The sequence below is a fragment of the Lactuca serriola genome, chromosome 5 (assembly GCF_051521515.1).
Source record: "Lactuca serriola cultivar US96UC23 chromosome 5, Lser_US96UC23_V15, whole genome shotgun sequence".
In the NCBI taxonomy this organism is placed as follows: domain Eukaryota; kingdom Viridiplantae; phylum Streptophyta; class Magnoliopsida; order Asterales; family Asteraceae; genus Lactuca; species Lactuca serriola.
In genome coordinates, this window is record NC_136412.1 from 267,572,646 (window position 1) to 267,634,120 (window position 61,475).

Here is a 61,475-nt window from a genome sequence, read left to right on the forward strand (position 1 = left end):
ACTCGGGTTCCTCCCTACTCTTGATCGTGTCCAAGGTGACATTTGATGGCACCAACTACAATGACTGGATGCGTAATATCAGACGGCTCTTCGATTCGATGGAAAAGAGTATGTACTTGAAGAAAAACTTGTTGAAATCGATGAAGCCACTGCTACTCCAGGACAACTAGCCTCCTACAAGAAACACTACGACAATGCAACAAAAGTTGATTGCATCATGGTCGCTAATATGGCCCTGAATCACAGAGGTTCTATAAGGAATATTGGTCATATGAGATGAACAATGATCTTGTGGAAAAGTACCATAATAGAGCTCGTTAAGAGAAATATGAAGTGGTAAAATCTCTCATGGCTTGCAAGATGAAAGAGGGAGAGTCTGTGTGCAACCACATGTAAAGAATGCAAAGATATATGGAATGCCTTGTTAGGATCAATTTGCATTTCGATGAAGAGTTGGTCATTGGTATGGTCTTGAATTCCTTGACAAGTTGTTATGATCAGTTCATTTTGGATTATCATTTTAACAACAAATAAACCACATTGGCCCAACTTTATAACTTGCTACAGATTGTTGGTTCGGGAATGAAAGGAAACAATCTAGCCCCTTCCACTAATGCTCTCATTCTCACCATTCGTCAAAAAAAGGGAAGAAAAGGAAGGTTAGTCCTAAATCTAACCACAAGGGCAAGGCCCATGTTGGCTCATCTAGAAATGGCCCAAAAGCCAAGCCTAGTTCAGACATCCGAACTGTTATCGATCCCAAAGAGGCCACTTGCTACTATTGCAATAAAAAGGGCCATTGGAAGCAGAGTTGCCCCAAGTACTTGCAAGACATCAAAGATATCAAGGTGAAGCCATCATCAGCATGAATATACATTATTCTAACTAATATCTCACAATCTAGTTGTTCTTGGGTCCTTGATACATGATGTGGTTTTCACATTTGTTCTGATTTGCAGTAACTAAAAGAAAGTGAAGAGGTGGAGCATGGAAGGATGAATCTGATCATGGGAAATAGACAATTTTCTCCTATTACCAAGATTGGAACTTATCAGCTTGTGCTTATTTGTAATGTTAGGATTAGTTTGATTGATTGTTGTTATTCTTCATAAATGACACAGAACATTATTTCTTTTCATGCGTTGTTTAGACAAGGTTTTTGTTATTTGTTTAATGATATGAATAGTTCAATTTTAGCATATAAAAATGGTGTTTTTATATTTGAAGCTTTACCTTGTAATGGTGTATATGAAACTATGACTTGTATTGATAGTTTGGGCAACAATGTATTTCACATTGATTCTTCTAATAGTTTATACAAGTCATGCTTGTGGCAATTTCATCATAAGCACATTAACAAGAAACACATTGCCCAACCCCAAAAGGATGAAGTCTTTGAATCATTTGACTTAAGGCTATATGATGAATGTGAATCTTGTATTTTGAGCAAGATGACAAAATCCTTTCACTAGATCTTATGAAAGAGGTGAAGGGTTGTTGGATCTCATACATACAGATGTGTATGGACCCTTCAGATCCACAACAAGGGATGCTAATCGATTTTATATAATGTTTACAGATGGTTATAGCAGGTATGGTTATATCTACTTGATCAAACATAAAACATAAACTTTTGAAAACTTCAAAGGTTTAAACATGAAGTTGAGAATTAATTGGGCAAGAAGATAAATATTCTTCGATCTGATAGAGGAGGAGAGTATCTTAGTATCGAGGTTCATGATTATCTCAAGGAATGTGTAATAGTTTCATAATTGACTCCACCTTGGACACCACAACTTAATGGTGTAGCTAAGAGGTGTAATCGGACCTTTTTGGACATGGTTCGTTCCATGATGATTCGGCTCACTCTTCCCATTTCCTTCTGGGGGTATGCCTTAGAGACATCCGTTTATATCTTCAATCTTGTCCCCACTAAGAAGGTTACCAAAACACCTCACGAGATGTGGACAATGAAAGTTTCCTCATTAGAACATATCAAATTTTGGGGTTGTGAAGCTTTTGTTAGACAAGAGACTCATGACAAGCTAGAATCTAGAATTGAGAAGTGTATTTTCATTGGTTACCCATAAAAGTATTTTGGATATTTGTTCTACAGACCTAGTGAAAACGTGGTCTTTATAGCACGAAGAGGAGTCTTTCGCGAGAGAGAGCTCGTATGCTAAGAAGACACTGGGATCACAATTAACCTTGAATAGATTCAAGAGTCAACCAATGAAGGAACCTTACAAGACACTAGCATTCAACCAGAGGAAGAAATTCTAGTTGAATTGGTTGATAATTCATTACCTCTTCGTCGTTCCAGTAGAGTTAGCATGCCACCTCAGTTTTATGGTTTCCATATAATTGCAGATGGTGATACATTTATTAGTGATCGTACAATGGTAAATTTGGAAGAACTAGCTAACTAAAAGGAAACAATGGCATGCCCTAAGACTGCTAAGTGGAAAAAGGCAATGTACAACGAGATTAAGAAGTTAGGGATTTGGTTGATCATGTACTCGGTCGCAAGACAGTCGAGTGGAAATGGGTCTTCAAGAAGAAGACCAACATGGATGGAAAGGTACATACCTTCAATGCACAACTGGTTGTGAAGGGTTTTACTCAAACCTAAGGGATTGACTATGATAAGAACTTTTCACCAGTGGCTAAGATAGAATCTATTAGGATAATGCTCATCACAGTTGCCTTTCATGACTATGAAATATTGCAGATAGATGTCAAAACCGCTTTACATAATGGGAAGTTGGCTGAAGATGTTACATGAGTCAGTCAGAGGGGTTTGTAAATGCAAAGTTTCCTGATAGAGTGTGCAAGCTTGAAAAATCTATTTATGGATTGAACTAAGCATCTCGCAGCTAGAATCTTTGTTTCCATGAGAAAGTCAAAGAGTTTGGTTTTTCTAGAAATGAGGATGAGTCATGTGTGTATGTCAAAACTAGTGGGAGTATAATAACTTTTGTAGCATTGTATGTTGATGACATACTACTCATAGGAAACGACATTCCAACCTTGAAAGAAGTGGAATCTTGGCTTGTAAATTGCTTCACTATGAAACATCTAGGAGAGGCAACCTATATTCTCAGGATAAGAGTTTTGAGATATAGAAAGAAAAGACTCTCCACTCTTGGAATTTTCCATACTAAACCGTTTTAGTACCTTGTCTAAGTATATACTTTGACTAAGTCCAAGTACGAATGAAGCAACGCCAAGTCGAGTAAGAATCAAAGCCCAAGTACAGATGAAGAGATAGTTAATATGAGTCGAGTCCCTTATGCTTCGGTTATAGGATCAATCATGTATGCTATGACATGTACTCATCGTGATGTATCATTTACTTTAAGCATGGTCGGTCACTATCAGGGAAATCCTGGCAGAGCTCATTAAATAGTAGTTAAGAACATTATCAAGTATTTTCAAAGGACAAGGGACATGATTCTAGTTCTTGGTGGCAGTGATATGTTGAGAGTGACTAGGTACAGTGATGCCAACTTTCAAACTGATAGAGACAACTTTCGTTCTCAATCTGGCTGTATGTTCACATTAAATGGTGGATCGGTTACTTGGAAAAATTCCAAGCAAGATACGATGGATGATTCTACTTGCAAATCAAAGTACATAGCAGCGAGTGAAGCATCAAAGGAAGCAGCTTGGCTGAAGAACTTTATCTGAGATCTCGGAACTGTTCCGACAATTCATGAGCCAATGGAGCTTTTATGCGGTAGTGAAGGAGCAGTTTCCTTAACCAAAGCACCAAGAGATATTGGAAATTCCAAACATATCAACAGAAAGTACCATTATATCAAACATAGAGTAAAAGAAGGCCATATCCTGGTAAAAAGAGTATCATCAGAAGATAATCCTACCAATCCTTTAACAAAGGCTCTGAGTAGGGTTAAGCATAATCAGCATGCTAGGAGCATTGGTTTGAAAGATGATATTAGATTTAGTAGTTAGATGATTAGTTTGAAACTTGTAACAAATAAATGTAATTGATTTTTGGTGATTAAATAATAGAGATTATTTATGAGTTTGTTTATTGCCTTTGTCAATTATTTATTCTTGTGTTTCATTTGTGCAAGTTTTGCTTCCTAAATAATTTAATTATTCAAATTCCACAGTCAATCATACTTTAGGAAGTAAGTAGTGAATTAAGATTGTCATGAATTGGATTGTAGATTGTCTAAGGAGGTTAGACATAGCAATTGTATTGCTACAACATTCATGACTACTTAGAAATGGAGATTCAAGTATTGGATAAACCCACAATCAGAGAATTACTTCATGGATTATATCACGAGTAATTCTGGGATGATAATATCTTATATTATTAAAAAGTAGATATATGAGTTGTAATTTACAAGTCGGTTGTGCATTGGTATTGTGAAAACACGTCAGTAACATGATATTATAAAACGCATTATCATGTATGATTTTGTGAGTAAAGGATACAGACATAAAAGTCAAATTTTATTCGTTCCTTTTTCCTTGACGAGAAAAGCAATATCTTTGGGCCCCTCAGTGATTTGGTGTTGACTTATAGTGTTGGGCCCAGCCAGGACTCAATTGATGTGTTCAATTTGAAGTCTTATGTCGTCATCACAAATCATAAATTGAGAAACAATATTTTGGACAATGAGATTGATTCAAATCCATGTCTCATGTATATATGATATCTAGTAGAATGAAGTAATATTTGATCACTTATCTTAGGGACAATGTCTGGTCAGTTCAGAGTTCGACAGTTGCTATGGAAGCACTCTTTGATGTCTAATTTAGAAGCTATACTGGTAATTATAGTTATAGACTTATCCAAGTGGGAGGCTATTGGATTAGGTATCTAAACCAATAACTGAATTAGTATATACTTGAATTATTAGCAAAGTCCTTTTGGGTTGCCCTCAGACCTAGTAATTGAATATGATGACTTTTAGAGAGAGAGAGAGAGAGACTGCTTTATTGATTTATTATATGATTAATAAATAGCAATAAATGAATTTATTAATAGGTTATGGAAATAATATACTAATTAGAAATAGTATTATTTAGTTAATAATTAATCAGAAATTAATTGGAATTAATTTTAGGATTAATTGGATTAATTACAAGTGCAATGGCTGAAGTGTAATTGTTTAATAGTTGAACAAATTAGGGATCCACAACCTTTCATGGAAGGGTGGACGAAATTAGGGATATTCCATGGTTTCTGAAATATTCCCTACAGATAAATAAGAAGTTGGGTAATTACCAATTTGAATTAATATTATTTTATTCAAATTAGGGTTATCTAGGGTTTCCTAAATCCAGTATATAAAGACCCCTCAACCTATGATTTTTGGCAATCTCTTTATTCCTAAGGATAGCCAAATTTTCTCTATCCCTTCTCCTTTCTCTTTCAGCCTCCTTGTTGTTAGGGTTGGGTGTGAACCTTCAGGGGCACATGATTTCTGGTGCTAGCTTCCAAGTAACTTCAAGCAGGATTATGATTGATTATCTACTAGTATAATCAAGAGGTGTGTAATTTGAAACCCTTTTTCTATTTCGAAATACCTAGGGGTCTTATAGGATTATTGATATTCAATTAGTTATTAAATTCAATAGTGAAAACATAGATCCTTTAGGTTGCATATGAACTTAGGATTTAAGTTTTTCCGCCGAAATATGATTTTTGTAACCTATAAATCCCATCAAGAATGTCATGGCTTTCTAGAATTCCTACTCTTGACCCTTTTGGGTATTTGAATAAATAAATGACTCCTAAGTCTTGTGGATACTCAAGTCAGCCCATTCTATGTGCATGCATAATTAGGATACCCAAAAAAAATACTAAATAAACATAGACCTTTATTAAATCAACTAGCTACTCCAAAATGATTTTCGTGGTTGCAAACAAGTACTTATAGTACATACATAAAATTCATAGATATATTATATCAAAAACCATTATTAAGGTTGTTTCAAACAATTTCAAATAAGCATATGCTTTTATCAGATCAAATAGTTACTCTACTTTTTTCATGAATGCAAACAAGTACTTATAGTAAAAACGTAGAAATTGAGAATATATTAAACCAATAACAAAGATCAAAATATAAGGTAAGGGTTTAAGGACATGTACTCTCGGTATAACTTGCCTCAATTTCCTAGTATATCCTCCAATGAATTATTCAAAAATATAAGGAACTTCAAGCACATATACAACTATAATAATCCATATAATTAACACTAATTTACTCATTGATATTCTAAGTATGTTACTACAGTTAGTAACTCATCTAAACCCTTTAACATTCATTCCTTATCCCTAAAGCAACAATGAAAGTGACTGAATGCCTTTCTCGATGCACCAAGATCAAGTTATAAAGTTTTTATGAGTTGTAGTTAGTAGGGTACATGACCCATGTAAATTTTGAAAGGATTTCACTCAGCCAGTATGAATAACAATTGACACTAGAAAAGGTGAAAAAACAATAACTTGTTGTGATAAATCCTATTTTAACACCTTAAACGTCATTTTAATGGTTTCTAATGATTAAACCACTTTCTAACCTTAATTACACATGTTTTAGTGTTCTCATATAATCGTTAACACCATTGTATCATGGATGAAAATAATCATTTCGGAAACTTCATTTTTAGACATTAAAACATTAAAATGGTTGCTAATTAGAGTTTTTATATGTGTATTGCATTGATGATGATATCATGACCTTAAAACATCATTACACAAGATATATGATTCAAATGTGATGATTTAATGATTTTAAAACTATAAATTTTGATTAGGAACAATGTTACATGAACTTTTAAGTGAACTATAATCTTCATATTAAACTTAAATACTCATCTCACATTAATAAAGTAAATTTTATAAGAAAGATTTATAGCATTTCTATGAAGTGATAACAATTCAAATACAATTGCATAACTAAAACTTCATTGGATCTCTTAGATAAGATTAATATCTCAAACTAACTCCATAGATACTCATGTCTATAGTTGATGGTTTTATTAGATCAATTAGAATATATGAACTCATTCTAATTCTAATTAAAGTATCAATTCCATCTATTATCACTCAAATTTGAGATCACAATTGTTAGTGTTTAGAGCTTCAAATTGTAACATTCGAGATTTGGTATGTTTCCCTTTTAACCCCCTAATGCAAAATCTGTATCTTTTTGGTCCCTAGCTAGTACGCGGGGCGTACTCCATGAGTAAGCTTAGTGTACTAGCTCGTCTCAGGAATGTTGGTTTGCCCATGTATATTAGGCGTATGCTAATCAGGGGCAAACCCTAATTTTTAGGGTTTGTGTCCTATTTAAGAAACTTATATTGCCTTGGTTGTATCCTTTGGTCAACCTCCACTCCCCAATACACTAAGATCGAAACCCTAGCCTCCCATAGTGTGGTTTTTGAGCTTTGGAAGTAATTTTGTGTTGTTTTGTGTGCATTGAAGAAGTTGGTGCTTAGTGACCAAGATTTGGTTGGACTTGAGGTTGTAGATCCAGAATCTTCATCAAGTTTGCTACCTCCAGAGGTATAAAGTTCTCACCTTGGAACCTCTTTGTGTTATATTGAGATTAGGGCTTGTTCTTTAGCTTATTATGGTCTTTCGGATTTTTTTGGGAGTTTGAGTTCCTCCATGAGCTAGGATGCTAGATCTTAACACCTATGATGTTCCTTGCGTAAAAAGGTGCCTTCTTGATGAAGCATATTAGTCCATGCATCAGTTAGAGCCCTTATTATGGGTCTTAATGGACAAAATAGGGTTTTAGGTTTCCATTAAGACATGCAAGATGATAAAGTTGCCAACTATATGCATTAGTGCCTTGAAATGAAGTAGATATGAGGTTTTGACGTTAAGAGCTTAAATGGTTAAGACAAAGTTGGCCAAAAGGGACTTTGGCCTGTACGTGAGGCGTAATCCCTAGTACGCCGCATGTACTGGGTCAACCACCCGCTCTCGATTCAACGCTCGTACACCATACGTACGAGGAGTACGTCGAGCGTACTCGGTACAGTGGGCTTTCGTCGTTTGGGCTTTTGGACTCGGAGTTAATTTGGGCTTTTAGGATTTGGGCCTGGTTGGGCCATTGGACTTCTGACCTTGGGTCATGGATGGATTATGGACCTTCTTGGGATTAGGTCCATGTTGATTTTGGACCCAATTAGGAATTTGGTCCATAATGGGCCTTGGAATGTCATTAAGGAATTTGGGCCTTTTAAGTAAATGGGTTGGGCCTTGGTTTTGAGCCAAGTAAGAAAAAGGGTAAAATGGTCTTTTACTCTGGATGTTGGATAAGTAATTTAGATTCTTGATTTTGGGTTGAGATCCAACTATTAATTGGATATTATTGATAATGATAGCGGGAATTTTCCGAATCAACATATCGAGATTTTATCTGAGAGATTTAGGAGCTAGAGGTGAGTTTTCTCATTGTGTTTAGCGGGTCGAAGGCACCAATGTCGGCCCATGGTTTATTATGTTTAGGATGCTAGTTGACTGCGTGACTCTTGCATGTGTTTTGGTTTTTTATATGTATACCATGCAGGGCCCAATGTCGGGCGAGGCCTGATGATTATATTGTATGATATTTATCTTTGTGATTCTTATGCATGTGTTTATGTTAGTATGTATATCGGATGGGGCCTGATGACTGACAGATCTGTTCCGATCGGGGCTTGATGTTGGGCGGGGCCCATTATATGTTTGATATGTATGGTATGTCGTATTTTGGGGAACTCACTAAGCTTTATGTTTATGGTTTTTAATTTATGTTTCAGGTACTTCTGGTTCGAAGGGGAACAACTCGGGATGATTGCAGTGCACACACCACATTGTTCCACATTTTATATTACTCTGATGTACTTGGATTGTAACATCCTAATGATAAGGTACTTCGAATTTTGACCCTATAATTTTATTATATTGCAATTCTGAACCTAAGTGTAAGAAAGTGTGCAATTAAGGCCCTAGTGTTATTTTCGTAATATTGGAGGTTGAGACAATACGTCATGCATACATGTGTACGCTGAGCGTACTAGGGCGCGCCCTAGTATAGTGGGTGTACATAAGTACATAAGGCGTCTGTGCCAGTCATCCAAACCCTAATTTTTAGGGTTTGTCTTATATTTAAACCCATTATAGCCTCACTTCCCATCACCTCATTAGCATCCATCCTCTTGACACGTTTTTGCAACCCTAATCCCTCTTGTGAAGCATTTATAGGCTTGAGAGTGTGTTTTTTGTGCTCTTGAAGAAGAAGGAAGGAAGGAGAGGCCACCTTGGAGGAGTGAAGCTCTTTGAATCCAGGATCACACCACCTTTTGGCACCAGTTTGAGGTATCAAGTTCTGAACTTGGTGAAGTTTCATTTAGATCTTGTGTTGGAATGGTTTTTGGTCCTTTTTGTACCATATGTGGAGATTCATGAACATAGCATGTTCTTTACCCATTAAGTTGTCCTGCCAAACCTTTGGAAGGTTCTTGAGTCGTAAAAATGGGTTCCAAACGGTTTGTTTTGCTCCATGCATCATTTAGAAGATCTTAATGGAGTAAGAAGTGGAGTTAAGAATTTAATGGACATGGAAACTCATAAAGTTGGAAACAGTATGACTCTTTAGGGTATTTTCGCCATAAATCTAAGAGATGGACGTGAGAGCTTAAGTCATTAAGCTCTTAATATGGATTTTGGGAGTCTGGGAGTACGCCCTGTGTACTTGGAGTACACCCCACGTACGAGGTCAACCACCATGATGGTGGTCAACATTCGAGTGTGCCCATCATACATTTGGAGTACGCCCCGCGATCTCACTCTGTGGTGACTCGGCTGAGTTGACTCAGCTGGATTGACTCAGTTGATTTGACCAGTTTGACTTTTACTTTGACCAAGTTTGACTTAAGGGTATTTTGGGATTTTAATTGAGATTGAACATTTGGTTGGATTGGTGACGGTTAGATCTGAGATTCAGATTCGGGATCACATCAGCTATTATTCAGTCTGTGAGGTGAGTTTTTCTTCCCAGTACTTATGGGTCAAAGGCACCAAGTCCGACCCATTGGATTAGATATCCTGTTATGTGATAGTATGTTATCATTCTGTAGTTATTTGTATCATGGTAGATAGGATGATGTTATGCTTAGTGATCTTTAGATCTGTCTGATTGTCTGTTGACTGATTATATGTTTATATGTTATATGTGCATAAATTTGGTTAGTGGTTGAGGCTTTACTGCTTTGTGTGTGAGCCAACAAACAGGGGGCATTCCATCCTGATGGTTGATTGGGCCTGGGGGTATTCCATCCTGAGGATGACTGGACCTGTTGTATATTGGCATTCCAACCTGGGGTATTCCATCCCGATAATGACTAGACCCGGAGGTTGATTGGGCATGAGGTATTCCAACCCGATGGTTGACTGGACCCATAGTATATTGGCATTCCAACCGGATGGTTAATTGGTCCTAGGGTATTCCAACGTGATGGTTGATTGGACCCAACATGTTGTTATTGTATATGTTATCTGTTTATGTGTTGGTACTTTGGGGGAACTCACTAAGCTTTGGCTTATGGTTTTTAGTTGTGGTTTCAGGAATGTCAGATGATCGCGGGAAGGCGAAGGCGTGACCGTACACATCCTCGGTTTTGTGTACTTTTGATCTATGGGATACTCTAATATGGAACAATACTTTGAAAACAATTATTTTGTAAACATTCTATGATTTGGAGTTTTTTTAAAAAAGTTTGAATTTCTTTTGATTTTTATGGATGTTACAAGTTGGTATCAGAGCCTTGGTTTGAGTGAACTGGAGGAACACTCGTGTGAATATAGTCTCAAACTGAGGAAAAAGGTTTTAAAAATGATTTTCAAACTGTTTTCAAAATAATCAAAGAGGATGCGATGTGTACGATCAACCAGAGCCAATAAGTAGACCCCAAATTATCACACTGTTATTTGATATTGTGATATGTTAGAACAACATGCTAGTGATAGGATAAGGATCTCCATGAATTGCATGATAGAATTGCCTGATTATATGATGTCTGGTAGCCTAGGGTTTCCTTCTTATATGGAATTGGCATCATAGTTGTAGTTGCTTAGTCTATGCATCATATTTGTACATAACTAAGATTCTATAGCCTGAGAATGTTTGGTTTAACCTTATTTCATATTCTTGTTTGATAAAGGGATTAGGGTTGAATCAAGTATTCGACTGTCAATAGGGTCCAGTGTTACGTATGATTAGCATACACGAGTGTTGCAACGTTGGTGGAAATTTCATGGATAATTTTTATGGGGTCAGTCGACCAGTTGCGTAATGTTATCCTTCCTCTAGGAATTGAGGATAGAGTGTATGCGTATTCTAGTGTGCATTGTTAAGGTTGTTGTGATGATCCTCTAAGACAAATATGGGTAGGTGTGGAAGGTAGTATGGGCTCGTACTACTGGAAGCACAAGACTCGTACGCTTAGCAGGGAAGTTACAACCCATAGGGTTTTGTTGGGAATCGGTCCCCATGGTGTTTTATGTGTTTTATCTAATATCTCACTGTTTATTTTTAGTATGGCGATTACAAGACGATTTGTGGCAGGATCTAGATCAGGATCAAGGACATGTGGCTAGGATGGGTCGGGATTGACTGAGGATCAGGTTATGGAGACTATTCGAGAGGAGGTTATTTCCATTGTTCGGGGTCAGATACCACATCTATTTGGGTCTATCAAGACTGCTATGATGGAGTTATTTGACGATCGGGCTGCACTTTATGAGGTTGTTGTTGTTGTAGCCACCGGAACCGTTGTTGTTGCCAAGATTGGCATTAGGAGAACCTTCCAGTATCGAGACTTCGACAATATGAATCCCCCGACATTTGACGGAGTTTAGGGTCCGATCATAGCCATGAGGTGGTTGTATGACATTGAGGGATACTTCTTCACTTGCTCTTGCCCAGTTGACCAGAAGGTCAAGCGCGCTCTTAACCTTCTTCGGTCTGAAGCGAAGGATTGGTGGAGACTTATTATTAGCTCGTATTCTACTGAGCAGATGACTATAATGACTTGGGAGCAGTTCTTTGAAATGTTCCATTCTAGATACGTTCCACTGGTGGAGCGGGAGAGGTTAGCCCAGGAGTAATTGGATTTGAGACAGGGGACTAAGTTGGTGACGAAAATCACAAAGATGTTTATGGGGGAGCCATGTTTTGCCCTAAGTTTGATGCTTCTGAGAAAGCTCAGATGACCCGGTACTTCAGCATGCTCACGACATATATCTGACAATTTGTATCCATGTAGAGTTATCATTTATTGTTGGAGTTACAGAAGGCCACTAGGCAGTGGGAGATTGAGATGAAGCTCTACACGAGGAAAGTGTGGCATGGTTCATGATGGAGCTTGTCGATCTTCATCGGGATGCCAAAAATGTGGCAAAAAGGGCCATATTGCGAGGGACTGACGGCAGCAAGCTTCGGTATCCGACATCAAGATTTGTTATCATTGTGATCGGGTGGGCCATATAAAGGCCCAATGCCCCTTGCTTGATGCTAGGCCGGTGCAGGTTCCAGTGTCGGCTACTCTCAGGATCACAAATCGGAGTCAGGGAAGGGCGGATCCCCTGAGGGCTCGAGGTCATGCTTTCCATCTCACGGAAGAGGAGGCCAGGGCAGCACCAGATGTCATGTGTAACAGCCCGGAATCTCAGGTATTATTAAATTATGTTTTTGGGGTGATTTAAGAGGGGACTCGGCGAGTTGGAGCCTAGACTCGCCGAGTAGGATCGCAGACTTGGTCGCGGGATCGCGACTGGACTCGATGAGTCCAGATATGGACTCGGCGAGTCTACGCTATTTAGCGAAAAACCCTAACCGTTCAGGTTTGGGTCGTATATAACGCATTATATGCCGTCATTGTTCGTCTTTTTAGTCGATTGAGGAGAACCCTAAGCGGCTATGGGCATCTAGAGCAAGATTGAAGGCCATTGGTGACTTGAAGAAGTTGTGGTGCAAGGGGAGAAGAGTTTGGCTAAAGGAACTGCAAGGGATTCGAGTTCTGAGGTTTGGGGACACAGAGGGTGCGTTATCCAGGTAACATTTCGGATCATTTCTGTTATTTTGATGTGTGCATGGATCTAGGGTTTATGGAACCCATTTGATGATTAGATGGATTATTACCTTGTTACCCAATCGAATATAACCTTGTATTAGGACCTTTAGAGGCCCAGAAGGTCCCATGCTTGTGTATTCGGGACAAAACTTATCTCAGGAAGCAGTTTGATCGACTGCATGGCATGGACTCGCCGAGTCCGATGAACAGACTCGGCGAGTAGCTTGGAGATTTACTGGAACTCGTCGAGCTGCTCTTCAGACTCGACGAGTGGAGTCGGGGTGGCCCCGCGATTCTTCCACGAAGATCTCGTCGAGCCAAGAGGGATACTCGACGAGTAGAAAGGGAACATCAAGGGAAGTTGGGGAGGACGTCTAGACTCGCCGAGTCGCCATGGCACTCGCCGAGTCCGGTCGAGTTGACCGTTGACCGTTGATCAGAGTTGACCTAAGTCTGACTTCTTAGGGATAGTCACACTTAGAAGATATAAGTGTTAATGAGGGATATGTGATGTTATAGGGAGGTTGTAGCTTGTTGGATTGTGCACGAGTGACTTCAGGATTTGCTAGCTTTCAGCATTCGCGAGGTGAGTCTTCTCACTATACTGTACCCGGAAGGGTTTGACTGTATGACCGGAAGGTCAGCTATGATATGTGATATGTATGCTATATGTGGTAAGCTGCTTGTTATATGTGCTATGTATGTTATGGGCCGGAAGGCGATTATATTATGGGCCGGAAGGCAATATGCTATGGGCCGGAAGGCAATATATTATGTGATGGACCGGAAGGTCGGCGTGGGTAGGACCGGAAGGTTTACCCAGCAGGGACGGAAGTCCCCTGAGACACATGGACCGGAAGGTCAGGGCCTGGAAAGGCGTATGTGCGTAAGTTGTATATTGGGGAACTCACTAAGCATTTATGCTTACAGTTGTTGTGCATGTATTTCAGGTACTAGCGAGGACCGTGGGAAGGCGCCGGCGTGATCGATACACACTGAAGAATGCTTTTATGATCTTGGGATTTTGACTATTTGTATTTCACAGAATACTTAAACTATTTATGCCTTGTTTTGAATGGAAATAAATATATATTTTTAAAATAAAATAAAAAATTGTTTGAAAATTTGCGTTGTTACAATTGGTATCAGAGCCTTGGTTTGAGGGATTCGGGTGCACCTTCGGGGTAACTGAACTCAAACCGAGGATTTGAGGAAACTTTTTAAATAAAGGAATAAACTTTTGTAAATGGTTTTGTGGTAAGCAAGAAAGAAGCAGTGTGTACGATCAGTCAGCGCCCGAACGGTAAAGATCCCCAAAATACCTTACAATATTATATGACATGAATTGTTATGCATGCTAGAAGACTAGGTATTCATGATAGGACTAGAGTGGCCTGATTTGTGATGCCTTAGTCTAAGGAAGTTTGCCGATATGAGATGCTTTGTTAGTGTGCGAGTAGATAGTGCATAACAGAAGTAGAGTACTCACTATCAGGGGTTTGGGGAGGAAGATTTGGGATGACTGCTGATGCGGTGTGGTCGGTAGTATTGGGCCCGTACTACCGAAGACACCGGGTCAATGGGAGGCCCAAGTAAGAATCCCTGGATATCGGAGACTGAGTAGGGTTGCGTTATCGAGTACGATTATACTCGATGGAGTCTCTGATAGATTTATGTTGTATTTCAGAGATATCATGGTTAGACCACGCCACGGAGCGAGTTCGAGCAGTGTGAGTGACGAGGAGATTCGTCAGATGATTCACGAGGAGGTAGCGGCGGCGATCCGGGCTGAGATCCCGGAGATGTTTGGGTCTATTAAGACCACCCTGATGGAGACGTTTGATGAGCGGTACGCCGCATTGACTGAGGCTGCAACCGCTGCAGCTACCGCAGCTGTGGCCGCTGCTAGGCCACAGGGGGGTGACTCGTTGCTGTTCCGAGAGTTCAGCAACACGAAGCCACCGCAGTTCGATGGGACGCAGGATCCGATTGCTGCGATGAGGTGGATCGCGGATATAGAGGGGTGCTTCTACACTTGTTCATGCCCGGAGCACCTGAGGGTACGGTTCGCATTGAACCAGCTCCGTCTGGGAGCGAAAGACTGGTGGAAGTTCGTGACGGCGAACTTCACTTTGGCAGAGACTACAGCAGTGACATGGGAGGGGTTTACTGCCATGTTCAGGGATGAGTACGTTCCCCCGGTGGAGAGGGAACGATTGGTACAGGAGTTCTTAACCCTCAAGCAGGGTACTGATTCTGTTGCGGTGATCACGCGGAAGTTTCATGAGAGGGCGATGTTCTGCCTCGAGCTGGTATCCACTGATCAGGCTCGGATGAGCCGGTACTTGGGAGTGTTGAGGAGGGATATCCGGGAGTTTGTGTCAAACTCCACTTATCATACTTTTGCTGAGCTTCAGGCGAATGCCAGGAAGCGCGAGATCGAGTTGGAGACCCAGGCCAGGGAGGAGGCCGAGTCTCAGCGGGTGAACCGGCGACCGGCTCAGTTCCAGCCGGCAGCCAAGCGGGTAAAGTCCGCCGATGCGAGCAAAGGAGGTTCGAAGGGCCGCACTTGCGGAAAGTGCGGCAAGGGTCATGAGGGGGCGTGTCGATCTGGTGCTTGCTACAAGTGCGGCAAGGAGGGGCACATTGCTAGGGAGTGTCCCAAGGGATTTACGGTTTGCTTTCATTGCAACCAGACAGACCATAGGAAGGCCGAGTGCCCTCAGCTTCTTCAGGGATCTGCACCTGCTGCCGGAGCTACTGCGACTCGACCGGTGAAGGCCGAGGCCCCGAGGGCTCGGGGAAGAGCCTTTCAGCTGACTGCGGAGGAGGTCCGCGCTGCGCCCGATGTCGTGGCAGGTATGTTATAATTCATGTATTTATTTTATGTCGAGATGTTATGCTTATGTTATTATATGCGTAGGTACTTTCCTTGTGAACTCTGTGCCTGCCTTAGTGTTATTTGACTCGGGTGCGAGTAGGTCCTTTGTGTCCTTATCCTTTATTCAGCATATCAGCGTTAGTCGTGAGTTGTTGAGTCGACCTTTGAGAGTTTCTATAGCTGACGAGAAAGTGATTTGTGCCACGGAAGTTCTTCGGGGATGTGTACTAGAGATTTTCGGGGTTGAATTCCCGATTGACCTGATTCCTATTGCGATGGGAGATGTCTGTGTCATCGTGGGCATGGACTGGTTGAGCCGATTCGGCGCTGTCATCGACTGTGAGCGTCAGTTGGTGACTATACGAGACCATAGTGGGGGAGTTCTTTCGGTGTACGGCGAGGGTACCCGTTCGGGATCAGCTTTCTGTTCGGCCGCCAGGGCGATGCAGTGTCTACAGCAGGGCTGTAAGGGTTTTGTGACGTATGTGATGGATACGCGGGAGGTTTCCGAGAGACCGAAATCAGTTGAGGAGGTCCCTGTGGTGCGCGAGTTTCCAGATGTTTTCCCCGAGGAGCTGCCGGGAGTACCTCCTGTGAGGCAAGTAGAGTTTGGTATCGATCTAGTTCCGGGGGCCGCGCCTATTGCTAAAGTGCCTTATCGTCTTGCACCTCCAGAGATGCAAGAGTTGTCCTCGCAGATCCAGGAGTTGTTGGGGAAGGGATTCATTCGGCCGAGCAGCTCGCCATGGGGAGCACCTATTCTGTTCGTCAAGAAGAAGGATGGTTCACACCGGATGTGCATTGATTACCGGGAGTTGAACAAGTTAACGGTCAAGAACCGTTACCCGTTGCCGAGGATCGATGATTTATTCGATCAGTTGCAGGGAGCATCTTGGTTTTCCAAGATCGATCTGAGGTCAGGGTACCATCAGGTGAGAGTGCGGGATGGGGATGTCCTGAAGACAGCGTTTAGGACGCGATATGGGCATTATGAGTTTGTGGTGATGCCTTTCGGGCTCACCAATGCCCCGGCTGTGTTCATGGATCTCATGAATAGGGTATGCAGACCGATGTTGGATCGGTCAGTGATTGTATTTATCGACGACATTCTGGTGTATTCTAGATCTAGAGAGCAGCATGAGGAGCATTTGAGGGAGGTCCTCGAGGTATTGAGGTCGGAGAAGCTTTATGCAAAGTTCTCCAAATGTGACTTCTGGCTGCGGGAGGTCCAATTTCTAGGACATGTCGTCAATCAGAAAGGGATATTGGTCGATCCGGCCAAAGTTGAGGCGGTGATGAGTTGGGAGGTGCCGAAGTCACCTTCTGAGATCAGGAGCTTCCTTGGGTTGGCAGAGTATTATCGGAAATTCATCAAGGATTTCTCCAAGATCGCAGTGCCACTCACCAGGTTGACCCAGAAGGGTGTTGCATTCTCATGGGGGCCCGAGCAGCAGACCTCCTTTGAGACACTTCGCCAGAGGTTGTGCGAAGCCCCGGTATTAGCTCTCCCAGAAGGGATGGAAGATTTTGTGGTATATTGCGACGCATCGATTTTGGGACTGGGTGCAGTGTTGATGCAGAGGGGTCATGTGATAGCTTATGCGTCGAGGCAGCTGAAGCCTCATGAGGCGAGATATCCCACGCATGATTTAGAGTTGGGGGCAATAGTGTTCGCTCTCAAGATTTGGCGTCACTACTTGTATGGGGTTCGATGTACGATATACACAGACCATAAGAGTTTGAAGTATTTGATGGATCAGCCCAACCTAAATATGCGTCAGAGGAGGTGGTTGGATGTGGTCAAGGATTATGATTGTGAGATCCTGTACCACCCAGGCAAGGCTAATGTGGTAGCCGATGCATTGAGCCGTAGAGCGGAGAGCACTCCATTGCGAGATGTATGTTTGAGACTGACTGTGATGACTCCAGTATTGGATGTTATTCGTGGGGCACAGGCCGAAGTGGTGCGAACAGAAATGCAGAAGAAAGAGCGGGTTGTGGGGTTAATTTCAGAGTTCGTTAAGGATGGACGAGGGCTTATGACGTTTCAGGGTCGGATTTGGGTACCGTTCGTGGGCGGTACGCGTATTACTTTGATGGAAGAGGCTCATAGATCGAAATTCTCAATCCATCCCGGTGCTACGAAGATGTATTTGGATTTGAGGAAGGAGTATTGGGGACGTCGCATGGTTCGTTGAGAGGTGCTTGACCTGTCGTAGGGTTAAGGCCGAGCATCAGAAACCGCATGGCAAGTTACAGCCATTGGAGATTCCCGAGTGGAAGTGGGAACAAATCACTATGGATTTCATCACTAAATTGCCGAGGACTGCCAGGGGAGTTGATGCAATTTGGGTGATTGTGGATAGGTTGACGAAAAGTGCACACTTCCTTGCCATCAGTGAGAGTTCTTCAGCGGAGAAGTTGGCGGAGATATATGTGAGAGAGGTGGTATCTCGGCATGGGGTACCGATCTCGATTGTTTCAGACCGTGATGTGCGTTTCACTTCCAGGTTCTGGAAGAAATTTCATGAGGAGTTGGGTACTAAATTGCATTTTAGTACCGCATACCATCCCCAAACAGACGGTCAGAGCGAGAGGACGATTCAAACACTGGAGGACATGCTTCGAGCGTGTGTGTTAGACTTCGGGGGTAGCTGGGATGCATATTTACCCTTAGCAGAGTTTTCCTACAACAACAGCCATCATTCGAGCATTGGTATGCCACCTTTTGAGCTGTTGTATGGTAGGAGGTGTCGGACCCCCATTTGCTGGGGAGAGGTGGGTCAGAGAGTGATGGGAAGCACGGAGATCGTGCTCCAGACGTCAGAACAGATTCAGCAAGTTAGACAGAGGGTATTGACTGCCCAGAGCCGACAGAAGAGTTATGCAGACAGGCGCCGATCCGAGCTTGAATTTCAGGACGGCGACTTCGTTCTCCTGAAGGTCTCTCCTTGGAAAGGAGTGATTCGATTCAGGAAGAGGGGAAAGTTGGGGCCCCGGTATATTGGGCCATTTCGTGTGATTGCAAGGATAGGCCGGGTAGCCTATCGGTTGGAGTTGCCAGCGGAGTTGGGTCAGATCCACGACACTTTTCATGTGTCGCAATTGAGGAAGTGCATAGCCGATGAGTCAGCAGTGGTTCCATTGGAGGATATTCAGGTGGATGCGAGCCTGAATTATGCCGAGAGACCGGTGGCCATCAGGGATCGGAAGATCAAGGTGCTGAGGAACAAGGAAGTACCTCTGGTGTTGGTTCAGTGGCAACACCGTAAGGGGTCGGAAATGACTTGGGAGCCGGAACGTGAGATGCGGGAGCAGCATCCGGAACTATTTTCAGAGTGAGACTTCGAGGGCGAAGTCTAATCCAAGTAGGGGAGAGTTGTAACAGCCCGGAATCTCAGGTATTATTAAATTATGTTTTTGGGGTGATTTAAGAGGGGACTCGGCGAGTTGGAGCCTAGACTCGCCGAGTAGGATCGCAGACTTGGTCGCGGGATCGCGACTGGACTCGACGAGTCCAGATATGGACTCGGCGAGTCTACGCTGTTTAGCGACAAACCCTAACCGTTCAGGTTTGGGTCGTATATAACGCATTATATGCCGTCATTGTTCGTCTTTTTAGTCGATTGAGGAGAACCCTAAGCGGCTATGGGCATCTAGAGCAAGATTGAAGGCCATTGGTGACTTGAAGAAGTTGTGGTGCAAGGGGAGAAGAGTTTGGCTAAAGGAACTGCAAGGGATTCGAGTTCTGAGGTTTGGGGACACAGAGGGTGCGTTATCCAGGTAACATTTCGGATCATTTCTGTTATTTTGATGTGTGCATGGATCTAGGGTTTATGGAACCCATTTGATGATTAGATGGATTATTACCTTGTTACCCAATCGAATATAACCTTGTATTAGGACCTTTAGAGGCCCAGAAGGTCCCATGCTTGTGTATTCAGGACAAAACTTATCTCAGGAAGCAGTTTGATCGACTGCATGGCATGGACTCGTCGATTCCGATGAACAGACTCAGCGAGTAGCTTGGAGATTTACTGGAACTCGTCGAGCTGTTCTTCAGACTCGACGAGTGGAGTCGGGGTGGCCCCGCGATTCTTCCACGAAGATCTCGTCGAGCCAAGAGGGATACTCGACGAGTAGAAAGGGAACATCAAGGGAAGTTGGGGAGGACGTCTAGACTCGCCGAGTCGCCATGGCACTCGCCGAGTCCGGTCGAGTTGACCGTTGACCATTGATCAGAGTTGACCTAAGTCTGACTTCTTAGGGATAGTCACACTTAGAAGATATAAGTGTTAATGAGGGATATGTGATGTTATAGGGAGGTTGTAGCTCGTCGGATTGTGCACGAGTGACTTCAGGATTTGCTAGCTTTCAGCATTCGCGAGGTGAGTCTTCTCACTATACTGTACCCAGAAGGGTTTGACTGTATGACCGGAAGGTCAGCTATGATATGTGATATGTATGCTATATGTGGTAAGCTGCTTGTTATATGTGCTATGTATGTTATGGGCCGGAAGGCGATTATATTATGCGCCGAATATGCTATGGGCCGGAAGGCAATATATTGTGTGATGGACCGGAAGGTCGGCGTGGGTAGGACCGGAAGGTTTACCCAGCAGGGACGGAAGTCCCCTGAGACACATGGACCGGAAGGTCAGGGCCTGGAAAGGCGTATGTGCGTAAGTTGTATATTGGGGAACTCACTAAGCATTTATGCTTATAGTTGTTGTGCATGTATTTCAGGTACTAGCAAGGACCGTGGGAAGGCGCCGGCGTGATCGATACACACTGAAGAATGCTTTTATGATCTTGGGATTTTGACTATTTGTATTTGACAGAATACTTAAACTATTTATGCCTTGTTTTGAATGGAAATAAATATATATTTTTAAAATAAAAAAAAATTGTTTGAAAATTTGCGTTGTTACATCATGACCAGTATGTTTCTATTTATTATTCTTTTGGTTACGTTTTATGTATGCTCATGTTTATGATCCTAATAGGTTTGTTCTTAGTGAACTCTTTGCCTACTCTTATGTTATTTTACTTAGGAACGAGTCGGTCTTTTATGTCTTGATCATTTAGTAAAGAGTTCGATATGCCTATTGGGAAGTTAGAGTGTCTGTTGCGGGTTTCTATCGCCAACAAACACAGGGTTTCTGCATTCGCAGTGTATCAGGGTTGTGTATTGGAGATCTTCGGGGTGTGAATCCGATTAATTTGATCCCTATCCCCATAGGGGATGTCTGCGTGATAGTGGGTATGGAATGGCTGAGTAGGTTTGGTGTCATGATCGATTGCAAGGGCCAGCGAGTGGTATTTCAAACCCCAAGTGGGGGAGAACTGGTTATCTATAGAGAGGGCACCAGGGTTGGTTTAGGGTTTTGTTCAGCAACCAGGGCTTAACAGTATATTCAGCATGGGTGTGCGGGTTATCTGGCTTATGTGGTTGATACTCGGGTTAGGGAGCAAACTTCAGTTTCAGAGGTTCCAATTGTCAGGGAGTTTCCTGATGTTTTCCCGGAGGAGTTACCCGGTGTGCCTCCCAAGAGGCAGGTTGAGTTTAGGATTGGTCTAGTGCTAGGTGCAGCTCGGATTAACAAGGCATCGTAGTGCTTGGAACCGCCTAAGATGCAGGAGTTTTCCTCTCAGCTTCAGGAGTTGTTAGGCAAGCAGTTCATCAGACCGATCAGTTCTCCGTGGGGAGCCCCGATACCCTTCGTCAAGAAGAAAGATGGTTCACACCGAATGTGCATTGATTACTGGGAGTTAAACAAGTTAACGGTGAAGAATCGTTATCCCTGTTGGATTAGTGTCTAAGTCCATAACTATAATTCGTATGTACTTGACCCGACTCGGCATGGTCCATTTGGGTTGCATGGCAACAGAACATTTGGATAGACCATTTGTGAGAAGAGGATATTTGTGACATATTAATATATTATAAATTCTAATACATTAATATGAAATCATGTTAATTAATTAGTATTGATCAAGAATTAATTTGTACTTAATTTAGTGATCAAAAAGATACTAATTAAATATATGGGGATTGATTGTGTAAATCATTCATTCTTATATATGTGGGCTTATGATCCAAGATTCCTTATGTTGGGTTTAACCCATGTGGTGACCCATGGATACTCCATGGAGGTTAAAACCCATGGAGCATAAGGAATGGGTAAAGTCATGAGTCACATGGTGTAACCCTAATAGCCACACTATATAACGACCCCTTTAGCTCAAGAAATTGGCACTAGTGATACTTGTATGAGGGCTAGCCGATTTGAGCATGAAGTGTCTTCTTCTCATGGTTATTCCAAGCGTTGATTATGTTGTGTGAACCATTTGAGGAGTCACACTTGGGGCACTAGGCTCTCGAGCATCATGGAGTCAAGCTACATCAAGAGGTACATATTCTAACTTGTTATATTACCCAAGTATCAAAAGATTGTATGCTAGTTAGGCTAATACCTATTCATATTTGCATGTATAATAGAGAAAACATAGATCCAAGGTATTTAGGGTTGCATGTACACTTAGGAGTGTTAGAATGCCCATAACCCAACAGTGGTATCATAGACATGGGTTGTTTTCTGTTATATTGATGCAAATGTTTATTTTCAAAGTTGAAAAAAAGGAAAAAAAAAACATGACATTTGTCAAATTTTAAGATAATTACTTGTTTTTGTGAAAAACTAATTATTTGTAAAATTTGAATCATTTGCTATATGAGTTGAATTAGGTCAACTTTAGTAAAAGATAAAATTAAATGATTATTTTATTAGTTTTAAAAGTTTGATCTAAAGAGTTTTTTTTTGAAACCTCCATAAGTTATGGATATGAAAAGGTTTTAAAAAAAATTGATTCAAAGTTTTTATGGAGTTACAAAATTTGGTGTTAATGTTTTAAAAGAATTTCAAAACAATTTTTCATTTAAAAATAATCGTTTAATTCTTAAAAACACTCTGCTTAAAATCTCATTCATAATCGAATTACAAAACATAACTCCATTTCCACTTGCATAATAAACCAGGATCCTCAAAACATGACTCTTTCTCTGGTGTGTACAATCGAGTCGGTGTCGTCCCGTGATCCTAAGAGAAACCTGAAACACATAACACAAAACACTATAAGCACGAAGCTTAGTGAGTTCCCCAAAATACCACATACAACACACATTAGCCACTCAAGGCTATAACTATGTTTGACCCTCTGGTCAATGTGTCTCAGTGAGACCCTCCAGTCCCACAACTTTGTGGACCCTCTGGTCCTAAGCTCGTTGGACCCTCCGGTCCGGTCTGCTTGAGCCTTCCGGCTCATGAATCGTTGGACCCTCCGGTCCGGTCTATAAACTCCGCATAACATAAATCACAAAGACATAATGCATAGCATGTCACATACAATAGGATAACATAATACTCAATGTAAGCACATACGACCTTCCGGTCACACATAACTACCACTCAAGGTAACGTAGAGTGAGAAGACTCACCTGGAAATCAGAAAGCAATTATCTGCACCTGCGAACCTCGTACTTGCCACCGCCTAACACATAAGGCAAATATCTCTAATTAGTACTCGAAGTCCCAACTCTAATTAACCGGCGATTACTCTTTCCCTCTCTAGTCAGGTAATGGGTAAAAGACCATTTTACCCCTCCCTGACCTCTATTACCTCTGTTGACCAAAACTCCCAAAGTCAACATAAGACAACTCAAGTCAACGGTCAACACTGACCAGACTCGGCGAGTACACAAGAGTGACTCGGCGAGTCCACGCGGGTTCTCTAAATTCTTTTTAACCCCTTAGACACGACGAGTTCCCTCCCTACTCATCGAGTTACTTGGCAACGAAACGCGGGGCAACCCCGACTCGACTCGTCGAGTCTGCCTATGGACTCGGCGAGTTGCTCCCATGACAACCCTCATCTGACCTTCTGAGGTCAGATCTGCTTCACCAAACCATAGATCTAACTCCCTCAAAGCCAATAACCACGAAAAGGTCGAACCTTGGGCACTCATGCAAGGTTCTACAAGCTCATTTGGGTGAAACCCTTCATTACATAACAACCCTTGCTCAAAACTCCAAATAGAATGCATAAAGCAGGATGGAAGGGACTCTCTGGACCTCTTTGGGTCCAGATCTATGGCTTCACACTCAATGGGACACTATACTCCACAAATCAAGCCATAAAAGAAGCTACAAAACCCTAAAATCACCAATCTTACCCAAAACAGAAAAGGGAGAACGATTTGATACCTCTTTGGTGAAGATGCAAGCTCAGAAGCTCTAAATCAACACCCCCTTGACCTCCCTTTGCTGGAAATGACTACTCCATTGCACAACCACCTCAAGAATGCTCCAAAATGGCTCTTCTTTACTTTCTCAGCTCTCTGGTTCGATAGGAGTCTCTCAAGGGTGTAGGTGGCCGCCACTAAAGGCCATAAGGGCCTTTAAATAGGTCCCAAACCCAGACAATTAGGTTTTTCCTTGACAGCGCCGACTCGGCGAGTCCAAATACCCGACTCGTCGAGTCCCTTCATTAAACTGGTCCCCAAAACGCGATCCTACTCGACGAGTTGAGGCGTCAACTCGCCGAGTCTCCTCATTTCCCCAATATAAAAATACTCAAATTCCCATACCTGGATATCCGGATGTTACAGAAGCTAGTGGGAGCATAAGTGTTATGCTAATAATTATCATCTTAGTAGGAGCATGATAATTATGATAAGTATTGCAAGTCAGCAATGTTAATTATAGAAAACAAAAGTTTCAATTTATGAGGTTGCAGGAGTTGAAAAAGTTGTTTTGCTATAATTAAGGGAGAGGAAATTATACTTCATTTCAATTCTAAAAGCTTAGATTGAGTTTATAATCATTCTAAAGAGCTTATATTGAGATTTTAATCACCTTTAGTCAAGAATTTATATATGAATTTCATGTTGGATTGGTTCAACTTAAGAAAATTCTATATATTGCGTTCTCAAAATTCGATTATGATTACGGCATCCCTTTTCATAGTCAAATTTTGAGAATATAGCAAACAAAAAATTATTATGGCAAAAGATTGGTCTAGAACCATGTCTTTATGTGAAACATCATGAATCGTGTCCTATTTACTTTGGGTACAAGATCGATTTCATGTGCTATAATATTTATTATTTCTAAATTTTCCAAATGCCTTGGGGCATTAAGGAGGAAAATGTATAGAATTGGATATGAATAATGTGATTAAGCAATTGTCGAGGACAATCTAAGGTTTACCAAAGATTGGTTGCTCAAGGACAGTTGGAAGTATATTGTTAATATTGGAAGGACCATATTGACATAGTCTGAAAAGAGGCAACTCTTGTTCACAAGTGGTAGTCAAAATGGAAATATAGAGTTGTCTTCATAGGTGGAAGCAATCTGTGTAAGGTTAAAGAAACTTAATGCAAGAAGCATGTTCAAAGCAATGCACTTTGAATTTGAGACATCGTTTCCATGGAATTGCTCTCCATTGGAATATTCTGTAATGATTGTTGCCAAGTCTTTGTGGCTTTATGCATAATCATTACAAGAGGAACAGTGCATATAAGTTTAAAATCTAAACAGATTTCGATAAATGTTAGGAATTCTTACATTTACGACAAGGATTTGAAAGTGTGAAAAGAGAATCATTGAAATTACGTTCAATCGATCTAGGTCACAAAGTAAGGATCATAGATAAACATAGATTGCATACTTGGTGTATGGCAAAGCTATTGTTTAGAAAAACATAGTGTACATGCTTGGAGCATGGGATAACTAGTGTTTTTAATTCAGGTATAAAGTTGATAAAACCGAAACAATGAATAATGAGTAATCAGTATGGTGAAAAATAAAAGTGGTCTATTTATATTCATAGGGTTTGATACCATATTTGATTCATTTATTATTGTGTTTCACTTCACATGTTTTGGCTTCCATAATAACTAGGTTATTCTTCCGGAATGACTAAGTCTTTCAAACCATCCACATTTAGTCATATGTTGGAAGTAGATATGAATCAATACTGTCATGGATTGGATTGTAGAGGTCCAAGTTGGTGGACAAAGTTGTGCTACAACACTCATGAGTGCTCATCAGTTCTGAGTACTGGATTCAACCCGCGCTCATTTGAATCACTTCATGGATTTTATCACGAGTGATCGTGAGACGATAATATCTTATATTCTTCAAACCTAGAGATATGATTTGTTACTATGAGTTGGTTATACATTGATTGCACGAAAATGCATTTGGTAACTTGATGTTATAAAACGTGCCTTTGTGTATGATTCAACAAGTAGTAGAACAAACCATATGAGTCGAAGTTTATCCATTCCTTTTACCTTCGGGATAAAAGCGATATCTATGGGCCCCTCGATGATTTAGTGATGACACATGTGAGTGCTTGGCCAAGCCATGACTGATTTGATTTGTTCAATTAGTCAGTCATCATAAATCGGAAATTGGGAAACAACAAATGGACAGAGTGAATGATTGATAATTCATGTCTCAGTCCATATGATATCTAGAATGGAGGAATATATGATCCCTTATCTAATGGACAAGTCATTGACAAAGGTCAGAGTTCATCGACAAGGTCAGAGTTCGACAGCAGCTTTAGAGAGCTACGATTGCCAGTTAGGTTTTGAAGTCATACTCAATAATAGATTTAGACTTATCCAAGTGGGATACTGTTGGATTAGTTTCTAAGTCCATAACTATAATTCGTACGTACTTGACCCGACTCGGCATGGTCCATTTGGGTTGCATGGCATCGGAACATTTGGATAGACCGTTTGTGAGAAGAGGGCATTTGTGACATATTAATATATTATAAGTTCTAATATATTAATATGAAATCATGTTATTTAATTAGTATTGATCAAGAATTAATTTGGACTTAATTTAGTGATAAAAAAAGATACTAATTAAATATATGGGGATTGATTTTGTAAATCATTCCTTCTTATATATGTGGGCTTATGATCCAAGACTCCTTATGTTGTGTTTAACCCATGTGGTGACCCATGGATACTCCTGTTGGATTAGTGTCTAAGTCCATAACTATTTTGGTATGTACTTGACCCGATGGTGCATGGTCCTTTTGGGTTGCCTTCACCAAAGCAACTTGATTGGAGAAATAGATAAAGAGAGAGAGGATAATATGATTTATTAATATGTTATAAGAATAATATATTAAAGGAGAAATCATATTTGTTTAATTAATATTGGTCAATAATTAATTAAGAATTAGTTTTGTGATCAAATGTAATTAATTAAACTAGAGGGGCTGAATTGTAATTATGTGATAGTTACAAAATAAGGTAAGGATTATCTTATAAGTATGGTGGACGAATTTAAGGTTGGAAAGCCTTAGAATTCGAGTATGATAAGGATTCAAGGATTATCTTATTGGTTGCTTAATGGATAATCAACTAGATAAGGATAATGACTGAAACCCTATCTCTACACCTATATAAACAACCCCAAGGTCATGAATTCGTGTATCCCTTCCTAAGAAGTCCCAAATACGAATTCTAACCTCCCTCCTCTCTCTTTATACCTTCTCCACTTGCTTATGGTGTTTGTAAGCCATTAGAGGAGTGACACTTGTGACTCTCTGCTTTCCAAGGTCAATTCAAGGAGGAATTGGATTGTTATTGCTATATAACAATCAAGGTATGTTCTTAAACCTATTTACATGTGAATTCTGATTTCCATATGCTAGTATTAGGGTTCAAAGTCTTGGATTCAAAGTATGTACAATAGAGAAACCTAGATCCGAGCTTTAGGGTTTGTATGAGCACATAGGATGTCTTATGACCAAAAACCCATCAGTGGTATCAGAGCCATGATTGGTTTCTATTGTATTGATGCTTGATGTAACTGAAAATCGTGTTTTGGCCTCACTGTTCGACCTGACTCGGCGAGTCACTCTTGGACTTGGCGAGTCAGCCCTACTCGGCGAGTTCCAGAGGGTGACTCGGCGAGTCGGTGCGTCAGACAGTGCTTATCTCGGGATTTCTTGCTGTTTTTGCATTGGGATAATTACCTTATCATGTTAGATTAATATTAATCTGATTATATGATATATTTGACTATAATTTTAATCTAATTAAAGATATTTATCAATTAATAAGATAATTGTTTCCTTATAAGATAATTGATTAATTATTTTAAGTAAATTGATAAATTGTTTTGCAAGAAATCATCAAATATGGATAATTATGTGATTAAATGTTAATTTGAATTATTTGTTATTTGATCCTTGTTGTTGTGAAAAGTTTCACATTTGGCCCTTTAGGTTTTATAGTTTAAATTTGAACCCCAAAAGTTTTGTTGTTTTGAAATTTAAATAGTTGAAACCCTAATGTTTTGAAAAATGTTTCAAAACTTGCCCTCAAGTTTTGGAATTTAAAAGTTGATTAAAAGTTTAATTAGGAATGTTAAATTCTAAAACTCTAGTATAGTTTTGAAAAAGTTCAAATCACACCCTTATGGTTTTATTAATTAATTAAGGTGTATAATTAAAGGAGGTTTAATAAATCCATAAAAGTTTAGGTTAACCATTTAATAGAATTAAAAGTGTAATTGTTAAAGTTAACCACATAGTATTTTAAAAGGTTATAAAATACACCCTATACTATATATAACATTAAAAGTCTAACATTATATATATATGTATAACTAAAAGTCAGTCTTACCGTTAGTAGGCCTCATTCACGAAGCTGGTCTATAAGGGGTGTTTAAGGAAATTGCCTATAAAATGGCGATTGAATGGGTATCTACTCTTACCCACCGCACTCTTGACTAGTGGAGGGTCGTTAGCCGAACGGGTAGGATAGGACGAAACCTTCCATTATAAGTATAATGAATTACTAAAGTAACTAAATGTTTTTCGAAATTCCCAATTTTAGTTACTTAGGCAAAAGTGAATTGATGCAATTCCATGAAATTACACTTTGTGCCCTTGCGAAGACGTTAGTGGAGCGTGTGTGGTTTACCGGCACACTAAATGGGTCTAAGCAAAGGTAGCAAAGGGTGACTCAATGTTTGTCATAGTTCGGTGGAGCGTGTGTGGTTTACCGGCACATCGAATAGGTGACTGTAACATGTGAGGGCACCATGTAAGTTTGCATGGTTATTCACACCCGCTTTGTGATCCTCGGCATCCCAGTCACAAACAAGAGGGGAATATCGAGATATAAACATGCCATTGAAAGTTCAATGTATCTCAAAGGATCTAGGAGTTTTCATAGATTTAAAACTTAAAATTTTTTTTCGTTTTTCATGGTGGAAATTAGTGAATCGTCATTCACTTACCTTCAAATATTCTGCAATTAGGGTTACGGCATCCCTCTCCCGAGTTGTAGAATATTGTGTTGGGTCCTAGCCTTAGTATCTCATTTGGGTGATTTACTAAGGACTCATTCAATCAACTAACTTGAATTCGTTTTCTCCCGTATTATAGGTGTCAAAGTTCGACAACTATGGTATTCCCAAATCCCGTGGAACAAGCATTCCACATGAAGATGATATTCCACGATTCGATCGAGGATCAAGAAATCATGCTTCACTTCCTCCTCCTCCTCCAATTATTCTCCCTAACCCACAAGATTGTAAAATTGAAAGGTTCAATATCACTCAAGCCCTTTTGGCAAGTAAAAATAAAGAAGGAAAGTCGATGTGTGCACACGTCCTAGGGATGAAGTCGCACATTGATAGACTAAGAATGATGGGATCCGTTGTTAGTGAAAAGTTGGCTGTGAATTGGGTTTTGCAGTCACTTCCTGAATCATATAATGAGTTCAAAAGAAAGTATTATATGATGAATCATGACGACAACCTCATTGACCTAACTTACATGCTCATTGCTACTGAATCAGAAATGATTTGGCGAAGCAATGGAGCGTATTTGTTGGGAAAGTCAACCAACCATGCTTCCGAGGACGTTCTAGGAGAACCGACCTGCATTTGCTGCCAAAAGAAAGGGCGTTGGATACAAGTCTGCCCAATGAGCCTGAAGAGTCCAGAAGATGGGAGAGTCAAAGAGTATGGCTGCGATTCAGGTAAAATCCACTATCTAACTCCATTAAGTTCCTATTCATTAATTCTTAATACATAATGTAATAAGATTGCATTTGAATGTTTTACAGGATCAGTGAAAAGAAAGGAAGCTTGGTGAAAGAGCAAGATGAATCTAATCATAAGGAATGGATCTTGATCGCATGGACTTGAAGATTAGATTTTGATCTTAGATAGTTATGATAGAGTTGTTAGAAAATTTTCTTTTGAAATACATAGTTTTCAATGGATTTTGCATTGTAAGGACAAATGTTTTCCGCTGCTTTTATAAATAAAATAAATTTTCGTTTGACTTATTTGTTTATTTCCTTACAATGAAATCGTTATGAAAAATTGATGTTCGAATATTTCTACAACGAATGGATATGATTCTTAGTTATGTTATTTATGGAAATGTCAAGAATTTGCCAAATAGGGAGAGTTTCTCATCGCCCAAAGTTTCAATTGGACAGAAACTTGGAATCATGCAACGTGGATGCACGATGAATGAGAAATTTCGTATTTGGAAATTAGACTGATTCGTTGACAAAGTGTCAAGTGAAGGACCAAGAGATCGAGCACACAATGTTGCGTGTTGATCAAGACCACCATAAGAGTAACAATGATATTCGTCATGATTTACTAAAGGTTTAGTAAATATGATTATACTTAGAAGATTAAGTGTAATTTTGAATTGATTAAAGGGTTTAGATCAATAGCAGAACGAATAAGAAGAATCAAGTAGGCAGAAAGATAAAAGTTTCTCCATTCTAAGAAGATGGGAGAGTACCTTTTATGCTTTATGATAGGTCTTAATGATTAAGAACCATATCTCAATTGATCCTCTAAGTGAGTCTTAGCACAATTGTATGTCTAAGAAGAGGAATCAAGAATTGAAGAAATGGTTAAATCAATAAGTCAATCATACTTCGTTCCAATAACAAGTCTTAAAGTTAAGATTGTGACAATGAGTGAAAAGTATTAAAGGTTTATAACATTCATCAAATGTAGGAAGTTGTGATGTCTTGAATAAGACAAAGGCCAACTAGTACCAATTTATGAAGTGTTTTGATAAAAGCTACACTAACTCTTGAATATTTGTTTGTCAAGAAATGGTTATTGACAAAAGAATCGTATATGTCAAGGAGTCAGTGGGAGTCTTAATGGTCTTGAATAGTTTCAAGAACAAATCAAATAAACCTTACCAATCATCACTAGCACACGAGTTGAGGTTGACAACCTATCGTATTGACATTATTTTGATTATGTGCTGTTCCAATTGAGTTAATTATGCATATGAGTTCTATGAGTTCTCATCTTGAATGCATAAAAGGCAAGGCACCTTAATCAATGAAAGGTACATTGATAAGAAAGGGTGAGATGCTTAACTACTTGGAAGACGTGGTGGGCAGCTGTGCTACCATGAGGCAAGAAATCAAGATTAAGAAAGTTCGATCCATATGAGTTTGAATTTGTCGTAAACGTTGGTTTTGACAAATTCACATGGATAGGAACATTTACACCGTTTAAAATCTAAGTGTCATAAGATTTCCTCCTTCATGAAAATGATTGTGAGGAAATGCTTTCACTAAGACAGATTTTAAGAAGATAGTGATTGTAAAATTGCATTCTCGAATTCAATTATGGTTACGGCATCCCTTTCCATAATTTGAATTGTGAGGTTTGGCAATTAGTCTTAATTGTTTAGACACACATATGAACTATCGAAGGCAAAGGTGTATAAGTTCAAGAAGCATTGATAAAGGATTATCAAAGCACTAAGTATTAGAAACATGAACTTAAGAAATTCAATAAGTATTGTTTTCTGAAAGTTAAGATGTTTATGAATACATGTCGAAGCTAGTGGGAGCATAAGTGTTATGTTTTATAATAATCATCATGATAGTGGGAGCATAAATGTTATGATTGTATGATTATTAAGGAAAGTATTGCAAGGTTAGCAATATTAATTATAGAAAACAAGAGTCATACTTTGCAAAGTTGTAAGAGTTGAAAGGTTGTTTTACTATAATTAAGGGAGAGAATATTATGCTTCATTTCAAATCTAAAGGATTAGGTTGAGAAATGTTAATAAATTTAGTCAAAGGTACATAGTGTGTTCTTAAAATTTCGATTATGATTACGGCATCCCTTTTCACAATCCGAATTTTGAGAACATAGCAAATAAAACATTATGCGTCGTGTCCCATACGCTTCGGGTATAGGATCGATTGCAAATGCTTAATGTTTGACCATTCTAAAATTTTCCAAATGTCGAGCGCATTTAGAGGGAAAAGGGACTAGAATTGGTTTTGACTAAAATAATCAAACAACTATCAAAGGACAATCCAAGTTCGACGAAGATTGGTCGCTTGTGAGTAATTGGAAGTATAGTATTGGAAAATATGGAAATGTTTCCATATTGGATGGACCATATCGACATCATTATGAATAGATAAGATTCTATTAAGAATGAGTTGTCATATGGAACATATGGAAGTGTGTCCATATTGGGAATTGAATATTGAGAAATCTATGACTAGATTAGAAACTTCTATGCAAAAGGATGTTCAAAGAAAGTACTTTGAGTGAGAGACATCACATCTATGGAATTGTCTTGTAACAATCTCCGATAGAAGACTTTGTAATATCATTGGCAATAGTCTTTGTGACTTTGGTGCAGTGACATTACAAAAGAGATCATTGCATAAAATGTTAGAATCTAGCATATTTTATAAGTAGCAAGAATTTGATATTCTTTAACTTATGAAAAACGGATTTGGAGTTGTGAAATGAGAAGGATTGGAAATGTGTTCAATGTGATCTATTTCACAAAGTAAGAACCATAGGTAAACATTGTGTGCATGCTAGGAGCATGAGACAAGTGTTGGAATTCAAGTAAGAAGTTGATTACCCGAAACGACAAATAATGAGTAATCAATATGGTGATAAATAAAAGGTGTTTTATTTATACTCAAAGATTGAGGCCATATGGGATTAGTATTATTCTTGTGTTTCACATTTGCATGTTTTGACTTCCAGAATAATTGAGTTTATTAAGAATAATCGAATTATTCAAACGGGCCACAGTCGTTCATATGTTGGAAGTAGATATGAATGAAGACTGTCGTGAATTGGTGTGTGGATTGTCTAGAAAAGTATTAGACATAAGCAAATGTTTGCTGCAACGTTCATGAGTGCTTATGAATATGATTTGAGCATTGGATTAAACCCACGCTCACTTGGATCACTCCATGAATTGTATCACGAGTGATTGGTGAGACGATAACATCCTATATTCTTGAAACCAAGATGTGTGAGTTGTATCTTGCAAATCGGTTGCACATTGATAATATGTAAACGCACCAGTAACTTGGTGTTATAAAACATATTGTTGTGTGTAATTCGGTGGGTGAGTGCAAGCAAGCATTGTATCAAAGTTTATCCGTTCCTTTTATTCAAAGTAGAATAAAAGCGATATCTTTGGGCCCCTCGATGGTTTAGTGATGACAAACGTAAATGCTCGGCCGGGCTAGGGCTAATTTGATTTGTTCAATTAGTCAGTCGTCATAAATCGGAAATCGAGATATAGTACAAAGAGAATGATTTGAAATCATATCTCATATGATATCTAGAATGGAGGAATATATGATCCCTTATCTAAGGACACACGTATTTGATATGATCAGAGTTGACAGCGGCTTTGGAAAGCTACGATTGCAGATCGGGATCTGAAGTCATACGCATAATAGTTATTAGACTTATCCAAGTGGGAGACTGTTGGATTAGTGTCTAAGTCCATAACTATTTTGGTATGTACTTGACCCGATGGTGCATGGTCCTTTTGGGTTGCCTTCACCAAAGCAACTTGATTGGAGAAATAGATAAAGAGAGAGAGGATAATATGATTTATTAATATGTTATAAGAATAATATATTAAAGGAGAAATCATATTTGTTTAATTAATATTGGTCAATAATTAATTAAGAATTAGTTTTGTGATCAAATGTAATTAATTAAACTAGAGGGGCTGAATTGTAATTATGTGATAGTTACAAAATAAGGTAAGGATTATCTTATAAGTATGGTGGACGAATTTAAGGTTGGAAAGCCTTAGAATTCGAGTATGATAAGGATTCAAGGATTATCTTATTGGTTGCTTAATGGATAATCAACTAGATAAGGATAATGACTGAAACCCTATCTCTACACCTATATAAACAACCCCAAGGTCATGAATTCGTGTATCCCTTCCTAAGAAGTCCCAAATACGAATTCTAACCTCCCTCCTCTCTCTTTATACCTTCTCCACTTGCTTATGGTGTTTGTAAGCCATTAGAGGAGTGACACTTGTGACTCTCTGCTTTCCAAGGTCAATTCAAGGAGGAATTGGATTGTTATTGCTATATAACAATCAAGGTATGTTCTTAAACCTATTTACATGTGAATTCTGATTTCCATATGCTAGTATTAGGGTTCAAAGTCTTGGATTCAAAGTATGTACAATAGAGAAACCTAGATCCGAGCTTTAGGGTTTGTATGAGCACATAGGATGTCTTATGACCAAAAACCCATCAACTCCATGGAGGTTAAAACCCATGGAGCATAAGGAATGGGTAAAGTCATGAGTTACATGGTATAACCCTAATAGCCACACTATATAAAGACCCCTTTACCTCAAGAAATTGGCACTACTGATACTTGTATGAGGGCTAGCCGATTTGAGCATGAAGTGTCTTCTTCTCATGGTTATTCCAAGTGTTGATGATGTTGTGTGAACCATTTGAGGTGTCACACTTGGGGCACTAGGCTCTCGAGCATCATGGAGTCAAGCTACATCAAGAGGTATGTATTCTAACTTGTTATATTACCCAAGTATCAAAAGATTGTATGCTAGTTAGGGTAATACCTTGAAATATTCATATTTGCATGTATAATAGAGAAAACATAGATCCAAGGTATTTAGGGTTGCATGTACACTTAGGAGTGTTAGAATTCCCATAACCCAACAATCCCCTTCCACAGATTGATGACCTCTTTGATCAGTTGTAGGGTGCATCTTGGTTCTCCAAGATAGATATGAGGTATGGGTATCATTAGGTGAGAGTGAGAGAGGATGACGTGGAGAATACTGCGTTTCGGACTCGTTATGGGCACTACGAGTTCATGGTAATGCCATTTGGGCCCACTAATGCGCCTGTTGTATTTATGGATATGATGAATCGGGTATGCAGGCCGATGCTCGACCGATCTGTTATCGTGTTCATTGATGATATCCTGGTGTATTCCCAGACTAGGGAGCAGCATGAAGAGCACCTTCGAGAGCTTCTGGGATTTTTGAGTTGGGAAAGCCTATATGCCAAGTTCTCAAAGTGTGAGTTTTTGTTACAAGAGGTCCAGTTCCTGGGGCACCTCGTTAACCAGGATGGGATTTTGGTCGATCTGGCCAAGATCGAGGTTGTGATGTAGTGGGAGGTTCTGAAATCTCCCTTAGATATCAAGTTTTCTTGGGTTTGGCAGGGTACTATCAAAGATTTATTTAGGATTTCTCCAAGATTGTGGTACCCCTCACTCGTCTGACGAGGAAGGGGGTCGATTTTCGATGGGGCCTTGAGCAACAGTCGACGTTTGAGACCCTTCTACAGAGGTTATGTGAGGCCCCATTATTGACCATTCCAGAGGGATTTGAGGTTTTGTGGTATTCTGTGATGCATCCATCGCTGGTTAGGGGCGGTCCTTATGCAGAAAGGACGAGTGATTGCTTATGCTTCGCGGCAGCTGAAGCCGCATGAGACGCGATATCCCACTCATGACCTGGAGTTGGGGGCAATGGTTTTTTCCCTTAAGATTTGGAGACATTATATATATATATATATATATATATATATATATGGGGTCCGTTGTACAGTCCAAACAGATCACAAGAGTTTGAGATATCTTATGGATTAGCCAAACCTGAACATGAGGCAGCGCATGTGGCTAGACGTGGCCAAGGATTATGACTGGGAGATCATTTACCATATGGGTAAAGTGAATGTGGTAGCAGATGCTTTGAGCTGCAAGTTGGTTGGGTCTTCGGTCGGGGAGGTGTGTATGAGGATATCCATATATTTTCCGCTTTTGGGATTGATCAGAGAGGCACAAGCAGAGGGAGTTTGGAAGGAGAACTGGAAACAGGAGAGGATCAGGGGTGAGATCGACTGGTTTTTCGCGAATAGTCGAAGGGTTATTGACCCTGTGTGGTCGGGTTTGGGTTCTAGTTTATAGTGGGATCAAGTAGATTGTAATAGTGGAGGTTCATAAGTCTCTTTTTTCTATTCACCTAGGGGCCACCACAATGTATCGAGATTTGAGATTGAGTTAATGGTGGTCATGTATGAAGAGAGAGATAGTCTGGTATGTCGAGAGGTTCTTGACTTGCAAGATGGTCAAGGCCGAGCATCAGAGGCCTCATGGAAAGCTACAATATCTAGAGGTTCCCATGTGGAAATGGGAATAGATAACCATGGATTTTATCACCAAGATGCCAAAGACGACCAAGTTTTTTGATTTTATATGGGTCATCGTGGATCGGTAGACCAAGAGTGCTCACTTCTTCGCCATCCGGGAGAGCTCTTCGGCCGAAAAGTTTCCCAACGTGTATATCCGGGAGATCGTTGCTCGTCATGGGGTTCCAGTCTCCATTGTTTCAGACGGAGATGTTCAGTTCACTTCCCGTTTCTGGCAGAAGTTCCACGAGGAACTAGGCACGAGGTTACATTTCAGCACTACATATCATCTGCAGACTAACGACAAGAGTGGGAGAACTATATAGACCCTTGTAGATATGTTGTTTTATTTATTTCAGTGGGAGTTGGGATTGCTACCTACCTCTTGTGGAATCTCCTACAACAACAATTATCACTCCATCATTGGTGCTCCGCCATTTGAGCTCTTGTATGGTCGGAGATGTCGTACCCCGGTTTGTTGGGGAGAGGTTGGTCATAAGGTTATAAGAAAGACCAAAGTAGACCTTCAAAACACGGAGCTTATTCAGCAGATCAGGCAGAGACTACAGACCGCTTAGAGTCGGCAGAAGAGCTATGTAGACCGACACCGATCAAAGTTGGAGTTTCAGGTCGGTGATATAGTGCTCCTAAAGGTCTTACCATGGAAGGGTGTGATACGGTTCAGGAAGAGGGGGAATTGGGTCCCCAGTTTATTGGAACTTTTCAGGTGATTGCCAGGGTTGGCAAAGTAACTTACAAGTTAGATCTGCCGAGCGAGCTTAGTCAGATCCACAATACTTTCCATGTCTCTCAGTTGCGGAAGTGTATGTTGGACAGCAAGGTAGTGGTTACGTTGGATGATATTTTTGTCGATGAGTTCCTGAACTATGTGGAGACCAATGGCTATTCTGGAAAGGAAGATGAAGGTCCTGTGCAACAAGGAGATACCTTTGGTAAAGGTATGGTGGCAGCATCGGAGAGGCTCCGATTAGACTGGGAGCCGTAGGCTAAGATGTGGGAGCATTATCTTAAGTTATTCGCCGTAACTGACTTTGAGGACGAAGTCTAGACCAAGTGGGGGAGAGTTGTAACATCCTGATGATAAGGTACTTCTAATTTTGACCCTAAAAAATTATTATACTGCAATTCAGACCCTAAGTGCAAGAAAGTATGCAATTAAGGCCCTAGTGGAATTTTCGTAATCGGAGGCTGAGACAGTATGTCATGTGTACGTATGTATGATGAGCCTACTAGGGTGCGCCCTAGTACATTGGGCATGCCCTGGTACACTGGGCGTACATGTGTATGTAGGGCGTACGTGTCAAGCTTGCAAACCCTAATTTTGGAGGGGTTGGCTCGTATTTAAACCCCATTATAGCCTCATTTCCCCTCACCTCATCAACCTCCATCCTCTTGATATGTTTTCCAACCCTAATCCATCTTGTGAAGCATTTCTAAGCTAGAGAGTGTGTGTTTTGTGCTCTTGAAGAAGAAGGAAGGAAGAAGAGGCCACCTAGGAGGAGTGAAGCTCTTTGGATCCAGGATCACACCACCTTTGGACACCATTTTGAGGTATCAAGTTCTGAACTTGGTGAAGTTTCATTTAGATCTTGTGTTGGAATGGTTTTTGGTCCTTTTTGTCCTAAATGTGGAGATTCATGAACATAGCATTTTCTTGACCCATTAAGTTGGCCTTTCAGACCTTTGGAAGAGTCTTGAGTCATAAAAATGGGCTCCAAATGGTTGGTTTTGCTCCATGCATCATTTAGAAGGTCTTAATGGATTAAGAAGTGGAGTTAAGCACTTAATGTACATGAAAAGTCATAAAGTTGGAAACTTTATGACTCTTTAGGGTATTTTAGCCATGGATTTGAAAGATGGATGTGAGAGCTTAATCCATTAAGCTCTTAATGTGGATTTTGGGAGTTTGGGAGTATGCCCCATGTACCTAGAGTACGCCCCATGTACGAGGTCAACCATCCCAATGGTGGTCAACATCCGAGTACACCTAACGTACATTTGGAGTACGCCCTACGTACTTACTCTTTGGTGACTCGGCTGGGTTGACTCAATTGATTTGACAATTTTGACTTTGACTTTGACTTTGACCAATTTTTACCAAGTTTGACTTAAGGTATTTTGGGATTTTGATTGAGATTAGTCATTTAGTTGGATAAGTGACAGTTAGAGCTGAGATTTGGAGTTGGGATCACATCAGTTGTTGTTCAGTCTGTGAGGTGAGTTGTTCCTCCCTGTACTTACAGGTCAAAGACACCAAGGCTAGCCCATTAGATTAGATATCCCGTTATGTGATAGTATGTTATCATGCTGTAGTGATCTGTATCCTGGTAGATAGGATGATGTTATGCTTAGTGATCTGTAGATATGCCTAACTGTCTGTTAACTGATTATATGTTTATATGTTATATGTGCACATATTTGGTTGGTGGTTGAGGCTTTACTGCTTTGTGTGTGAGCCAATAAACCGGCGATATTACTACCCGATGGTTTATTAGGCCCGAGGGTATTCCATCGCGAGGATGATTGGACTCGTTGTATATTGGCATTCCAACCTGGGGTATTCCACCCGGATGGTTGATTGGGCCCCGCATACCTAGAGTATGCCCCATGTACGAGGTGTTCCAACCTGATGATTGACTGGACCTATAGTATATTGGCATTCCAACCCGATGATTGATTGGGTCTGGGATGTTCCAACCTAATGGTTGATTGGACCCGACATGTTGTTATTATATATGTTTTGTGTTTATGTGTTGGTACTTTGGGGGAACTCACTAAGCTTTGGCTTATGGTTTTTAGTTGTGGTTTCAGGTATTTCAGATGATCGCGATAAGGCGAAGGCGTGACCGTACACATCCTCTGTTTTATGTACTTCTGATCTATAGGATAATCTGATATGGAACAATACTTTTAAAACAATGATTTTGTAAACATTCTATGATTTGAAGTTGTTTTAAAAAAGTTTAAATTTTTGTGATTTTTATGGATGTTACATGGATGTTTATTGATACACGTTGATTCATCATGGTTTCTATGGTGTTGTTTTGGAATATGGTTTTATTAATTTAAAAATCAAAATTTTTAGTCTTAATTTTTGGGACGCTACACAAATTGTCATTTAAGCTCCAAATGCATTGACACATTTTGTTGGTTGGCAATGATTGGGGTGAAATTGAATTTTGGAATAAATATGTTCGTCAACAAATTTTCAAACTTGGAAATTATGAACTAAGGTAACCTAAATGTACCATTTACAATTTTAGCCTACACATGTTGCCTTAAACCAATCTTTAATAAACCTTTTTTTTATCTGAAAACCCCTTTAAGTACAAATCAGCATTATATATAGTTTAAGAATTTATTTTCTGTAAAATTATAGGTTATTATATGTGTTATTAGTTGGTGGTTGTATGATGTCATGTGGATGGATAAATAGAGTCTGATAGTTATAGGGATATATACTCGAAAAGATGTTCTTATTCCACCTTCACTATCTTCATCCTCCGACTAATATTCCTAAAAAAATTGTCTTTCAAGGTCATATATCCCCAAACAATATTCTAATGGCTCTCTGTGAAGATCTTGAGTGGAATCGTTAACAAAGCGGAACACGTTTCAGTTATCAACATCTCCACATGTAGCAAATTCGACATCACCGATATACTTGCATTATATGGAGAACATATGAATACCTACTCCTGGTGTTTCATATAATACATCATGAGACATCCTATGAAATGAAAATATCTCTTTGATTGTTGCTTCCTATACATGATAAATTTCCACGAAATCAGTTTTCACCATCATCGGATTGATTCCTTGCATCATATCTATGTACAAGGATATCATCTACAAGATACATATATACAACCTTTTTACACACAACATGAACAACATTTAGTAAGTGATCGCTTTTATTAATTATGGTTATAACATATTTCAAGCCAAGGATGCTATAAATATAATCAGATGTTATCTTCTTCTAAACATAACTTTATTTTCACCAAATCAACCAACCAAAAAATGTTTACATACGAGGAAAAATCTAAACCCTAATTTATCATATTTGGTCCTAATTAATGATGTTGATTATGTGTCACAACACTTCAATCCAAATACCTACAAATAACTTGGTAGATGCACAAGGGCGGAGCCACCTTAGGACCAGGGTAGGCCCAGGCCACCCAAAAATTTTCATTTTTTTTTGCATATAGAAATATGATATTATTTAGGTGTAAGTTAGTCAATAAACACATGTAGTTCAGCAGCAAGACATTATATCTTTGATCATACGAGAAGTGTTTGATCCCAGTGCATTATATATATATATATATATATATATATATATATATATATATATATATATATATATATATAAGAGACCATTTTTTTGTAATTCTCTCTCTCACACTTTCTCTCTCTCTCTCTCTCTCTCTCTCTCTCTCTCTATATATATATATATATATATATATATATATATATATATATATATATATATATATATTTTAATTATTTTATAAGGAACATCTTAAAAAAAAAATTTGACTCCGCCCTTATGCACTCATTTTGGGTAAGAATGTTTGTTGAAGGCTTGGATATCAATGTGAAAATTACATTTACATTTATTTTTGTACAAAAAAAATCCATTTCGTAAGGATTATTTTGCAGTATTATTGTGAAACCTACTGACACGAAACCGACAAACGATTTTCAAACTAGGTAATTTCCCAATAAGATCCAAAATTTAATAGCAGCTCCAATACTAAACCTTATGGCACAAACGACATGTGAATTTTGTAGACTTCGTTATGAAATATATGGTTATTTTAAAAAAAAAATTTAAATTGTGGGGCTATTTTTTGTCGAAGTCGTGCCAATAAGGCTTTTGTCCATTTTATTAAAAAAAATGTAACCAACCAAGCCTACCTATGAAAATTGTAATTTGGCCAATATAGGAGGGCTCATCTTAATCCCAACAACACCCCCTCACTCGAAGAAAAAAAAAAAAATCCACCTCATTTGAAGATTTTGTGACGGTGGTAGGGTAGAGTGCAAGATCGGACATTTCAAACACTATTTGTTTTATTTGATTTTAAATAGGTGAATTAGTTGAGAGAGTTCTTTGATTGAGAAAGCCCACCTTCAATATTGAAACACTATAATAATTACACGTCAAAACTAATACTATCATTATTAAGGAGGAATCGTATTTCTAAAAGACAAAATGAAGAAACATTAACTTATGTACTTCATTTGTCGGTTGATATTTGCCTCTTATATTATTACTTTTTCGTTAAACATAGAGAATTAGTATGTAAAACAGAAGCAATGTCTCATTATGTATAAGTAACACATGCTATAAAAGAAAACCATGATTATATTAAAAATATACAAGATTGATTGACGCAATTCACTAATTCACATGATTTATAAAAACACAAACAATTTTACAAAGAATCAAAAAAATATTGAAAACTGAATCTTAACTAAAAGAATTTGTACTATCGTCATAGATCCGAGGTATTAAATCTTTCTATGAACTCTGTAATTCCTCACAGATTAAAATTTAATTGTTTGTTTCTCATAAATGTCATATAAGATTATAGGAATGTGACACCAAACCTTTTTTTTTTTTTTTTTTTTTTTTTTTTTTTTTTTTTTTAAATTTGTGTAGACTTTACGAACTTTTGCTTGTTCTCTTGACTTGTACCAAATGCCACTCAATAAATGGTAGTTTTATTAAGAAAACCCTCTTATTTATACTCTCTCATACATTCCACTCTCCAGTGCATTATCATCTTACTTCACCTTTACTCTCCCCTTCTCTCCCTGAGTATTTCCTGCCAACGGTCAGTCTTTTTCCTCTCAATCGATTCACGCAATTCAATAATCGTATCAGATTTGATGATTGCATTGTGTTATTGTTTGTATAATTGAAGTGGGTATTGCTTTTTATTACCGATTTTTGCTTTTTCTTCATGAATAGATCTAGATCTGCATCTGTATGTATGTGTGTATGTATATGTATGTTATCTTTACGAAGCACATTGTTGAATGTGGAGTGTAGCTACTCTCTGTCTTGCAAGTTTTCTTTGATTATTTCAGTAGTGTGTTGCTGATAAACGAAGCTTTGATCTTGAAATGCAAATCAAATTGTTGGTTTTTTTTAATAATTGGAGATGGGATCTTTGATCTCTGATGTTGGATCTTTGGCTTCATATCGATTCAAGAATTTCGATCTTAAACTCTTTAACTAGTTTGTTCTTTTTAGGTAGTAGATCTGTTTTCTTGAATTTGAAAATCACCAGGAAAGGAAAGATTTGATCTTACGAACAAATTTTGAACCTGTTTCTTCCGATCGTATCTCCTCATTTCTTGGTAAACTCTGTTTTAATTAGAGGGTAATTTTGTAACTTCACAAACATATGATACAACTTGCTCAAGTGAAGTCCAATTTTCGAAAGTCAAAACCATTAAATTCTGTCATAAGATCTTCTAGCGTTGGAATTATTAGCTACAAATTTTTCCATTTTGATTCCTGTTATTTAAATTAGTTCATTATCATTCTGCTATTAGAGAAAATTGAAACAATTTTTATAAATTCTCAACTCAAGAAGCAACTCGATTGACTTGAAAAAGTCAAACACCGTTTCTTTCCATGATCAATTTGTCGAATGGGTTTTTCTGTTTGCAGGATTGGTGTTGATTGAGGTCTTGAAGAACATGGATTCGATCAAGATTTTCATGTGTTTTACCACACTCCTGTTTGCATATGCACAAGCAGCAACATTGGCCGCCGAGTCACCGCCGATTATCTTGACACCAACTCCGGCACCGGCACCAGCGCCGGACTACGTTAACCTCACCGAGCTCCTGAGCGTCGCTGGTCCTTTCTCTACCTTCCTTAAATACCTTGAATCAACCAAAGTCATCGAAACCCTACAAAATCAAGCCAACAACACAGAAGAAGGAATCACTCTGTTTGTACCCAAAGACAAAGCATTTACTTCCCTGAAAAAACCCTCCCTGTCAAACCTCACCGCCGATCAGCTCAAACAGCTCTGTCTTTTCCACGCGCTGCCACATTACTACTCGCTTTCAGACTTCAAGAACCTGAGCGGCGCCGGCCCTGTTAACACGCTCGCCGGAGGTCAGTACACGCTGAACTTCACAGATACCTCCGGCACCGTTCGTATTGGGTCCGGTTGGACTAACACAAAAGTGAGCAGCAGTGTGCATTCGACGGATCCTGTTGCCATTTACCAGGTGGACTGGGTGCTCCTTCCTGAAGCCATTTTCGGAACTGATATTCCTCCTCCGGCACCTGCTCCGGCACCGGTGCCAGATATTGCTCCGGTTGCTGATGCTCCAGAAGCAGATGGTGGGAAAGGAAAGGGAAAGGCTGCGAGTTCATCATCGCCTTCCTCTTCTGACCGGATTATAGGGTGGAGCGTGTGGAGGTGCGTGATGATGGTGGTTGTTTCCGTTGGATTTGCGGTGGTGTTGTAAGATAAAGCAAAATTGGGATATTTGAATGAAGCTACGGAGAATCGATTTGAATTGATGAAAAGCAAGCCATTCTTTTGATATCAGTATTTATATGTATTTCATTGATTGGTACTTGAATGAGAATTTGTATTATTTTTGTTGTATAATCTTCATTTATTCTATTCTACAAAATTACACTATTCGCTCCTCTCGTTTAGTCAAGTTTTTATTATTATTACTGGTTTATAACCCGTGATAACCACGGTTACAAAACTAATTAAATTATTATAGTAAGAATTCAAAATTATCAATCAATTATTTCAAATAAATTATAAATTTATAGATATTTTTTTAGTTATATAAAATTATAATTATTAATTTAAATAAATATGTGAACTTATATCACTTTATAATTTGTATTAATTTTAATTTAATTTTTATTCTAATGTAATTAAAGTGAGAAATTTAAAATTTAAAATTGAGAATTAATAGGTTGACCAGTGACATGTATTAATGATGAAGACTAATAGGGTGACACATGACAAAAGTAGAATAAAATATGCATTAATTAGGAGGCTTAATAGGATGACACATGTCAAAAGGAGATTAAAACTATTCTTTTATTAGAATAGGGATTATTATTATTATTATTATTATTTGGTAAATTACATTAAAGCATATTTAGTTATATTTTTAAAAATTAATTTGGACCGTTTATAGTTTGTTTTTTCTTACATGTTTAGTACTTATTGACATGAAATGTTTTTTTTCTTCATTTTTTATTTCTTTATTAGTTTTAAATTAATAAAAACAAAACAAACATCCTCACCGGTCACCCCTCCCCCTCCCTTTTTCATTTCCCTTGCAATAAGATTCTCAAGATTACACACTACCATCCATAATCACTAGCTCTTTCACAACCATCGTTACCTATCACCGTCACCATATCCTCCAAACAAACCATAATCTGAAAACCTTGCACATACCTTCTTCCTCATCTTTGATCTAGCCATCACCTTTATGTTGGCTTCGATTCTGATTGTAGAGCTCGATGGTCTCCATGTCTCAGCCACGATGTAGGTTGAGATCAATCTAGACATCTGTCGAAACCCACACCGACAGAGATCGATGACATATGTCGAAACTTTAGTCGCCACCGATGGCGTCACTCATGTGACGAAACCCTACCCGATGAAGATCAGTGTCATCACACATGTAATAGCAAAGATTGAAGACTTAATATCGTTGTAAGTACAGATCACAGGTGGCGATCTAAGACGGTTATGGTCTGTTGATTGAAGAAGAAAAAGGAGGAATGAGAGAGAGTATTTAGATCAGAGAAGAAGGATAAGAGAGAAATAGAGAGAGAGAGAGAGAGAAAGAGAGAGAAAGAAAGAAAGAAAGAAAGAAAGAAAGAAAGAAAGAAAGAGTGTATGTGTGTGTGTGAGAGAGAGAGAGAGAGAAAGAAAGAGGGACTATAGGGTTGTGGTTCGTCAATAGTGGTGGGCGGTGGTCCGATGACTCTCTTTATGAGATAATGTATTTTCTGGTGGTGGTTTGGTGGTGGCTTAGGGGAAGTATAATTTAAAGGGAAGGGTTTAGAATAAGGTGGGTATGGTGGTTTTTTTCTTTAAATTTTATTTTGTATTTTATAAATAATTGTAAGAAAAAAATAAAAAATAATAATAATAATGGCAAAACTTTGTATTTTGCCTTCTATGAAAATTTTAAAACATGCATATCTCATTTGTTTGAAGTCGGATTGACATATAATTTTTTTTCCAAAACGTAGTTTAGAGTTTGTATGTGATTTCATACTATAATTATGTCATTTTTAGTTTCATATTCAAGGACTTACAATCCTTCGAAATCGGGATATCAAAGTTAGAAAATTTGAGATTTATTGGTATTTTTTTGTATTTTATATTCTATGAAAAATATAAAACATGCATATCTTGTTTGTTTGACGTCGGATTGATATGCGGTTTTTACAGCATGTAACTTAGAGTTTGTACATGATTTACACTCTAATGTCATCATTTTTGGTTTCATATTCAATGACTTACTGTAACGCCCAGATCTTGGTATGTATTTTAAATCAAATTATTCATTTTTGCAAAGGGACTCGACGAGTTGGAGGCCCTAAACTCGTCGAGTAGGAATGGAATTTGGACGTGGGGCTTGAAGTCTACTCGACGAGTAGGTCTGCCAGAGTGAAACCCTAATTTTCAGGGTTTTGCAACCTATTTAAACACCTTAATCTCTAAAGGTTGGCCTCACTTGCAGCCTCCATCACCCAAACCCTAGCCATGAAACCCTAATCCACTTTTGAGTGTTTTGAGCCATTATTGTGTGTTCTTGGTGATTTTGAAGCTTCAGAAGGAAGGAGAAACTTGAGAATTCAAGAGGAAGCCAGTAGATCCGGAAGTTGAGCTGCATTTCTGACTCATTTGAAGTATAAAGTTGATACCTTGGTTTTCTATTTCTTAGTTCGTAATTTAGGGTTGTATTTTGTCAGTTTTGGGCCATATTGAAGTCATTTTCAGGATATGAATGTATCATGAAGTTGTGACTTCAGATCTAGGCACTCATGAGCTTATGAGGCTTAAAGTTTCCAACTTTATCAAGCCTTGGCCCTTCCACATGCCCTAGATCTCTTATATAGCTTAGTTTTGGTGTTTCTCGCTTCATGACACCATACATGAACATAAAGTTAGTAACTTTACGTGGTAACTGAGTCGTAGGGGACCAGATCTATGGTTTGGAAGCATTGAAGTTGATTGGAAGTGACTGAATGGATTTAGACCAAGGGGGGACTCGACGAGTTGTTCATCCAACTCGACGAGTTGGGTCGTGGTCCCCTAACCTTTTCTACTACTGAGCAAACTCGTCGAGTCTAGGAGATGACTCAGCGAGTTGGACATGGTTTATTTTGGTTTTGAAGATTGAAGAACTCGACGAGTTCAAGGAGGAACTCGACGAGTTGTGTGTGAAATGCCCCGACTATGTTATGAGGAGGAACTCGACGAGTTGGATCGAGATTCCCAGTGTTTTATGGATCATGGAACTCGACGAGTTGACGGACCAACTCGGCGAGTTGAGTCAACGAGGATGTTGACTTTGACTTTGACCATTGACCAGAGTTGACCCTTAAAGGGGTTATGGGTATGAAAGGGTAATTAAAGGAGATTTTTATGTGTAGGCGTTTGAGAGGAGTTGATCCCAAAGCCGAGGACAGTTCAGCTACTACACGACATTTGAGGTAAGTTACTTTCCAGTAGAAGTGGGTCGAAGGCACCAATGTCGGCCCACTAGTAGGAGTTATAGTAGAGATGATTGCCTTTGTGATAATTAGCTGGTATACCACTATATGTTATGTTTTATGTGCTAGTATGCTATGATATTATGTGATAGTGGTAGGAGGGGTAAGATAGGCCCCAGTACCGGTCGAAAGGACCAGAGGGGTATGCCAGCACCCTGATAAGCTAGGCAGTATATAACTTATGTGTTTATGTACCAGAATGTTATATGGTAGAAGTAGGGGTGAAATCGTCCCTAGTACCGGTCGAAAGGACCGAAGGGGTAGGCCAGCACCTTGATATGCTAGGCAGTTACCAGTTGAAGGGGTAGTCTAGTACCCGGACATGTTAGACAGTATGTTATTATATGGTATGTGGTATGATGGAGGAACTCACTAATCTTTGTGCTTACAATTTTCAGTTTTTGTTTCAGATCCTTCTTCTTCGAATGGAAAAGAGCCGGCACGATAGCAGCGCATCGCACACACGTTTGTCCGCATATGAGATTCTTGATATTTGTATTCTGACATTGTTTTCCTATGATATGTTTTTGAGATGGTTGACTTATGGTTTTCATGATATGAGATAACATTGATGACATTTTCAGTAATCTGTTTTATGAATCTTTAAATAAAAATGAAATTTTTGGTTTTAAAATTTGGGATGTTACACATACAGTCGCTTGAAGTCTGGATATCAAAACTAGAAATTTTCAAAGTTCAAACCAATATAAAGGTTGAATTTGATAGTCTATTATTACTCAATTCCATGAATAAGATGTATTTTGACTTGTTATAAAATAAAGATATCAAACCAATAAAGATATTAACGCACTAAGCAAGTACCAAAAAATTATGGGTTTTCCGGATTTTTGGGTTTTCCATTTATAGACCTATATTACCCATTTTCACCCTACTCACTTTGATATTTCTGGGTTTTCCGATTTTAGACCTATTTTACTCAGCCTCATACCCAGAACTAAACCAAAACCAATTTCTATATATCAATTCGGTTTCTATTCTATTAAATTCTATTTTTTGGTTTTCAGTTACAGATCCATAGGACCCACTTGCATCCTTACTTACCACTGTATTCATCCTTATTCTCGCTATCTCTCTCACCCTTTTGTCTTTATCTCTTTCTCTCCAAAACCTAGTGATCGATTACACCAAATCAAGAGGTTATAAATGAAGTCCCCATATACACCCAAATGTGAGGGTCACCAGAAAGAGTTTAAAGCCCCTGGTCTGTAATTGCTTGCCCTTTATCTTTTCCATCTGTCTTTAACATACCCTAAATTCAAACATAGTTTAACCAAACCATAAAAATCAAACCCACTTTACTAAAACCATTCAAAATCAAACGTCACACCTTTCTTCCCATAAGGATATGTTGAACATGTTTTATATTTGTGAATGCAACAACTTACTAAAAGTGGCAAACCACCGAAAACGGGTGATTAAAGTGACTGACTACCATAAATCTCAATTTATAAACCGGATTGTTTCATCCATGTTCAATAAGGTTTCTAACAAGAATATGACGATTTTTTAAGGTTTGCTTTTAGGAAAACATCTACAAAAGGATGGTTGCTATGGAATAGGTTTCATTTGATGATAATATGTATATGTAAATTTACAATCACAAGCAAATACAATTTGGGGACTTCAAAAACTTTCCGAACTAGTTCACCTTTTGACGAATCAATTAGATGGTCGTAAAAGAAACGGTTTCCAAAGGATGTACAATTTGTTTTTATATCGGAGGATAATCCTCAAGTCATGATACCGTTCACTGATGTTAACAACATTAATTTTCCTACTTTCCAACAAAGAACACAATGACAATTAGTTTACGGATTTTATTGATATCAACGATTTATTATCTTTTATATAGTATCAGTGTCTAGGTCAAAACCTTACTTCTTACCACAACCCGTAGTTGCCGCCCTCCACCTCCGGCGACCTTCTCTAATAGTCTTCGGAGGTATCTTCATTATGTTCCATATTTTTACGGTTCTTCTCTTCCCCGCCTAAATAATAAAACAGTCGTTGGCACCAAACCAGATCCCTTTCATTAGCTTCTTCTACTGCTTCGTCTACTTCTGCCACCTACCTCCTTCTCAGATGACCTTTGCCTCCTCGCCTTCTGTCTCCTCCTCAACTAGCCACTTCTTTAGTTCTCTTTTCTGAGGCAACCCCTTTTGATGTTAATGTTGCCTCTCTCTAATGACACCTTCTCCGTTGATGTCGTCTCTCTCCAATGACACCTTTTCCATTGGGGCAATCTCTAATCTGCATTCGTCTCTTTCTCTATCAACATTGCAATCGTCGATCTCCCTGAAATTGGCTCCGTTCGCCATAGCTCGAGCCATCTTTTTTTCTTGTTGCCTTTCTCCGGACTCCTCTACCATTGATTGCATGAACGTTGTCGTCGCTGCTCTTCTCTTCTTCTACAATGGAATCGCCTTTGGCCGTCGATTCTTCTCTCTTCTTCTCCGACAAGCAGTCGATGTTAGCCGACATCGACAGAGTTCTACCATCACAGCTGCCATTATCTTCATCTAGTTTTTATGTATTATTTTATTATTTTTTTGTTTATTTTTCCAATTTATCCGTCTCCTAATCAAACTGGGGGAGAATGTTAGTGATTGAGGTTTAGACTCAAGCTCTTTAGGGTTTATCCATTAGGATTTAAGTATTCTTTATATATTCTTTTATGTAATTGTCTTTTGATGATCAAGGAGTCTATTATCGGTGTCTAACTGACATGTTTAGTCTCAACATTTTTCCTGTGGCTAGGTCACAGCACGGTCCTAGTTAAATCCTCCAATTTAGAATCGTAAATTTTTGCTTAGGTTTTACATGGACCCAAAATTGGCCATGTAATTATAATATAGCTTAAGCTACACATGCTATTGTTCTAACGATTGAATGACAAAATTTAATAAAAGTGTTCTATTTGTATAATCATTGCTGTACGAAAATTTAGTGTTATAAAAATTTTGTATGCATACAAAGAATCCGTCAACACTACTTGTTAAAACAATTAACGTTATGTCCTTAAAACAGTTTTTTCTTAATCAAAAATCTAATCTAAAAAAGTTAAAACCAATTTTAAAAATGATTTTATAATTCTAAGACAATTCATCACAAAACTCAATTTTAGTGTTTTCTAAACAATATTAAAAATACATATAGTCCATATCATATAAAACAACAACACTTATTGCCCAAGCCCTAATCCATAACAATTTTATTAGTCAACATAAAATTGATTGATAAAAAATAAGAGAACAAAAACCAATTTTTGCTCCGAGTAGGTAACAAAAAATGATCAAAAGAAAACCCGTTAAGCATTTCCGCTAGCTAGGCTTGTCATACACCACGGTCTGTCGTTTGTGTCTTCTATTAGGACCCATTGATAGTTAGGTTACACGTGTTGTTTGATTATTTGGTTGAGAGGTCCACCAATGATATATTTAGGGTTGTAGTATTCGGGTCTTCTTATTGTATATTTTTATATTACTAAAAATAGAACCTATTCTAATTTATGATGGAAAAACCTAGAACATACAATTGAAAATCCTAACTTGTTATAATAATGACAAGGCTTTAAAACACAAAAAATCATTACATAAAGTCAACAACCACAATAATCAACTCAATCACAAGGTTCAATCAAAAAAAGAATGTAAAAAACCAATATACAATGAAAAAACATTTTAAATATATTTTTTTTATAAAGTCTATGCATGTGAATTTTTTATAAAATTAACATACCTCAACAACTCAAATTCAATTCAAACCATAAAAAATCGAATTTCTAAGATATTTAAAAATGAAATATTTTGATAATTACCAAACATCATCAAAATGGATGAACATGAACAATCAGAAATTAAAGATAAATAAGGAAATCAAAGAGATTCAATAAATTAAAGCTCTGGTATAATTATTGAGAATTAATGGATATAGGAAACAAATGACACACCACAAAATATTGTTTAAAATTAATTCATAAGAAATTTCATTTTGGATCAAAATGAGTAACCAAACACAACCACAAAGGGTTGTTGATTTTACCTTAGGTTTAAATGGATATCTTTTAGTGTAGAAACTATGACAAAAAATGATGACCACCTCTATTTGTATCCACATGAGCGACGCAAATAATTGTTAGACTCTAATAAAGAAATCAAGCATGGCGCCTTTCTTCCTTGTTCATGTGATGGTCGATGAATGCCAAAAGGAAGAGAAGGGATTTGTTTTTGGACAGAGAAAATAAAAAAAATTAAAAAAATAAATAGGGTTTGTATTGATAGTAACATAAATCTCTAATTGTCCTTTTTTTAAAAATAATAAACACTATTTTTTTTTTTTTTTTGGAAACGAATTAATTATTTAGATGACATTGAGAAAATTAAAAGATGAAGTTTGTGATTAAATTAAGGGAGTGATTTTATAATTTGCCCAAAGCGATAATTTTGGCACGTACTCAAAATGGGCAAGTCCCCACCCCATGTTAATAAGACGACGATACAAATGACAATCGTAAACCACCACCACCTTCTCTTCGATTTTCATTTCCCAAGTTTACGCGGGTCCAACAGACAATACGATTTTCTCTCCTCTCTCTATGCACTCCCCCTCCATCTTTTTCCATTCACATAAACAAAATCACCGAAACCTACCAATCAGCAACCCTACGTCGATTCTCCGGCTTCTTCAACATGGATTATTGATCCATGATCAATCTTATTAAGGTTTTGCTATTTGCTTCTTCTTTTTTTTCATCCCATCTGTATTTTCGTAATCCTGTGCTTCTTGATGGTAACAGTTCGATCTTGTAATGTTTGTTCTTGAACACAATGATATATATATCCATATGAACACCTTCGCGTAGATTGCTGTTTTCTTGAATGATTATATTCATATTGATTCATCTTGGTTCTTTGCGATTAATGCATCTGATTGTTTAATTGTCGTTGATATATTTCAAGATTTTCTCAATTGTGGAAACAAGTCAAAGATGTCTACATTCGAGGGTGTCTTTGTCAATGATCCATGGCTTCAGAGCCAATTCACACAAGTGGAGCTTCGTAAACTTAGAACCAAAGTATGCCATTTTAATATTTTTTTTACGTTTCTTCTTAAATTTAACATAATCAAATTGGCTCATTTCGGATCTTGTTTATATAGTTTATTTCAGCAAGAAATCAAGCTGGCACAGTCAAAATAGTAGATTTACCGCCAGTTTTGGCAAAATTAAAGCCCTTCAATGAAGTATCAAGCCAAGATGAGGTCTCACGTATGCTAGGTGACTCTTATAGTGATTTGGCCAAAGATTTGGATTTTGAGGGCTTCCTTCGGGTGAGTCGAAAACCATCCCTTAGGCTACATTTGTTACACAAAAGTAGACAAACTTCCCACAACTATTTTCTATTTGAGGATGAGCAGGACATTCATGTCTTTTGCACAGATAAAAGACAGTGTCTTGTCTCACCTTGTTCCATCTTTTTGTATGAGACAAATTTTGTTGCATTAGCATCAACATTGTCAGACAGTCTTGTCCCACCTTTTTTGGTGGGACAGTTTTTGTCTCATTAACATCAGTCTCAGTCCTAGTTCAATGTACTCCGGATGCAGTACAAGATCATTTGTCCTGTCTAGTATAACAAACGGGACCTTATGGAATTGGATCTTGATTGTTTAGTTGGTATGCATATATGAATGAAGTGTCATTTTCATTTTATGATATGATTATAGGTATATTTAAATTTACAAGCTCGAGCAAGTGCAAAATTGGGGACTTCAAAAACTTTCAGAACTACTTCATCTTTTGTCAAGTCGGGTGCAACCACCCTTCGCCATAGCATTAGTGAGACAGAAAAAGCTTCATATGTTAACCACATTAACAATTTTCTAGGAGAAGACAAGTTTTTAAAGGACTTTCTTCCAATAGACACTGCCACCAATGCTTTATTTGATCTAGCAAAAGATGGAGTTCTTTTATGGTATGATCAACAACTAAATGTTCTTTCTTTTCTTCCATAAACTCTTTCTTTTTAGAACAATGCTTTTCATTGATTTGTGAAAGCGTTTTTTTGTAGTAAGCTGATTAATATAGCCGTCCCTGGTACAATAGATGAACGTGCCATTAACACTAAAAAAGTTCTTAATCCATGGGAAAGAAACGAAAATCACACTCTTTGCCTCAATTCTGCAAAGGCTATAGGTTGCACTGTTGTCAACATTGGCACACAGGATTTGGCTGAAGGAAGAGTAAGTTGATGGAATTATGAGTTCAAAAGATGTAAATTTAAGTTATTAATCTTTTTTGGTTTCATATTGACAGCCTCACCTATTACTCGGGTTGATTTCTCAAATAGTTAAGGTAATGATCAATGTTTAAATTTTTTCTTTTTTGTTGACTAATTCATCATTTATCTTTCTAACTTAATCTTTGACATTTTCAGATACAACTTCTAGCCGATGTTGATTTCAAGAAAACTCCTGAGTTGGCCGAAATGGTTGAAGATAGTAAGGTGATTGATATATTGTTTGATTTCTTACAAAGTTTGTGGTATCTTAATAAAATTTGTGGTTTATTTTACTTACTTGATATTACAATGTTGAATGACAGGAAGCAGAAGAGCTCATGAGTTTGGCCCCCGAAAAAGTTCTGTTGAAATGGATGAATTACCAGTTAAAAAAAGCAGGCTACAAGAAAGAAGTTACAAACTTTTCGTCCGATCTAAAGGTATATATGGGAGAATTACACAACAAGCCCCTATACTATTCAAATATACATATAATGCTCAAACATTCGATTAATACTACTAGTTGATCTCAATATGTTGGCTTGTAGGATGGAGAGGCGTACGCTCATTTACTCAATGTTCTTGCTCCCGAACACGGAAGCACTAAAACTTTGGAGACAAAAGATCCAACAGAAAGAGCAAAATTGATTATTGAGCAAGCTGAGAAACTTGATTGTAAAAGATATGTTACATCGAAGGATATCGTGGAAGGATCTACAAATTTAAATCTTGCATTTGTTGCCCAAATATTCCATCAAAGGTATGGTCCTGTTACTTTCATGCATAAAAAAAAATACGTTTTTATCTTGAGAAAATCACAAAAATAACCATTTTTAGAACAAAACAACCAACTCTTTCGCTTTTTACACAAATGACTACATATTTTATAATGGGTCCGATTCTAAATCACTTTATGAAATTGTTTTTTGAATGTTCAATTCACACAGCCAAAAATGAAATCGATTTTGCAATAGGCCCATTGTAATATGTGATCATTTGTGTTAAAAGAAAAAAGTTTGGTCAATTTGTTAAAAGGTCACCTCTAGAAGTGGTTATTTAATTATATGATTTTCTCTTTTACCTTGGTAAAAAGTATAACCGCATGTAATTTGTTAACAGGAATGGGCTTAAAGTAGATAAAGCAAAGACTACGAATGTGCTTGCTGAAATGATGACGGATGATGAAACCACATCAAGGGAAGAAAGATGTTTCCGAATGTGGATAAACAGTCTTGGAGTTGAAACACATGTTAACAATGTGTGGGAGGATATAAGAGATGGGTTAGTTCTCTCATTTGTTATAGTCGTTATAATCAATCAGTGTGTTGGAAAAAATTAACGTTTTTAATTAACATTTTCTTTTTGTGTTGTTGTATAGATGGGTTCTTTTGGAAGTTCTTGATAAACTTGCACCAGGGTCTGTTACATGGAGGCTAGCAAACAAACCACCGATTAAAACGCCGTTTAGAAAAGTTGAAAATTGCAATCAAGTTGTAAGCATTGGAAAGGAATTAAATTTTTCTCTTGTGAATGTCGCTGGGAATGACATTGTTGCAGGAAACAAAAAGCTTATAATAGGTTTGTGTTTTTTTTTTAATTCTTGCGTTATGTTTAAATACTTGTGTATGATGAAGAAAAGAAGGAAATTAGTGATTAGGTTTGGATATTATTGCATGCACCCAGCTTTCTTATGGCAGTTGATGAGATTTAGCATGCTTCAACTCTTGAAAAACTTAAGAACTCATGGACATGGCAAGGAAATAACGGATGCTGATATTTTACAATGGGCAAACAAGAAAGTGAAAGATACAGGCAAATCAGGACACATGGATAGCTTCAAGGTAAGCCAAACATACCCATGATTAATAGTTACTAGTGTTTTCATATGCATTAATCCAAGGGATAATGACTTAAAAGACCAATGAAGTTTACAAATCGTTCAAAATACCACAATTATCTTTTGATCGTTCAAGAAATAACAACCAAGTACGGCATCGTACAAGAAACACCAACAAAGATTGTCTTTTGTTCAAATAACACCGGGTGGTAACCGGTTCTTGTGGGTGAAGTAGGAGTTCGATTAAAAGTTGACGAGTTGGCAAAACAATTGATGACATTGACGTGGGTGACATGGCATCTTTATTTAAAATGGGATTAGGGCTAAAATGAATAGGAAGTAGGCTTGATAGGAAGGCCACTTTTTCTTCTCCTGCGTTTCTTCCAGTGGTTCATCTTCTTCTTATTCTTTTTCTTTTGGTTCTTTTGGTCTGTGATGGCTTCAAGCTCAAGCTCCAATATTTGGAAGAACAATAAGGTTTTTGAGGATTCTTACCCTTGTGGTTGTGGGTTCCCCTCGCGTATTTTGAAGTCTCACAGCTTGTTTTTTTAAAGGTTTTCTGGTAGAAAGCAAAGGCCACACAGCTTCCTTTTAAAGTTTAATGAACAACACAACGGATGTTTATGCGACTGGTTAACCATTAACCAAAACAAATGTCCCCACTGATAAAATAATTGCAGGGGAAAAATGGTCCAATTTTACAGTCTTAAGAACAAGTTTAATAGCAGGGGCAAGATGGTATATTTTTACATAGTTTGAATAACAGGGGCAAAATGGATCGTGAATAAGATGTTTTTTTTTACCTTACCAACAGTTCTTCATCTCTGAGCTCCCTCAACCCATCCACGAGGGACCGACTTTTACGACAGTAATATACATCCCGACATCTATTATTGATCAATTTTTGGAGGTAGGTTTTGAAGACCTTGAAATCCATGTTACATAAGTCTAGATTTGTAACAGATACTTTCTTATGATGGAAGTAAACGAAGGGATTAGAACAAAATACAGTAGACATCAATGGTGAGGGAGTCACCATCTGTTGACATGCTTGCTGCACTTGTCGATTTCCCTTTGTGTAGAAATCGATTTTACCTCCTGTGAGTGAAAACCCTAGATCGCCAGGTAATTTAGTGAGGGTGGGTGTTTCTAATTCCACTTAATCAACAAAACAAAGCCATGTCATCTTTTATTTTGCTTGACTTCCATTTCCCGGTTAACAAAAGGTTTTAACCCACAGCTGCCGGTTCCTCTTAATTACAAGTGAACAAACCGATAACTTAATTTGGTTTTTTAAACAAAACCACAATTTTATTGGTATTTCTTGAACGATAGAAAGATAATTGGGATATTTTGAACGAGTTGAAAACATAATTGGTCTTTTAAATCATTTTCCCTTAATCCAAAGAGGGAATGAAATGGAATGAAGCATTATAAATTTCTTTTACTTATATTATCTTTAATAATTTGTGTTTTGATATGACAATCAACCCGTAATGATCCATTTCATTTCATCACCATGCACATTCTATTATATATTGTTAACTCCATTTTTTTCTCATAATTCCATTTCATCATATTATATTAATTAACTATAAACTTTGCAACTATTCAGGATAAACGCCTATCAGATGGTATTTTCTTTCTTGAGCTTCTTAGTGCAGTGGAAAAGAGGGTGGTAAACTGGGGTCTTGTTACCAAGGGCGAGACTGGTAATTTTTAAACTTTCACAACTTCATTCCATTGATGCAATAATTTGAGAAAAATAAACATTTTTTTTTGTTTGGGTTTATTACAGAGGAGGATAAGAAGTTAAACGCAACGTATATAATTAGTGTTGCAAGAAAACTGGGGTGTTCTATCTTCTTATTGCCTGAAGATATTCTTGAGGTAAACATCATTTTAATACTGCTATTGAGTCCTTTTGCATCATCATTATCATCGAATACTAAGTTAAATTGTTGACAGGTTAACCCGAAGATGATTTTGATCCTAACAGCAAGCATTATGTACTGGAGCTTATTACAGAAGGCTAAAGTTAATGAAGACGATAGACCACCAGATGAACCCACTGTTGCAACAGAAGAAGTAGAGGGAAATCCAGCCATGGATGAAGCTGCTACTGATGATGGTGGTGCTGGTACCACAGACAAAGAAGAAACGGTAACAGAAGAAGGGAATAGTTAGTTGATGCAAAACTAAAGAATAATTATAAAAAGAAAAAAGTTAAGTATAATATTGATCATTTATAATAAGAATTTAATCATGCTAACTCTCCTTTGTTTTCTATTAAGTGGAGGAGAAAGCAAATTGTATTTTTGGGGAAATGTGTTAGACAGTAAGGGTTTTTGAATCTCCTTTCCTATGTTCATCTTGATTGCTTTGAAGCTTTAATTTTAGATGGGGATTGGAGCAATACATGTAAAATTTACACATGTAATTACTCGTGTTGTTTCTAGTTGTATTCTTTAATTGTTTGTTGCATGTATTTTCATCAAATAATTGGCTTTTAAATCAATTAAATAATCGAAGAGGCAATGAAATAGAACGGAGCGTTAAGCAAAATAAAAAAGTCATGTTTGTTTCAGGCAAATTTGATTGATTTTTATTCCATTGGGAGTAGTGTCATGGAATGGAATCGAGTATTAGATTATAAGTGATATTTAATAACAAAATTATCCGAGTCCAATAAAAAAAATAGTGTAAATGGAGATAGTATGGCCGGTCCTAACCATAAGATTAGGAGACCTAAAAGACCTTTCACACAAGGAAATAAAAGAAATGCATACAAATATAAAAAGTAAAAATAATAAGTTATTGTAGTATTAATTTGTAAGTGCACCCACATTGATCATACATAAGAAATTTGCAAACAAAACGTTAACCCTAGATAAATAATCACTAGAAAACTAAAGCAATAGTTACAGCACAATCCATAGGTATTCAGTAGGTATAAGGCGATACCTACGGATTTGCTATGGAAAAAGGCATTTAGCATAAATGTCCGTAGGAAATTTATACATAAGGATTTGCTACAGAATAGCTATGGCGTATTCCACAAGTATAATACCTACAGATTAGCTACGGAAACGAATTGCTACGAAATGCTTACAGATTGCCGTCGGGTGTGAAGTTTGACTAAAATTGACTTTTTTTCCTACGGAATATAGCTATGTTAAGACATGGCTACGGATTACCCAAGCGAATCGAGTTTGACCAAAATTGACTTTTTTTCCCTACAGAATAGCTATGGAACTGTATAGCTATGGATTTCCTACAAATTAACGACGGAATTCAAGTTTGACTAAAATTGACTTTTTTCCTACGGAATACTTACGGACCTATTTAGCGACGGATATTGCGTTACAAATCCGTCACTAAATTAGTAAACAAACAAACAACATTAAATTAGCGACGGATACTTACGGACCTATTTTTTCTGCTTAAAATGTACCCAAAAACAAACAAACAATACATTAAACTTATAAGAAAATTCTTATTCAACCACAAAACTAATAAACATTACAATATAAGTTTTTGGTTATATGATTGTACTTTGCATTTACTCAATTTATTTCATAAAAATAACTTAAATACAAACCAATACAATTCATACAAATACAATACATTTTGAATGTATTATCCTACTTGGTACAAGATATTACTTGTACTTAGTTTATATATAAAAAAATCATAAAAATAGATGTCCACTTACACTAGCAAATCTATACGGAAGTATAACTTTTTATAGCTCTTAAACTCTTGGATGACCAAAAAAACATGAGTGTAACAAGAATCGAACTCTAGTCAATTGCAAAACAAACCAACAGCATAAACATACGGCCGAGAATGCCTCATCCGTTTAAATGTGCTCCTTTATTTCTTTTAAACACATTCATTTTCATTTTCTTTATTATAACTAGTGGAGCACCCGTGCTTTGCATAGGTGTTTTTTTGTTTTTTATGCCAAGATGTAAAAGTTTTGATTGTAAGGGTCAAAAGTGTCAAAATGGATAAAGAGTAATTATTATTGGTAAGCTTAATGAGTCAAGGGACCAAAGTAGAAAAACATTGATATTAGGGACTAAAAGTGGGAACAAACCAAAACCAATGTGGCCAAAATCCAAAATGAAAAGGGTTTGATATTAAGGACTAAAAATGAAAACAAACTAAAACTATTGTGGCCAAAATCCAAAGTGAAAAACATTATTGTTAAAATGTTGTTCCGCTTTTAATATATATATATATATATATATATATATATATATATATATATATATATATGACAAAATATCAAAAATGGTCCATGTGGTTTTCGAAAATATCAAGTTTAGTCCCTAAGTTCAAAAAACCTCACAGATGGTCCCTGTGGTTTCAAAACTTTTAACAAATGGTCCTTTTCGTTAACTCCGTTAACTTTTGGCCGTTAAGTGGAGGGTATTTATGTCATTTCACTGCCACAGGGACCATTTATGAAGATTTGCCTTATTTTTTTTATAAAAAAAATTAATATTAAAGGGTCCCACACACACACACACACTCTCTCTCTCTCTCTCTCTCTCGTCTTCGTTGTGCTGGAAACTCGATTAAAGCATCAATTCTGAAACCATCGACTTTTGGGATTTTTATTGATTCAATTCAAGTGGGGATCGATTTGGGATTTTTCTAAAACCTAAACCTTCAAAGACAAAGGACCTGTAAAAAATCTTGGCGATCCAAATCCAATTGAAGTTGGACCGGCTGAAAACTGAGAATTTCGGGTTTTGATCCCAAAATTCCTTCATAACCAACTTTCTCAGATGGGTGTTTTTTTTCAACAACCTTTGTGGATTTTTCTGGGTTTTTACTGAATCCAAATGGGTTGCTGGGAAAATTGATTAACTGTTTGTTGGTGTCAAGAATGGAGGTCGGTGAAAGATTTTTAGGCAAGAATCCACCATTGAAGAACCTTGGAGAACCAAGAAAAGATGAAATAGATCGGGTCAGGTTCTGTGGAGTAGGGGGTGAAAGAGACGAAGCTTGGTGATCCGCCATGATCGGTGATTGTTTTGTTACAGCTCTGGATCTGTTCCTCAGCATCACTAACATGGAAACTAAAATCTCCTAACAGAATAAAGAGAAAAATAAAATGAAGAAAGAGATTGACAGATTACAAAGTGTTGGTGGAATCAAAAAAACCCTCAAGAATTTGTTGTCCAAAAGGAGAACGAGAAATCAAGAAAAACAAGAAGTGATTCGAATCAACACCCAGGTGTTGGTGACAAAATTGAGATTAGATTTTCTGAGATTCAATCTCCCCATTTAATCTCTACTCTTCGAAAATGGCGACTCAATTAGCATCCGAGAGAGAGAGAGAGACCCTTTACATATTAACTTTTATTTTTTATTTTTAATTAAAATAAGAAAAAACCTCATAAATGGTCCCTGGGTATTGAAATGACGAAAATGCCCCTCACTTAACGGTAGAAAGCTGACGGAGTTAGACGGAAGGACTAAACATTAAAAGTTTTGAAACCATAGGGACCATCTATGAGGTTTTTTAAACTTAGTGACTAAACTTGATATTTTCAAAAACCACAGGGACCATTTTTGAAGTTTTGTCTAGGGATGAGCATCAGAACCGGGTACCCGTTTTTGGAACCGAAACCGCCTCGGAACTGCCGGTTTTGGAACCGGAACTGCCTTAAGCGGTTCCGGTTCCGGTTCCTAAAGTTATGGAACTGCCTTAAGCAGTTCCGGTTCCGGTTCTCGTTTTTTCGGAACCGCTACCCGCTGGGTACCCGCCGGAACCGGTTAATATATATATATATATATATATATATATATATATATATATATATATATATATATATATATATATATATATATATATATATATATATATATATTATCTCATATAAATATGAGTGTTACTTAGACCAGTTTAGAATATATATTGGTCC

At 38.0% G+C, this 61,475-nt stretch overlaps 2 protein-coding genes across 2 annotated transcripts; both read left to right on the forward strand.

The window, feature by feature from the left end:
* The first annotated feature begins 42,302 nt into the window (after positions 1-42,302).
* On the forward strand, positions 42,303-44,275 carry FLA7 (FASCICLIN-like arabinoogalactan 7). Its single transcript, XM_079002386.1, has 2 exons — positions 42,303-42,436; positions 43,282-44,275. Exon 2 carries the CDS (start codon positions 43,311-43,313, stop codon positions 44,094-44,096), a length of 786 nt encoding a protein of 261 aa, XP_078858512.1. The 5' UTR covers positions 42,303-42,436; positions 43,282-43,310; the 3' UTR covers positions 44,097-44,275.
* Positions 44,276-51,953: 7,678 nt separating this feature from the next.
* LOC145051614 (Actin binding Calponin homology (CH) domain-containing protein) lies at positions 51,954-57,971 on the forward strand. Its single transcript, XM_078999498.1, has 15 exons — positions 51,954-52,139; positions 52,377-52,492; positions 52,576-52,746; positions 53,143-53,390; positions 53,487-53,658; positions 53,732-53,770; positions 53,853-53,921; positions 54,020-54,136; positions 54,245-54,456; positions 54,816-54,977; positions 55,075-55,274; positions 55,380-55,537; positions 57,149-57,245; positions 57,332-57,423; positions 57,502-57,971. The coding sequence occupies exons 2-15, from the start codon at positions 52,406-52,408 to the stop codon at positions 57,718-57,720; spliced, it is 2,043 nt and encodes a 680-aa protein (XP_078855624.1). The 5' UTR covers positions 51,954-52,139; positions 52,377-52,405; the 3' UTR covers positions 57,721-57,971.
* Positions 57,972-61,475: the final 3,504 nt, after the last annotated feature.

Excerpts from the sequence above, each read along its gene's own strand:
- FLA7 (XM_079002386.1), top strand. The coding sequence starts at position 43,311 with ATGGATTCGATCAAGATTTTCATGTGTTTTACCACACTCCTGTTTGCA.
- LOC145051614 (XM_078999498.1), top strand. The coding sequence starts at position 52,406 with ATGTCTACATTCGAGGGTGTCTTTGTCAATGATCCATGGCTTCAGAGC. Across the intron at positions 53,659-53,731 it reads AGGATTTGGCTGAAGGAAGA|CCTCACCTATTACTCGGGTT; the intron begins GTAAGTTGATGG and ends TCATATTGACAG. Across the intron at positions 55,538-57,148 it reads GACACATGGATAGCTTCAAG|GATAAACGCCTATCAGATGG; the intron begins GTAAGCCAAACA and ends GCAACTATTCAG.